The following is a 70,000-nucleotide window of genomic DNA, read 5'->3' on the forward strand; positions in this document are numbered from 1 at the left end:
TTTCCTCCCTACCAATGACCCTGCTGACCCAGAACGTCCCCCCCCCCCCCTCTGACCGGCCCCCCGCGACCGGCAGGCGACCAGAACGAGCTGGAGGACACGTACGCGCTGTCGGCCATGAAGACCCTGGAGCAGGCAGTCAAGCAGATCAGCCAGTTCATGGGCATGCAGGCGTGCGAGCGCTCGGACAAGGTGCCCGACGGCAAGTCGAGCCACACCCTGCTGCTCTCAGGTGAGCGCCGGGGGGAGGGGGAGGGGGGCGGGGCGGGGCGGGAGGCGCGGCCGCCGAGCCGTCGCCGGCTGGGCCGGACGGCTGCATTGTGCGGCGCCGCTGGACCACCGCCTCGGCGGGAATGGCTTCGATAAAAAGGTGATACATGATCTTGGCACACATAGGCCACGGCCGCCACGGGGGGCCGTGGCCATGCCCGTGGCGCGGGCATGGCTCCCGGAACCTGCTCTTTGCGCGTTAGGTGGGACGTGACGGCTGGCGGGGCTAGTCCTCATCGTCGAACACTGAATTCAACTGGTTGCCTTTTATTTATGGTGTATATCCAGGCTTTCATTCTGTCGTTGCCCTCTGACGCGCTATGCTGGTAGTCTCCCTGTTCCCCACCGAATGCGCCTACCGGCTTTATTTGTTCCTTGTATGTCCTGTTGTCCAGCGTTGCTCGTTTATTTTCTGTTCGCCAGCGTTCAATCTTTATTGCCTGTTCTGCATCGTTAGTGGTAGTGGCTAGTGTCGCGCGCGGACCAGCGTTACCTGTGCCCCGGGCTTCCGTTCTCCATGTGTTGGCGTACCGTCCCTGGCACTGATCAGCGCGCCGCCCTTCTGCCGGCGGCAGCCATGTGTCGGTGAGAGGCGGTGGGCCGCTCCGGGACTCGCTCTCACACCTGTCGCCGGTCCGGACGTCCGGCTGCCGGCGGCAGCCATGTGTCGGTGAGAGGCGGCGGGCCGCCCCGGGACTCGCTCTCACACCTGTCGCCGGTCCGGACGTCCGGCTCCCGGCGGCAGGCATGTGTCGGTGAGAGGCGGTGGGCCGCTCCGGGGCTCGCTCTTACACCTGTCGCCGGTCCGGACGTCCGGCTCCCGGCGGCAGGCATGTGTCGGTGAGAGGCGGTGGGCCGCTCCGGGGCTCGCTCTTACACCTGTCGCCGGTCCGGACGTCCGGCTCCCGGCGGCAGCCATGTGTCGGTGAGAGGCGGTGGGCCGCTCCGAGCTCGCTCTCACACCTGTCGCCGGTCCGGACGTCCGGTCAGAGGTGGCGGCGGCGCCGGCCGCCTCCGCGCGCCGGTCCGGCTCGGCCTGGCGCCGCGTCTCGGCCAACCATTCAGGAAATGTTGCCGCCTGTTTGGGGGCGCTGGCTGTTCTCCGGTGCTTTCGCAGAAGCGATGGTCTTGTAGTTGTCTCGGTGTATAGCTGAGTTAGTTTACGATATCCGGCGGACCTCGTTGCTGCTTTGAAACTTTTCAACAGATCTTCAGACTCTAAATGTGAGCACCACTGGACAGTGGGTTTCTCCCGATAAGAGCCCACCCCGGCCACCCAGAGTGGTGCACCTTCCTCTCACGACCTCCTCCTTTGCTCTTAACCTCGTTTTCGTCGCCGAATGAGTCCAGGCCCGCGGTGGGGAAGTTAAAACATTGCTGAATTTTTTGGCGGCGGCGGGAGATGTTGGGACGAGTGCCGAGTATTGGCCTTGGTTTGCTAAAGTAGAGATCCTCCCGTGGTCGACGACCCTCACGACGCATTGTGTTGGATTTCTAGCCAAGGTGGACACCACACAAACTGAACAGAACAGGCACGGTCGCATCTTGTGTGCTCTGTGCTCGTTGTTGTCCCCGTAGTTCAGCGCACGTGGCTGTGGGCACGATAGATGCCTGGAGATATGGTCAGCGGCGTCGGAGACCGCATTGCTGGCGGCCGTTTACTCCAAGCCACGTAGGCCACGCCAGCCCGCAGACTGTTGGCCACGGCAAAACCACACCGCCTATGGCACTTGCATTCAAGCGCGCCAGTGTCCGAGGCGGCCTGGCCGAACCGCTAGGAGTATGTGTTCAAGTCACATGCTCGGCACAAGCCATCGGTCCAAGCCGAATATCGGACCGGTGTCTGACGCTTGCTCCGCAACGTTGGCGGTGGGCGTCATCTCAGATGTTCGGACGAGTGCCGAGTGCTCGCCTTCTTCTGTTCAGTTAGAAATCGTTCCGTTAGCTCCGACCATTGCGGAGCTGAGGGACTGAGGGGGAATTGTAAGTGGTGCAATATTTTTCCATGGAAATCCTGCGCTGCCCCCGACGCCGCAGCGACGGCGCAGTGAGACCGTAAACCGGGCTCCTGCGGCCGCTCAGGCTGGGCGACCGTGAGACTGACGAAACGACGGGCCGAGTGGAGATGCATATATGCATATGAGGACGATGTCCAATTGGGTATTTTCTGGGGACGCTCAACGGTGTCGCGCTGACGACCCGCGTTCCCATCAGCGCGGCCGTGAGGCCCGCGCTGATGATCACCGTAGAATGTTCCCAACGAAATGGACGCGTCAGTCGGGCTCGGCGGGCGTGGGCGTCATCCGTCCGGAGCGGCGGCCGCCAGGCGGACGTGCAGGCACGAGAGCGGCCAGGCGAGGCCCGGCCAGGTGCGTTGAGTCCGGCCAGCACGTCGCCTACGGGTCCGGCCCGGGAGTCGTAAATTGCGTCGGGCGGGCCGATGCGCGCCGCCTTTGTCGCCCGAACGAGCGCCGAGATGGCCGCGTCGGTCGGGCGGCGCCCAGCCCCAGCGGGAGCTGCCGTCTGTAGATGAGGTCGGGGGGGGGGGGGGGGGGTATTATTTAAGCGTTTGAAATGTTGCAAGTGGCGGCGGAGTGCGCTCGGTGAAGCTCCCGCGGGCTGCGGCTTCCACTCGTCCTCGGACGAGGCCGTCAGCGCGCCGGCGCCGCGATCTCGGCGCTGTGCTCGGGCCGCGGTCGCCGACCGCGGCCGGTGCCACATCCGCCGCCGTCCCGCCGCGACCGGCGGGCTGACGGCCGCGCTGGCGTCAGCCGCCGCTCGCCCCTCCGGTCCGATAAATCAGCGGGCGACCGAGGCCGACCGCCGCCGGGAGCAGGCGCGCCGCCGCCTGGTCTCCGCCGTCCGGCTCACCGCGCGCCCGCTCCGGCCGCCGCCGGGCCGCCGAGGTTTGCTGGCCGGAGGCCGCGCGCCGCCGGCGAGATGGCCCCCCCGGTAGCGAGGCATGATGGCGCTGACGGCAAGATGGCCTCCCGGTAGCGAGGCGTGATGGCGCTGACGGCGAGATGGCCCCCCGGTAGCGAGGCGTGATGGCGCTGACGGCGAGATGGCCCCCCCGGTAGCGAGGCGTGATGGCGCTGACGGCGAGATGGCCTCCCGGTAGCGAGGCGTGATGGCGCTGACGGCGAGATGGCCTCCCGGTAGCGAGGCGTGATGGCGCTGACGGCGAGATGGCCTCCCGGTAGCGAGGCGTGATGGCGCTGACGGCGAGATGGCCTCCCGGTAGCGAGGCGTGATGGCGCTGACGGCGAGCGGACGCGCAGACCAGCGGCCGGGCAGATGCCTGTGCCGGCGGGGCGCGTCACAGCGTCGACTGGGCCGGGCAGCGCGCGTGGGGATAATCGCTTCTGATGCGCAGGCTCGGTTGTCGGCCGGTCGGCGCGACGGCCGTGCGGATTAGCAATGCCGGCTGCCGGTGCCGGCGGCGCTGACGCCAGCGCGTCGGCCGCGCGCCCGTCATTCGCATCCGGGATCAACGGCGGCGGCTGTGAGCTGCGGACGCGCGCCGCGTCTGGGTCGCGTTTGGTCTGACCCAGCATGGCGCTCCAAGCGTCAGCACGGCTCGGTGCGCCCGGCGTGCCTGAGCGCAGCGACACGGCGGCGGCGGCAGGACTGGCGTACGTGCGGGCTCGTGACACCACACTCGGCGCACGTGCGCCGGCGCTGGCCGGAAGTGAGCCTGGTCTCGGCACCCCCGCCAAGCCCGACCCTGGCCTCGGACATGTGGGGCGAACGACCGCATTAAGGCGGGGTCGATCTGGTTGCTGATGCGGGTCAGTGGCTGCTGGCGCGGCCGCGTCGTGTTCCAGCGGAGTTTTTGTCGGCTGTCGGGCTGGCTCGGGTGCCAGACGGCTGGTCGTCGGACGTCGGAGGGGGGTGACTCGGTGCGATGCGAATGGTCAGCCGCGCCGACCGGGCTTCGAGGAACGTTTAGGAACTCCCCCGCATGACATGGCCATCGACCGAGCAAGCGTAATTGTTTCAAGATTTCGTCTGATGCTGTTGATGTGACGCATTCCTGGGATCCCCGCCCACGCCTAGCTGTGCGGATTGCGCGAGCCCTGATCCCAACATCCGGCCGTTAGAATGTCGAGTCAGCGGCAGAGTTGGGTGGCGAGGCGTCATGGTCGTCTCGGTCCTTCGCGCGCTTTGACGTGCCTGATCTTTTAGCGCAAGCTGCTGCCACTGGGCGCAGGCCAAACCAGTCAGGGGAAGAAAGCCAGTGCCTGAGTCGACTCGAACTCACCCATCCACGCGTGTGTGTGTGTGTGTGTCAGTCGGGGGGGGGGGGGGGTAGGAGAAAAAGCGCTTTGACCCACTAAGCCGGTGGGACGCGCGAACGCTGTCCGATCGCCTGGTGTGTTTTCGGCTGACGCCGGTGGGGGAGCCCGAACATCAGCCGGCGGTCAGCTGCGGAGCTCGGTAACCAGCCAGCCACCCGGCTGCCGCCCTGTTCTGTTCAGCCCCGTTCTGTTCTGTTCTGTTCAGCCCGTCAGGTGACGCCCCGCAGCGGCCGCGCCGCTCGCGCCGGCCGAGCTCACGCCGTGACGGTGACGGTACGGAGCCGAGGTGCTCGACGCCTGGCTTGGTGGGTGTAAAGTGGCTTCTTGTGGCGCCCGCGGTGAGCAGCGTCGCCACAGCTTTGCAGCTCTGTGCTGGGCCTTGACGCCCGGCCGTTTGCCTCGGCCCCTGAATGTATGACACAAATGTCACAAAAAGTTGTCAAACACTGAAATTGAAGCGTGCTGTGGGCGAGGAATATAGTTTTCGTCCCTCTCCCGTACCCGCTCTGCCCACACGTTATTTTAATGAATGTTATGAAGCATCGCACATAATGGATCGCTGTATCTTTTGATATGTCCTCAGAGTAAAAGTTGCGCTGTCTGTTCTGCAGTCACCACTCAAAGTGGCATGAGGTGTTTGTTCCCCTTTCGCACATTCTGTCATGTGTAGGGATGCATCTACGTATGTTTCCCATCCGCCGGTGTATTCTATTTTAAAAATCATCGAAAGCATGCAATCGAGAACTCCGTTCCTAAACTCTGGACTGGTCACACTTGGTACTCGTGCCACCAAGCAAGCCTTGTGTAAAAGGAGATAGCTGTTATGGATGGCTGGATGGAGCGCTAGCATGTTTTCGCGAAGCCTTTTGCTGCGTTGTTTTTGCGAGCTAGCCAGGCTCGTATTATCAGCTTGTCGAGATGTGCCTTGGTGCCTTCCGCGCGAATTGTGTAGCGCTCTGAATGAATGTTCTGATGATGAACGGCGGCAGAGCATCCCATATCGTTCCGTGAGACATGCGGAACGCACGCCATCCCGGCAGTCGTTTGTCTGCGTCGCTCTCGATCTCTGCGCCCCTCCGCCTCCTCTTCCCACGTTAGTAAATGGCGCTGGCGACTGCTCGGCTCTTTGTCTGCGCCGCCTGCTTTGCCTGCCGTCGTCGCACGTGCCGAGATTGGGCAATAACCCGACCGAGTGCGCTCGTTTGTTATCCGGTAATGCACGCGGGCCCGGTCCGCGCGGCAAGACGGGCGTCGCCGCACTGACGTCTCCCGTCTGGACCGGTGCCCTTTGGCGCCGGAGGGGCTGTCCACCGCGGAACGCAGCGGCCAGCGCAGCGGCACATTGCCGGTGTTGTTTAAGGAAGTGGTGCGCTCACAGGAAGCAGTGTGCGTTGTCGGTTTTCTATCGTTGGAGGCCGGGGGTCGCAAGCGTTCGGACGCTCGTTGTGGACGTTTCAGATAGACCAGGTTTGACAGACGCAGCGGATCCACTGCGGACAGCTGCAGATCGGGGACGTCTGTTCTGGAGACGGGATGCCGTCATGTCATGTTATTGTGACTTAACACCATCACATACTTTGGATTACCCGGAAGACGGGCACCGGCAATGCTTTGCCGGCAACGGTTTTGGTATTAATTGCCGGCGATGGTTTTGAATGCGCCCAGATGAACTCGCTTTAACGGCCCGTTAAAGCGAGTTGTCCACGGGGGTCTTGGATCTCGGCGCCTCTGTGAGGTCTTGGACTGAGATGGCATTCTGAAGACCCCTTCTCAAGGCCTCTGGTTCATGAGCTTAACACCCACGAACTTGTGCAGACTATCTCGCGCAGACTATTTCAAGGTCATCCAGACACCCATGACGACATAGAAACGGCACGCGCATACCGCTACCTCACTGGACAAGTAGTTTTCCAAGGTCAAGTGAAATATGATCACCGAATTACTCACGTCTGGCCAAGTTAGCATGATCGGTGGCATCGACCAATTTGATCATCTGAGTACAAGTCCGTACAACAGAGGTAAAACCGTGCGATGATTCTCGCTTCCGCTTCGCTCAACGTTAGCGTGACGTCGCGGGCGCCGGGACTTAAATGCGCGACGTGCCGCTGGGCGCCGGACTTTATGCTGAGTGGCAACTAGAACATCGAAATGTTCGTGCAGATTATGGAAAGCCCTTAGAGGTGCGTGTGACCAGCGAGCTGATGATGTAAAATTGTGTAACAAACATGATGATTTGTTTTAGCAGGCTCATGTGGAAAACCATTAAAATATTATGACCTGAAAAGAAAAGATACGCACAGGAGACATGTTCGCAGCAGGGCGGCGTGAACATCGGATTGTCTTCGTTTCGATAACGAACAATCTGTTAGCGGCGGATGTATGTAACCAGTGAAGTAAATGCGTAAAAATTGGCGACGAGCGTGATGATGTACGTGGTAACCTTTAGTCGGCAAGCCATTGCAATGCACCTCGATCTTGCACGGCCTCGAATTCCGTGGTCGTGCCGCCGCCGCTGCGGTGCGTAGTGGTGCGAGTGAGAGGCGAACCTGGCGAGTCTGTTGTCTGCTGCAGTTCATTCTTTTGCTCCAGATGCATCAAATGCCCACCGGATGTGCCGCGCTCGGTCCGTGCCTTCCTACGTTTCGCCGCGCTCGGTCTTGACCTGACCACGGACCGGTCGTGCTCGGTCTTGACCTGACCACGGACCGGTCGTGCTCGGTCCGTAGCCGCACCTGTGCGCGGGGCACATAGTGTTTGGTCCTTACCTGCGTACTTCGTCATCAGGAGGGCCGAGCCACGCATGTCGCGTCCCTGAGACGTTTATGTGCGTTGCTTTGTTTAACGTCAAAGTGGTATGCGGGTGAAATTACGGATCGCCAAACCCGGGTGCAGAGAACAAGATGTATCTGGGGTACCTTTCTTCTTGGCCTGAAAAACGCTAACTGTACAACGGATAAATCTGTGTGTACTTTATTTGCGGGCGGTGCGCTCCAGTAATTATTTTATTCCACCCCTGAGCAAAGTTTGTTTGGCCATGACCACTCATGAGCCGTGATGATGTGGGCACAAACTGTCGTGTATACGAAGCTTCATGGACAGCGCGCGCACCTGCGTGAACGTGGTTAATTGCTGGCTGTGGCCTCAGTCTTCCATGGTAACATCTGTGCCTCGCAGCAACAGATGGGCATTCTTTGTTCAAGTTAGCTTCCCGTAACTTTGCTATTAAACTTCATGAAAAGAAATTTACGGTCACCGCTCAGCGTGGAGCGCCAGCCAACTCCCGCATACGCGCAGGGGCAACCGAAGTCCCCATTAGTTGGGAGGGGGCACATATGTTTTTGTTACTTCTTACCAGTCCGTGTTCATTGGGAGATCAATGGCAAATTTTAAAGAAAAGGTGGGAGGCTTATCCTCTCCGTAGTACCCTCGTCCCTGCGTAGGGGTGTTCACTTTCAACGCCGGTTGAATCTTGAGGCCTTTGCTAATTGGAAGTCCGCAAACCACGTGCTCATTCATGCTTGCCATTTGGTTTTATCTGAGCGATTCGCGGAAAACGCACCTTCCGGTAATCATGTGTTTGCTACTGGTTCGCAGGAAACCCGATGTTCAGGCCGCCTTCTCCAACAGCCCGCGCTTGCACGTTTTCGCGTTTCACACTGATTGTATTTTGACTACCACGCATATAAACTTGTCATGAGCACGTCTGACGATGTGTCTGCTCTCCACTCTCACATAATTGCTCCTCTGCCATCAACAGGATTCACCAATGCTCCTCTGTAGTAGCTCTAAGACCCGTTGTCCATATGTGAAGTCATGCCGGAGGGGAAAGCTAGCGACCAATCGTGTTCCGTGTTTTGTATTCTGGGTAATATAACGTACTGTCGTAATATAATACCCGTTGTCCATAAGTGAAGTCGCGCTGGAGGGGAAGCTACCGACCAATCGTGTTCCGTGTATTTTTTGTATTCCTGGTAATATAACGCACGTACCAGGATGGCATTGTTCTCGTAATACTTAATGTGTATTTTCTTCATAATCGTGGATGCCATGGCTCCCTTCCGCGGTGCGCTTCAAGATGATCACCCCGAGACCAGCGCGTGCTGAGACAAGTTGGCTGGCGCGACTCCCTCTGTCTGGCCCGCTGACCTCTGGCTGGGGTCGTGCCGGTGTGGCGGAGCGGCGGAGCGGCGGGCTGGAGGGGCGCGGGCCAGCCGGAGGGCGGGACATCCCCAGGGTCGCCGGCCGGCTCGGCCCAATCTGGACCCGCTGATTGGCGGCCTCATTTCGGCTCATTTCCATCGGTGGGAGGGCGGGCGCCGGCGCCGCTTGGCCGGCTGGACGAGCGGCGCTCGCCAGCACAGAGGCGGCGGGACGGCGTCATCGGCGCCCCCGTCCGCCGGGCGACGGGCGCCGCGCTGTGCCGCTGCTGCTGCCGCCGCACCGGACGGGTGGGGCCCGGTCCCGGCTGCGGTCGGAGGTCACGTCCGGCTAGGACGGTGTCTCGCCTGGGTCGGACCTTGCCCTCCAAACAGCTCGTGATCGTCGGTACCCGGCTGGTGTCGGCATCTGACTGGCGTATGGTTACCACTCAGCCTCGGGATGCCGCTGGCTTTCGGTAATCCTATGCCGTTTTGCCCCATTGCTGTGTTGTCTCACATTTCCCACGTTCGTCTACCGTCGTGCATTGCTCTGCACGACTTTCAGATGTCGGGTGTCCCCCTGGGTATCAGGATGTTACCGGGGTGTATCTTTGACCTCGCCTGTATCAGGTTTGACGTATTCGCGGCCCCTCCCATGGTGGCACTGCGCCGATGAAACATCGTCTTGGTCCTATCGCGGAGCTTTATTAGGATGAACAGGTGGGCTGGTGTGCGATGCATTATTTATGCCGCCAGAAGCTCCCGCCGTGGAAGATAAAAAGTAGACCGTTCTAAAGCGTCATTTCTCTGGCGTACGGGTAGTGTCTGAGCTCGCGCCCCACCTTTGGAGGGCCACTCCTTTCGGTGCGCGTGCGTGTCACTAGCGAACTCCTGTTTGATATCTGCTGACCTTGCCGACTTGACCCAGGCTAGAAGTCGCACGGGGTCGACGATATTCACTGCCAGCAGTTATAATGCCCGCATCCCACCGCTCTCAGTTTTTGGTTTTCCAACACGTCTGCTCGGCTCCGATCCTTGTGCTCGTTCTGCACTGCCTGTTCGTGGGGGCCATGCTCTGCGGGCCGCGCCGTCGTCTCTCTCGTTGGCCCGGACTCCGCCGTGGTGTCGGTGCCGTGGGGTTCAGCTGCCGCCGTAATAGCGGCTGCCTGGCCAAACACGCGCGAGTGCGGTCCCCGCGGTCGCTCGTCGGCAGCGGTCTCAGCTGCCGCTCGCGGCGGCGCGGCCCAAACGACGCCGATTAGGTGGCGCGGGCCGGCCGGGATCGGTCGGGTTCGAGCGGCAGTGATCCACCACGGTCGGCCCGTCTGGAGAGCACCAGGTCACGACCTGGCCCTGGCCGGGACGCGGTCGGCTCGAGGGCCGGTCCGACAGGCGCTGAAACGTGCGGCTGGTCTCAACGCGGTCCGGGGCTGGCCTGGACAGGGTCTGGTGCGGATATAGACGCTGTCTGGGCTGGTGCATGTGGTTCGTCAGAAGCAGTTAGCGTGTACAACAGACATGAAGACATGAAGCACGCGATCTGGAAGCGGGGCCCTTGATTATTCCAAACATGCATTTCACGTGAAGATATGTCGAGGGCTTCTACCTTTAGGTACGTTTTGTGGGCATTTCTATACGTGGTTCCATGTGCTACTCTTCCGTATTGACTTCGATGATGTTCGTACTCGGTGCTTCGTTGTGATCCGGCATTTTCTGATTCACCTTTCCCTCTCGGGTCCAAGGACAGAGGAACACACGAATTGGAGTGGGGGTCAGTTTGATCCCACCACTCCGTAGGTTTTCCGGATTGATTTCGGAAAGGCGCGGCATAGCCGTGCGAAATTTTGCATAACTGTAGACACTTGAATAGTAGATTTTTTGGTTTCAGAGATTAAGATTTGCGCTGTGAGGTCGCTGACGTCAAATTCAGGCCAGGAATTCTGCGAAGAGAATTTGTAGGGAATCCTTCAATCTAATGCAACAACGAAGTGTTAGACGAAGCCATACATCTCTGAGATAGTTTCTTAGGCATCACGGCTAAATTGAATGACAAATTGAATCGACAAATTCTATTGACCTTGGGTCACGTATGAAAGTCAGATCAAGGTCAAAATCAGCTGGTTTTTTCTCTAGAACCTTCTGCATGAGATAGTTTCTAGCCCTCATTTTAGATTTCTTGATTGTAGGGACCGCATCATGCGTCTTCTATGGACTTCTTAAAGGTTAGAGTAGGTCAATGCTATAGAATGACTCGGCCCAACATTTTGTTATAGGAGTATACCGCCTTCCTGTAATCTTTGACGTTTATTCAATTGAAATAATTGAAGTAGTCTTGTAGAATTTTGATCATCATGACCTTTAAAGGTCAAGCAGGGTCACTGACCTGGGGTGAGCACTAGTGACCTTTGCTTAAAACAGGTATTTCGGCTCACGATGGTGGTATGAGAAGTTTTGGGGGCACTTTGTACACCAATCTGTAGCTTGACCTTGTTTGACCTTATCCCGAAGGGCGTGATCTAGGAACCTCAAATTTTGACACAAGTAACTTCACATACAGGCCAGCACGCCCTGCAAATTTGTGCTTAGCTGTCTTAGTTTCTGAGATCTCGGTGGGGACAAATTGCCCTCACCCTCACCCCTACCCCAGCCTTTGTCCGACACACAATTCGGGGTTAAAACCACCTTAGCACGCATCATAGGGTTAAGCAGCGGGACAGATTTTGGTCTCCTATACTTGGCTACTCGGCTGTTAGTCGAAGGAATATGGTGTTCTTGGACTGGGGAGAAAGGGCTCGGAATTCTTCCTGCAGGGGTTTGCAGCCGATCACAGTCGTGATTTCATTCCTTTAAAACCACGCGGAAGTGGGTCGGCAACAGTGGTGAACAAGTTCGGGCGCACTCGCTGCAAAATGCACGCGCTATTTGAAGTGGCACATGGTGGTGCTTATGATCCCAGATATTAAAGGATAGCAAACATGAATGATAGGTGCGATGCCATTGCAGCGAAGACCGGCCAATTGCATGTGGTCGAGATTTGCACCAAAGCGCAAGTCAGGAAAAACGTCATGCATTGTTGAGTGAAGTGGCGAGCTGATATCATCGACCGCTCAGTTCCCGGGGGCAGGTGCTTCACGTTCTTTGGATACTCCGACCGCTCGCAACGGATCTTGTGCGGACCTTGACATGATTTGGTCTAGAGCTGGTTGGGACGTGGTCTGGTCTGGAGCTGAGCTGTGCGTGGTCTGGTGCGGAACTGACCCGGACATGGTGGTCTGCTCTGGAGCTGGGCTGGCAGAAGCTGGTCTGGAGCTGACCTGGATACGGTGGCCTGGAGCTGAGTTGGACGTGGTGCGGGTCAAAACCTCGGCCGACTGGGACTGGAGCACAGGGTGCTGGAGCTGGCGCGGCCACACCCTCCAGGCGGCCGTCCCGGGAAGTGGCCGGCCTGGCGTCCATGACGGCGGTCGGCGAGCACTCTCCGAGTCCCGCCTTTGGTCCGCTCGCCGGCCTTCCCCGGCCGCCCGATGAAGGGCTATCAATAAATAGACTGGCCGGCTCACAAGCCAGCTCAATCAGCCGGCTGGAGCGGCGGCCGAGCAAAACGCGTGGCGCCGATGAGCTTGAGATCAGAGTGGAGCCGTCGGTCGGACCTGCCGGTGTCCTGTGGTCGTCAGGTGGGCGTCGGAGGAGGGGACTCGCGTGACCGACCTGTACAGCGCGGCGGTCGCTGGGGACGCGCCGTGTGTCCGCCGCACCAGATTAATCGTTCTCAAATTGCTTTATTGTTGTGGGATTGGGTCCTGGGCCAAGGGCAGGTGGACCGTAACGAACCATGTTAGTGGATTTCTTCGAAATGGACTTAATTGTTCGGAGCACATTACCGGGTGATGATCGCGGCCTCCGCGTTCGTCTTCCCAGAAGCGTCTGCTGCGCGGCGTTTTGGTCACGGCATGGCCTGAATGAAAACATATCGAACCCATCTTTAACCTGCTCGACTCGTTGTCATTGGGACGTTTATCGACCAGGAGTGCCTCCCCTTCCCGTTCGTCAGGATACCCGCTTGGCTCGGTCCGTGTTGAGCTGCGCCTCTCCTGCTGCTGTCCCGGGACATGCTTCATTGAGCGCCGCGCCGCCGGCCCACTCGGCCAACGCTTGCAGGGAAGGAAGCTGCGTGGGTCGAGCTTAGTTCGTTGGACTCAAACGCAGATGGGCGTTAAAGTTGTTCGCGTCTTCAGTTGTGCCACAAGTCTGATAAGCCCCATTTTCGTGCGCTGAATCGGGTTCGTCTCCGCCTGGAGATATCGGTCCGCCTGGTTAGAGCGCTCAAACTGGCGGCCGGGGCTCAGGCGATTGGTTGATGAGTGGAACTATCGGGCGCGTGGACAGCTGGGGTCATTTTGCACCTCCGAGGCATGGACGCTCCTCTGGCCGCTCGAAGCTGTAAGAATATGACCAATGGCGTACTTAGAAGGGGCAAGAGAGACGAAACCACCTGTTTGGTATGCCTTTGAGGATCTGAAAAACATGTTTCATGAAAAAGGGTATAGACACCCGGTTAGAGCATTAGTTCTGTGCAGTAAAAAATGCAGTCAGAAATATTTTTGTGATAATGGTGATAATAGCTCGGAAGCGTTAATGGCGGACTGATGAGGTGCAAATGGGCGGAAAATAGAAGTCGCCATCGATAAACGTGATGCCAGCAGTCGAGAGGATACAATCATAAGCACAGATTTGAACACAAAATGAGTGCACATGGCGGTCGTTTCGGTCTTATTGACAGTACAGCTGCGGCCGGGGCAGCAGCCTGAACAGGCGGCCGTCCGACCTTACGTGCCTTTCAAAACACATTGCTGGCGTCGCTTCTGGATGATGTAGGCAGCACATATTTGGCAGGATGTGGAACCTGTTTAGAAAATTCACCAACGCTGCTCAGGTGGTTTGGAGAGCAGCTTTAAAAACGCCGGGATTTCAATATGGCTCCCGTGCGAAGATACGTTGAAAAGCTTCAGTAAGCCCAATGGCTAGCACAGCGCAGCACTTCCGACACGTTCCCGAGATTGCAGCCGTAATCCGTAACAGTCGGTGCGTGGCAATGCAAGGATGCTGCTCGGGGCTGTCGGATCGAAGGAATCAAAACATCGGGATTCCGCGGATCGGCAGTCGCACAATCGGGAGGTCCGAAGTATTGAAGACGCCGTTGGTAATATAGCGGATCGCCCATTCGTTTTCGGTCCCGTGCATTGCGCAAATATTTCGCTGTCGTCAGCGGAGCACCGGGTATGAGACTGCCGCTGCAGTGGCCAAGCGAGACACGATAGGGAAAATGCTGCACATATTGACTGTTGGAGACAAGAGCAGACATTCGGCGCCCTGCTAGCGCCCTGAGCGGCAGTGCGTTGCCCGGCGCCGTGGCTCCGTGCGCCGGTCCGGCCCGTAGCTGCCACAGGACGTGGCCTGTCCGGTCCGGAGCTGCAGGACGCGGCCGGTCCGGTCCGGAGCTGCCACGGGACGCGACCAGTCATCGCGTCTTGCCGGGCTGTGTAGGGCCCAACTGGTGGCAACTGACCGACCGGCGGCCAGCTAGACCGTCCCAGTCCTCTCCGCATCGACCCTTTGCGTCCCAGTTGCCCCCCACCCCCCCACCCCACCTCACCCCACCTCACCTCCACACCACCCAGTCATTCCCGTCTGTCCTCTTCAGATGTAGAGGGCTTGGGGCCCTTCCCGTACCGTCCACCACCGGCCGTTTGGTCTGCGCGGTGTGCCCTAGGCTTTGTCCGTCCGTTCCAGTGCATCGCAGTCTCGCCTAAACACGGATCGTTTTGGCCATTGTCGCCGTCACGGTCGCCGCCGCCGTCGCGGTCGCCGTCGCCGTCGTGACGAGCGGTGTGCGAGCCTTGATCTCGGCCGCGGCCGCCGATGTCGCCGTCACGGTCGCCGCCGCCGTCACGGTCGCCGTCGCCGTCGTGACGAGCGGTGTGCGAGCCTTGATCTCGGCCGCGGCCGCCGCCGACTGCAGTGATCGCGTGGCGATGGGGGATGGGAGGGGAGAGACGGACAGCGGCTCAAGGGAGGGGACACGCTGTGACCAGCCCGCGGGACGCCTGCTGCTGCGTCAGCCGGCCGTCCGCCGGCGCGCGCCAGGCCACCGCATGTCTCCCGCGGGCCGGGTTTTAGGCAGATTGCCTGCGGCGGCCCTCCCTCCTGTCGCGCTCTTCGCCCGGCGGTGTGATAGCCGACCCGTCCGCTTTCCATTTTGTGTTTCGGCTCCGGCCGTCTCGTCAGCGGAGTGGCGCTACGGCGCCCCGTGACCTCGTGCGTTTGCCGGCGCTGGTTATGAATGTCCTGCCCGCCGCTGGCTGGGCGGACGCGATTCAGCGCTGCGTCGGTGGCAGGCCGGCCGCTGGCCCGGACGCCGGCCAAATAGCCGCCCATACATATAATTACCGGCTGTCGACCCGGCTTCCCAGCGGACGGCGGGAGCGGGGGGCCGACGCGGCCCGACTCGGCGCCCGCGAGCCTCTGTGGCTAGCTGCTTGGCCTGGATTGTCTGTTTTTGTGCCTGTTCCGCCGCCAGGTCTTAAGATATTATTGTATCACCCGCACTGACCAGCCATCGGTTCGTACGTCCGTGTCCTGCCCGTTTGCACTGAGTCGTGTGCCTGTCTGCTCCCGGTGGTCCCTCCGCCGTCACGTTGTCACCTGCTTACCTCAGGCGCTTACCTGCACCATGTCGCCAACCACATTTCGGCCGCCGGTGTGTCCGTCTGGACCGACTTGTTTGCTTGTCTTGCCGCGGTGACCCTTACCTGGTCGCGGTCTTGCGTGCTGACCCTTGCCCTTACCCAGCTACCGCCACCTAAGTCACCCGTGTGGCTCACCGTGCCCAGTTACTGACCACCGTTCTGCCGGTCGGCTGGCCGCAGGCGTGTACCGGGGCGGCGCCGAGGTGCTGGTCCGCGCCCGGCTGGCGCTCTCCGACGGCGTGACCATGCAGCTGACGGTGCGCTCGACCGACCCGGCCGTCTCCGAGGTGGTGGCCTCGGCCGTCGGCTAGAGGCGCCGGCCCGCCATCGCACCGGCCGCTCGCGCTGGCGCGCGGGCGACGCTGCGCTGCTGACCGCGTCACTGCTTTGGGCACGGGACTTCTATCTGTAGCGCTCTTACCTGGAATGGTGCCGTTCATGATCTGTGGCCGGCGCCGCTTACGTCGTTAGTTGAGCAAATATATACCGATTGAAGCCCGTGTGTTTGCTTGGTGGTGGCTGTGCGGCGCAGAGGGCGATGGCTGTGCCTGACTGGAGCACCGGAGCTTGGTGGGTGGGCCGTGTGACGTGTCAACTGGGTCATTAGGTGTGCGCCAGCGTGGGAGGAGGTAACGCTTACTCCAGGTTAATTATTTAGCCATCCGGGTGCCGGTAGTGTAGTGGTTAACGCGTCTGCGCTAACCACTGCGCGTCTGGGAAACCAGAGGTATGTGGTTCCATTCACCCTGTGCCCGCTTTTCCTGCCAGGGTGAGAGGCAAGCGACGCCACATAGCCTCAGCAGTTGAGTGCGTCGTAACACACACACACACACACACACACACACACACACACACACACACACACACACACACACACACACACACACACACACACACCACCACACACACACACACACACACACACACACCACACCACCACACACACACACACACACACACACACACCACACACACACACACACACACACACACACACCACACACACACACACACACACACACACACACACACACACACACACACACACACACACACACACACACACACACACCACACACACACACACACACACACACAACACACACACACCAACACACACACACACACACACACACCACACACACACACACACACACACCAACGCACGCACGCACGCACGCACGCACGCACGCACGCACGCACATCACGCACGCACACACCGCACGCACACACACACACACACAGCACACACACACACACACACACCACACACACACACACACACACACACACACACACACACACCACACACACAATTATTCCACTACACACAGCAGCCATCCACCACCGTAGGGATGGGGGATTGACAATGTCCACAAACCGTGTATAATGTGCAGAACGTTGCCGCATGTCATATCAACTCGTTCCATATGTTTGATGTGGCCAGGGGCAAGCTCTTAGCGTTGCTACAGTCTTGTGCAGTCTGCGTTTACATGGGTCTTTACATGGGTCTTCATTCAGCTTTACGGGAGACACGAGCTGGAAAGCGGCAACATATGACTTCGGGAGTTTTTAAGTCTGAAAAAACGGTTAAAAAATGATAATAACGTTTTCACCATACGAAGATATGTTCGGTAACGCGTGGGTGGGTTTGGTGTAAAACTCGTGAAGAAAAACACGTATTATGTGATGCCTTTTTAAGTCATGCTTGAAGCTCGGAAGCTGGAACATTAAGACCCTGTGTTTTTAGTCGTTTTTCATGTGATATAAAGAGAAAAGATATATTGCGCAGAGGTGATATTTTCGTCTCCTAGATTCACAGTGAAAAGGTATCAAAACCGGTGTCTTAAACTGAATGGTTCGCATTTGAAGATATTGAATCAAGCATCAGATATAATGAAATAAGCTCACTTATAGCTGTCAGTATAATTGTAAATGGAAAACACTGCTTTGACTGGTGCAATTTTGCTTTAGCAAATATGCTCCTTTAAGGCATCACGGAAGGCTTAGTTGACCTTAAAGCGTTTCCAAACTAGGTGTGTGGAATTGCTGCCCCAGCACGGAGGACAAATGTCTAATGATTTAATCTCTGTCCGTGTTTTGGCCCTTTTCGTGATCTTGCACCTGTGAGTTCAAGATGTTAACTTGTATTCACATACTCCGTAATATGGCTCATCAGGTTATTCGGTTACACGATTATTTCTGTTATAACAAGCAAGCACTTTCTAACTTTTATCAGTGCCAAAAACGTGATGCGTGTTTGAATCACGGACGGTCTGAACAACATTGATTTAGAGCCAGTTGACGTCTGCTATGTCTGGAAATCGTGCTCACGAACGCAGAGTGCGGACAACTCGACGATTATTTTCTTATTGGCCTTGAATGCCGCATGGCCAATGGGATGCCAGAATTTGAATGACGCTTTTATCGCGCCATGCATGTCTGAATGACCTTGATGTAGTCTGCACATTTTCGCGGGCGTTTAGCTCAGAAACTAGAGGTTTTGGGGTCTTAGGAAGGGCAGGGCTGTGAACTGCATCAGATGACCTTCGAGATTACCACTTCAGTTCAAAACCTCATACAAATGTGGAGCACTCCCTTTAATGGTGCTTACGTCATTGTTCCGCTAACGTCAACAGCTTTTTTCAACAGCAAAGCTCCTTTAAAAACAGACAATATCGACATCCTAGTTGGTGCCACCTCAGCTTAGTGTAGGGACCCAAGCTGCCGACCTACATTAAAGGGGGTGTTCCACATTTGTATGCGTTTTGAACTGAACGAGCCATCTTGGAGATCATTCGGTGTACTTCACAGCCCTGCATTTCTAAAACCCTCCAGTTTCCAACCCTCCAGACCTAAAACCCTCCAGTTTCTGACCTGCGCGCCCGCAAAGATGTGCAGCCTTTTTCGTGCAGGCTATTTCAATGCCATCCGGAGATCCTTGTACATTCTTTCTTGTTATTATGGAATCGACTTGCAATCGAACATCACAACAAAGAGCGAAAATACGACCACATAACAAAATTTGGTTCAGCGAACACGTCTAGCCTAGGCTGTCACAAAATGTTCCTTGACGCAATCAAATACGGGCGTATTGAGGAGCATATTTTTTAATAGAGAAATGTCTAGAGCAGTCTCCCACTTAAAAGCATCCAGTTATCATAAGCGAGCTTGTTTTGTCATATCTAATGCTTTGATATCAAATGTGGATTATTTCTTTTAATGATTTATATTTGTGTGCCGGATTGTGCTGCGCTCTGCTCTGGAGGCCAAGTACTCACCGGCAAGGCTCCGTTATGGTCACGCAGTAACCAGTCTCGGCATCTCGTCGCTGTTCGTACTATTTGCTGTCCGATTTCCGCCAATGCCTAAAAACTGACTTCTTCAACTGAAGCCGGCAGTAGCCAAATATACCCCGTGATTTTCTGCATCGCTGATGCAAACCAATTGGAGCCGCGGCCGCCGTAAAAGGGTGATCCGGGCTGAAAAATGGATCGGCTTAGCAGGCGGTGCCAGCGATAGGACAGAAAGTTTGCGAGCTTTTCTACTAAAGCGCCCGCGTGGCACGCCTGGGACCTGGCGAGGCTGGTGGGTCAGCCGCACCGGTCCAGAGCCCTGGCGTCTGACCCGCTCCAGGGCCCGATGGCACCTCCCTCTGTATCAGTGTACCCGCGACCAGACCTGAAGCAGAGACTCGCGGACCGAGGCAGCCTTCTTCTGGACATTTGGTGGACACGCTTAGGTCACCGCAGCTAAAATGTGGCGTGTTCAGCCGCAATGACATGAACAGATCGCGCATTCCCCTGCATGGGATGAATTGATACGGGAGGTGCTGATATCCCTTGGCTGAGGTTCACCTTGCAACTGTAGGCCTGGTCTCACACAGTCATCCTGCTAAAATAAAGGCCCACAGCTTTCATAAGGGCTAAGCTACAAGCGAGGCATTCTCAGGTTCTCTTTTTTACAGCGCAGCGCTGCCATCAAGCAATTCTGCCGTGACAGCTGTGCTTAGTGAGAGCGATATCAAACGCCAGCACAGGGCTCCGGAGCGTCCGCGGAATACAGCGCTTGTGATGTAGTGACAAAAAGAGAATACGTAGGGCAACAGAGCGGTCGGGATTTACGCGAGCTTCACTGAGAATCTACCCTCTTGCTCACCGGGACCAAAAGCAAAGCTTGGTTAGTTAGCGATGGCCTCTGATGAGCTGTGGCAGCCAAGTTCGTCACAATGGCGGCCGCCTGCCGTTCCAACGGCTCGGGCCTCATTCAGAACCGCCGGGCCAGTGCTGCTCGCTCCATGAACTCGCCGCATTTTCTGTGCAATATAACGCCGCAAACTGCCGCCGCCATGGCCAGATGTTCCCAGATGATGGCGTATCGCCCTGAGCCTCTCAAATATGCGGCGACCTAACGACTACGTGCGGACGATGTGTTTTATTTGGACCAAATAAGTACACCCATTTCTCACACGCTCGTCAATATTCGTCAAGACAGCGTACACATTCGATCAAGGACTCTATCACGGATCATTACAAGGGATCCCAAAAGGGTGTGTGTTCAAAACACCGAACGATCAGGAGCCGATGGCTCGTCCAATCACGACATCTGTCAAAAATCTGCGCGCATATAGGTGCATTGCGCAACGGTGATATTTGCTGCAGCACATGGACCATGTACCCTGTCAATAAGCATACTCTGATGTATGCATACAGCTATCAAATTTCCCTGACCCCACAAACATATCAACGCACACTTCTGTATGGACATGCACGGGTATCCCTTCGTGTAATAGTGCACGCGGATGGAATGTCGATGCCTGATGCCTGATGCCTGACACAGGTCTGATCAAAAGTCGGTTTCCATATACACTCGTCCGCATGTCCTTGCCGGGGAGCTGTCGCCGCCCGCCGGCTCCTTCGTTATCTCGTCCACGCTTGTTGGTGGCGCACAGCCGTTCCAGCGGCGCTCGGCGGGCGCCGGCCTACTAGCGCCGCCCGACGGTGACGGCGACAGTTCGGGTTCATGGACCACCACCTGGGGGGCTGCGCGCGGCGCGGCGTCGTCGGTACGGCGCCTGCGCAGCGACGCTGTCCTGTTGATGATGGCCTGGTAGAGTACGGCCAGGCGGGGCTGGTTCTCGGCGCGCCGAAAGTGTCGCGTCAGCAGCACCGACATGCTGACCGTGTAGCACAAGAGCACGACGCAGACGTAGACGACGGCGTAAACACGCGACTCCTCATGCACGGCGAGCAGGTAGGCGGTCTTGGCGGCCGTGGCGTTCAGCGTGCCGTTGGCGGGCGGCGGCACCGGCGAGCTCAGCAGGCCGGTCATGCTGCGTTAGCTGAAACACGGACAGAGGCGGTGTCAGGCGCCGGTTGGCGGGAGCGCCGCTGTGGCACGCGGAGAAGGGCTGCGCACAGCATTCGTTAACTGTATGGCGCGGACCCCCACCTGCAGACCAGCGACCTCGAGTGGTAGATACGGAACCATTACCTGCAGGCCAGGTACCTCTAGTGGCAAAAAAAGCTAGCCAGATGAGTGATATTTTGAGGATCTATTTCCCACGTTAAATCTCGTTGAAGGAAATTCAATATAGCGTGGGGTTCATAAAAGCAGAAGCCCGCCCGTTAGAGCCGCAGGCAAACGCAATGCAAGGTAATGCAAACGTGCTGCTAACTTTGCAGAGGACTACATCATTTCACCGTTGTTTTATGCCTTAAAATATCTCAACGTGGCTTATTCCCAGTCTTCTAATGAAAGCATGTGGCTCAGAAACGTCTTAAAATAAACTGAGAGACACAATTTGCAGTATCTACAGAGTGACGGTGCTTGAAGACCTACTCAGGGCAGTGAATGTCAACTGCATCTTCTGTGATGAGCTCATCAACTGCCTGTGTCAGACCAGCGCGTTAGAAAAGGCGGGATGCGGAGCGGAGAAAAACACCGCCTTATCGTCAGAGCAGGCCTGTGCAGCCCGTCGACTCCTGCGCTCTGCCTTCAGTGCGCAGGACCAGCCGGGCCCGTGTGAAAGGAGCAGGAGCTAAATACAGCTGCTTATGATTGTGTGCAGTCACAGAGGACAGGACCGGCCGGGCCCGTGTGAGAGGAGCAGGAGCTAAATACGGGTGCTTATGAACGTGTGCAGTCACGGAGGACAGGACCAGCCGGGCCCGCGTGAAAGGAGCAGGAGCTAACTACAGCTGCTTATGATTGTGTGCAGTCACGGAGGACAGGACCAGCCGGGCCCGCGTGAAAGGAGCAGGAGCTAACTACAGCTGCTTATGATTGTGTGCAGTCACGGAGGACAGGACCAGCCGGGTCTGTGTGAGGGGAGCAGGAGCTAAATACGGGTGCTTATGGATGCATGCAGCCACGGAGGAGTGTGGTAAAGTTGGCTTAGTTAATCAGCTCTTTGGCATTGGCGTTGTGAACTCGATTTGGTGCAAGAAAGCAGCGTCAGTGAGTAAACATGTGGTCTTTGGAAGTCGGCACATATGGTTTACGAATGATACCATTATGGATGATCATCGTTTCTGAAGCGGCCGTTCATTAAACATGTGGGAGCTGACTCATGCAACTTTCGTGGGATGGCCATACCATCTGGCCTCGGAACGGACTTCCAAACGTGACCAGTCATATATTCAAGCAAGAAGGTCACTTTGCAGGGCATGGCCCGAGCCAGGTAATGACAGACTTGGATGCTGCCTTTACACATTATCAGGCAGAAGCGCAGCCAGGGCGGTGTCAGAGAGGTCGGCTGAGGGGATCGTTTGCAAATGTTTTGCTCCTGTAGTTCATAGTCATGCACAACTGCTAGTAGTGTTTCCAACATCTGGGCAATCTTCATATTTTGTGGTGTAATAACGCTAACAGATTTATGCAAATCTCACCAATCGATAGAAGCGTTTTTTTCACCAGTAACCGCACCAAAATGTCCATATGCCACACGCACTTTCCCCACTTATGAAAGACCTAGTCGAATGAGTGGAGAGGAACAGCACGCTCCAAGTGACAGATTCTGTTGATTTGATGAATCAGTGTGCCTTAAAAGCAATGTTCCACGTTTGAAGATATCAAAGCAAGCACCAGATATGGTGAAATAAGCCCATTTATTACTATTGGTATATTTCCAAGCGGAAAGAACTGTTCTAGACAACGAAATTGATCTTTTTGGCAACAATGTTGCTCAATACGTCTTAATTCATTGCGTCATCGTACATTGTACAACATTCAGTGAGATCCAATAGACGGTCGCTCTATTGGGAAATCGCGCTCACGAATGCCAGGTATGAACGTCTCAACAATTATATTTGGTTGACCTTGACCGCCGCATGGATTATGGAATGACGGAATTTGAATAACGCTATCATGACGTCATGAATGCCAAGGTAACCTTGAAATACTCTCCACGAAAGTTTCCCTATCTTGACGGGCAGGTAGCTCAGACATTAGAGGGGTTTAGGAATTAGAAGGGCAGGGCTTTGAAATGCGCCGAATATCTTCAAGGTGGTTATTTCAGTTTAAAACACCATACAAATGTGAAGCACTCTGACCGGCCAAAACGGCAGTGAGTGTTATCCCATGAGAAGTTCCTTGTTGCTTGTATGCTTGTATTTTATGCTCTGATTTTTACTGCGTGAGCTGGCTACATGTGATGAAGGACTTGCTTTTGTTTTTGAGAAAAGGCACGCAATGTATCCGACACGTTGAACAACGAATATATCAGATGATGACGCTTGTATCTTGATGAGCTACTAAATAATCTAAAGAACGACGGAAAAAGTAGCGTTCAAAGGATTGAAAAAACTTAACCGGAAGTTACCTATAGCACAAAATACCTTCTCGTTAATAATCCATGGCCTAATTGTCTTATGGTTTAATGGTCATCAGTCTCAGTGAACGTTTCCCCGTCGTTTGAGCTTGCCATTATATTCTTCACCGTTTTTATCCGATGGCGGGTGCAACGTTAAGGAATATAACTAATAACAGGTTACGCAGCATGACAATCTATATCTTCTTTTTATCGTGACCTTCGGTGCGATTTTAAACGAGCATTGACAGGGAGTTAAAGATGTCATCAGATTGGTCGAGATAATGCCTAAAAGATCACCAAAGCTGAGTCCACTGTGTTTTTTAACACAAAACTGTAGATATATTTATATATAAATGGATATGCAAATATTCCTCAAGGAAATGAGATGATAATGGCAATTGTAATACGCACCCACAACCTGGTCGACATTTGGAATTGCGACTAAAATTTCTGGCAGATAGCATACTAATGATACTTTTACGGAAGCTGCATGAGAAGCCCGTAACATACGGAACGTCTACTTTTTTTCTGTACCATGAACGCCGACTTTTTTTCTTACACCATGTTACACTAAACGCCTACGACAGATGTGGGTATGTAGCTCGCACAAGACAAGTGCGCACGTTTGCAGATGTGCAGTACGTTTGCTTACTGACGAAGGCAGGTAAAATCGGCTTCGTTGAAGGAGGGGTGAACGAATGCCGAGTGGATCAATCTACGCCTAAGGCGTTTCGGAAACAGGTATTGTAGCAGGTGTCCCAGTTTCTTTACACCCTTCTAAGCAGTAATATTAATCCTAAAACATACAGCAAGAAAGTGACAATCAATTCACTGTCAGTCATGCGGAGGGACAACCGGTCCCCACGCACGTCCCGTGACGTCGTTGTTTAACGCCCACCACCTTTGCCGGTCGTAGCTCGCCGTGTAGTGTTTCTCAAAAACCACTGCTGCTCCGAAACCACATTTTTGTGTCAAAAACACGCGCAATGGACGTCTCGTGCCTACTGAAAACTTGGGCGTGGTTGCATCACATTCCGGAGTGGTATCCTCAAGGAGCCCACGGGGGTCGCATCGACCCCCCCCCCCCCCTTTAGGACGAGGGTTAAGAAATTACGTGAGGTACAGGCCTCATCTTGGCCAATTATATGAATGTGATTAGTGCCTCAATGTGTGATGCGTGCTAGCTTGAAGTTGTTTAAAAGCATGAGTGATGCCTAACCTGTGATACGCAATGCCTGTATAATTAAAGTCGTCTGCGTGGATAATGACGCGCGATGCATGATGCCTGTTTATTCGAAGTCGCTCGCGTTTATGAATGATGCGTGATGCCTGACACCTACTTACTTCAGCCTGCTTGCATGTACACGCATTTTTCGTGTATGCTAATCATTACTTGAATATACACTGTGTTTAAAAAGTGCCTGGCGATTGCATCTTGTTTATTTCCCTGAACGTTGGTAACTTGTATAAACTGCGACACGCTACTTAAAAAACTGCAATATCGAGTGGGATCGGCAGGCAATTTTGAAGTGACTACTCATATTTGTTTCGATAAAGGCATGTAGCCTACATACCAATGCATCTATCTCTCCTTTCTCCTAGTTATTCTTTGAGGAATACGGCGAACATTGCTGTCTTATCAACCTGCATAATGTTCCTCGCAAATGCGCTCAACAACTCATGTAATGTGGAATGAACCCGTTGCGCCGTTCGGGTTTAACTCATCCCTGGAAATCATCTGGTCACAAGCTACTAAAGGTCCGAAAATGTTAACTATTTCACAGGAGAGTTATCTTTTATGGTCAACACATACCGTTTGTCATAAGAATCACTGGCAACCTTTTCAGTGCACCCGAAGGCGACGAGCTCTGATCGGAGTTCTATAGAAAACACCCGTTCGCTAACTGCCTTAATGCGAGCTGCTTTCGTCGCCGTGGGCTGACGCGGCAGCGGTTGTGAGGCCTCTGATGGAACATCCCGCGTTGCCTAGCCGCCCGTTCCTGTGATCTTATCTGACGGGTGGGTGTCAATAGCTGTGATACGGAGACCGGCCGCCAGAGGACGAAAATTAATACATTGCGTTCAATCCGATCCATTCAGTATACGGCCAGGTGCGATTCAGAAGATCCGATCCAAATTCCTGATGTTGTTCCAATGCTCATCCAATCGGATCAAATCAATAATAAGCGAAGGCCTATTAAAACCAGAATAAGAAACTTCCCCGTCTAGTTCAACGCATCATATAGTTATGGTCAGTCATTAAAAGAAATGATGCTGTGCAACTGGAAATACAAATCCGCAAACTGAACGTCTTTTTCCAATCCGATCTACATCCCATCAGGTGGATAGGATCTAATGATAAGATCTCCCCGATCCCTGCAGTCCGTGCCGTTCTCTGCAGGGAGGGGGGGGGGGGGAGCGGAGCTCACCTCCGACCGAGGCGTCACGGCCCAGCGCCGGGTCGTCACTCAGCCGACACTGGGCCCGAGCTTCTCCTGGATCGGCCATAAGCCGACTTTTCGCGGAACCGGCAGCTGGGACAATGCATGGGACAATTGCTACGTCGCCAAATTTAATAATCTTAGAGTGCTCTTGTTGGTGCTCGAGATGCCTGATACGGTGTTGATAGTACCATATGGTACCATATACACCAGATATGTAACGAACTGTCCAGTTCACCTCGTCTTGGTTGGAAAAAGTAAGAATCTGATTTCATTTTAACTTTTCGACATAGCTGTGATGTCGTCGCTTTAGGTGTCGTAGAATATCCGAGCATTTTGATGGCTTTTAAATTTTTCCATCAGCGAACAGTTATCAAGAGGCATTCGACATTGCACAGGCTTCAACGCACGCATGATTTGGTAAGTGACTTACACGCATCAGCACTGCTGCTAGGAAGGGTGGACGTAAATCATGGTAAAATCTGGTGACGTTACCAGAACGGAGCAGCTCTCGGTTCCAGGCCACAACGGTGGAATCTTAGAAAGACTGACTGGGATGAATTTCAGGCACGGGTGGAAACCAGGTTGACTTCCGTTTCGGTGGATTTGACTGCACCGATAGAGCAATTTACCTCCACAATCTTACGATCGGCAGAAGGAAGCATACCACGTACGTCTGGTGCCCCACGTCGTCCACCTGTTCCGTGGTGGACGGACCAGTGCAGCGACGCTATACGTGCGCGTAAAAAACCTGCGAAACTTTGATCGGCACAGCACTACGGACAACTTAACCGTTTTCCGACTAGCTCGGGCGGCAGCCCGACATACTATCTTGGAGGCCAAGCGCACGTCTTGGCGTTTATATGTGGGCCAGCTTAATTGCCAAATGCCGGATTCGGTGGTTTGGGCGCGGGTGAAGCGTTTAGCAGGCCAACACTCCTCAGTGCCGGACCCCGTGCTTCGTATGAATGACCAGGACATACTGGGCCCATCTAAGGTGGAGAGCGAAATGGCTCGTGCGCTCGCGGAGCGTTGTGGGCGGACAACTGCCGCTCCTGATTCCATACGCCATCGTGCTCGTTGCGAAGCAGCCCAGATAAACTTTCATACAGCCGAAGAGTTTTCATATAACAAACCTTTCACAATGCTTGAACTGATGGCTGTCATTAACTCTCTGCTCAGCGTAGCGGAAGACCCGGATTTCAGTCACAATGATACGTTCCGGCCACTTCCACCAACAGCAACACAAGCTATGTTGGGGGCATTCAACCAGTTGTGGGGGACAGGAGAGTTCCCCACGTCTTGGTGGGAGTCGCTAATAGTTCCGCTGCTGAAGCCTGGTAAGAATGGGAAGGATCCATCGGACTACCGTCCAATTGCGCTGGCCTCCTGTATGTGCAAACTTCTGGAGCGGATGCTTCAGACACGGTTGTCTTGGTTTTTAGAAAGTAACAATATCTTTTCAAACGCGCAGTGTGTTTTCAGGAAAAACCGTAGCCCCATTGATCATCTTTTAGCCTTGGACACAACTGTGCGCATTTCATTTATGGAAAGGCGACATGTAGGAGCTTTGTTCTTTGATATCGAAAGGGCTTACGACATCACCTGGTGATATGGCACCTTACGGAAGCTGTTCCAGTATGACACACGCGGAGCTATGGATACCTTTCTTGCGAACTTTCTTGCTGACCGTTTTTTTCCGCGTCCGTGTTGGTTCCATATGCTCGAAAAGATACACCCAAGAGAACGGCGTACCCTAGGGCAGTGTTCTAAGTGTTTCGTTGTTTGCTGTTATGATAAATGATGTCGGGGACAGTCTTCCCCAGGCCATTGGTCGCTCACTTTTTATTGATGACCTCGCCATCTGGTGCAGCTCTGCCACGGCAGCGTCCATGTCGCGCCAGTTGCAGTTGGCTGTGGCTCGCTTAGAAAGATGGGGCATACTCAACGGGTTACGGTTTTCGACCTCGAAGACAGTCTCCATCAACTTTTGTCGACGCCGACGTCAGTGTCCCGGCATGGTGCTAAGCTTTATGGTCAGTCGATTCCCTGCAATACGGCGGCACTTTTTGGGATTACATTTTAATAAGCCCTTGACCTACGAGGACCACCATATCATTCTGCGTGACAAGTGTTTTAAGACACTGAACATATTGAAATGCGTGGTACGAACATCCTACGGAGCAGATCAGAAAACACTGTTATTGTCGTACCGTGCGCTGATGCGCTCCAAGCCGGACTATACGTGTTTTGTATATGATGGCGCCTCTGATTCCGTAAAACGTACATTGAATGCGGTCCATCACGCTGCGTTGAGAATCATTACTGGTGCATTTCGTACGTCTCCGGCAGCCAGCTTGCTTGTGGAAGCCAACGAACCTTCGCTGGCTACCCGAAGACAGTTATTGGGGATGCGGTACGGTTGTGAGCTCGCGCAACTCCCGGACCATCCAACACATGACGCTGTGTTCTGATGCCACACATCTAATGTTTTTTTTTTCAGTGCGAACAGGCAACACGTGTGGCACCGTTCTGTGTGCGTGTTCGTAATGTTCTTCATAAGAGTGGCTTAAGTTTTCGCGGTGTGTCACGCCCATGTAGCCTGCCGACCGCTCCGTGTGTGATGGTATCGCCAACTGTCGACGTCTCATTGTCGGAGGTTTGGAAGCAAAATGTGATCCCGTATGTTGCCAGATCAACAGCTCTGAGGCATATCGAAACATATCGGGGGTTCACAATTACGTATACAGACGGCTCCAAAACGGACACGGGTGTTGGTTCCGCATTTGTGTGTGGCCTCGATACGCGATCATTCACACCACCAGCCCATGCGTCCGTGCATACTGCAAAGCTTGTGGCCATCATTAAGGCGCTTTGCTTTATAGAGGTGGGCGAAGACAGTCTGCACGTGCTATTGTCGGATTCCCTAAGTGCTCTTGCGGCATTAAGGCGTTTTAATCCGGTAAATCCCCTTATACAGGATATTTTGCTGCGTCTCGACTCTCTGTACCGGGCTGGCAAGACCATAGTACTTTGCTGGATTCCGAGCCACGTTGGCATTGCGGGAAATGAGCTCGCTGCCGCTGCCGCAAAGCGTGCTACTCGTCGTCCCTGTCGCAGAGCGTTTCCGATACCCGCTACAGACCTATACTCGGCCATCTCTGCCTTTTTGCGCGGGCAATGGCAGAGCACATGGGATGCGATGGGCACCAGTAAACTGAAAAGCATTAAGCCGATTGTTCAGGAATGGCAGTCATCCTATCGAAAGTCTAGACGGGAGGATGTCATCTTGTGTCTCTTGCGGATTGGCCTTGCTTATGCTACACATCGGTACTTACTATGTCGGGACGAACTAGCACGGTGTCGTCACTGCAGCGCCACGCTCACAGTGGAACATATGCTCGTATGCTGTCCCACACTACGCTTCGAGCGTCTGAGGTACTTCGGCCCGGCGGCGTCGCCCCTGACGCTCTCCGATTTACTGTGTGACAGCTCGCCATATATCGAACATACCCTCAGGTTCGTATCACATGTTAAGTTCTGTACTTTATATACACCTGCCTGAATAGTTTGTACCGCGTGTAGAAAGTTTTTAGGCTGCCGAAAATCTCTTATTTTTATGTTATGGGTTTACGTATCCGGACATCAATGGTGACACGTTCCTATCACAACTCAGCCGTTTTCATTTCTAACTAATATATATTTTTAGTCATTTACCGTCGTAGGTAGTCATTTAGCTGTTATGGGCGCAAAATGACCACAGTGGTCGGCGCGCCCTAAAACTCAAATTAACAACAGCAACAACGAAAATACTTGCGTTTCGCCTCCCAACTGTTCAAAGTTACCAAAAACGTAAATCCTCACAACTTCATCGATTTCCGTGAAAATCGCAGGCCCTGTAGAGCGGTGCCACGGTCATTCAATTTTCAAGCGGCGTGGTTTGGGAATTATTGACGCGGACGGTACATTAGTAAAACGCCACTTGCTTAAGTTCTCTGAGAGAAGGATTTTCATTGATCAAGCGCGTTTGCACAGGCTCCTAAATGCGCATGGCTCCATTAGCTTATGCTTTCGTATCGTCTCCGTGATACTTGTTGATCATTATTTCGGCTGTCATCAGCTCGCTTGACGCATGCCAAAAAGGCGTCTTACTGGCATTACGGTCGTACGATACCAGCCAAAGAAGTGATCTGCGTGATATGCAAATTCTCAAAATAGCAGAGGGACCCTGAATATTGCAGCGGGAAAACTTGACTATTTCTACATGCTTTGGTAGCAAATATGTTGGCAAACCAGAAAGAAGCCAGAGCTGATACAGACAGAGAGTATTAGTTGCTATGGCTTCTCGCAGCATACTTGTGGGCAGCGGTGACGTGAGATGAAGATTTTTAGGGTGAGCAAAATAGTGCAGCCGAATATAGTTGCCTCCGAAAGTCGTAGAGACTCGCACCACGATGTCCCCAAAGGATTTTAGACGTCTTAAAATACATACGTAACGCGTTTTTATGCGAGGAGCTGTCATTTAATTATGTAGCTCTTGGTGTCGAAGTTGTTTTTTCTACTAGGACTAATTTACTCAAAGCCAAGGGCGGCGCCAGATAGCTTTGATTAGCCAGACAAACTTCTGTGATGAATAAAGCGCAACGGCTACCTAGTGCAGCTTTAGATCTCAGCTATGTGTACCCCAAAAGGTTACGTAGATTAAAGGTAGTGTTCCACATTCATAAGGGGTTCTGAACCGAAATGGCCATCTTAAAGACCTTTCGGTGCTGTTCACAATACTGCCCTTCTTAAGACCTGAGCCCCTCTAGTTTCTGAGCTACACGCCCGCGAAAATGGGGAAAGGGAGAGTAGGGGTGGCTGCCTTGGCACTAACGAAGTTATAATAACGTCATTCAAATCCTGCCATCCCATGAGCCATGCCGCGATCAAGGCCAAAAAAAATATAATTGTCGAAGCGTTCATACCTGGCGTTCATGAGCGCAATTTCCTGGTAAAGCGGCCGTCAACTGGCTTTCAGTCAGTGCTTCATAAGGTACAATGACGTAATCAAACTATGACGCATTGATAAGCATATTTACTAAACAGAGAATTGTGCTGTCTAGAACAGCCTTTTCCACTTGAAAAGTATGCCAGTAGTTATCAGGCGTTTGTTTCATCATGTCTGGTGTTTGCTTCATTACCTTCAAATGTGAAACATTGCTATTAAAGGGGTCCGTGGATTGAATACTAAGTAGGCCTTTACCTTTTTTGGACAGAGTTTTGTGGGTACGACGTTAAGTCGTCCATCACCTTTACACGTCAGCGGTTGAAGGGCCTTTCTGTCACAGTTCGGAGCACCTAACGGTTAACGTTCTGGCGGAAGGGGGCCGGGGTCCCCTAGTCGATATGTAAGCGCTCAGAAGGGTACACTATGCATCGTTCTTCTATCTGACGCAGGGCCCCTGACGCAGGGACCCTCGATCACGCATAAGAACCCCTTATCGGAGTAGGGGTTCAATATCTGGCGCAGGGACCCCAGTTTAGTTTATCAAGCCCTGGCCAAACGGAATAAGCGGGCTCCGATTCGGTACTGGAACGCTTGAATGTGAAAACCCTTCCAATATCTCATTATAAACCTTTCATTGTCATTTGTCTTACCGTCTCCCATCGTCAGGGCTCCGACAAACACAACCATCTGATATGCGGGGGTCCCTTGCACGCCCCTGTTTAGCAAATCGTCCCTGGCCGATTCGGAGCCCCTCGGCGCTATAAGATATTTGTTAAGCATCGTGCGGCACCTAATTTTCCAGCGTTTCACAACATTAGTGCCACAACCAGGGGCGGATACAGAGGGGGGGGGGGGGGCATTGGGGCATCCCCTCTCGGCTTTGAAGGGGCCCATAGCCAAGCGTATAGACGTAGGTTTTTTTAAACAAAACGCAACGAAACTGGACTCTTTCGATTTCCAGGCGACCAAGAACAGTCGCAAGCGGAGGTGAAGGGCCCATGAGTAGACCAAAATTATTCTTCACTGATTGAGAGGCCGGTGATTGGGAGGTTTTAAGGCTCATTATGTTGTCCAGACGCCCTACGCTGTTTCCGAATGCCTTATAGGTCCACTTTTAGGGTGAATCCGATCGCTAAGTAGCCTTCTACGTTTCCCTTGACTTCTTTGCATTTGCTCGGAGGACCGTGCGCTGTTGCTGTGCCCTTCCCGCTAGCGTGCCGGGCGCTCTTGTCGATCAGAGGCTGTCCACGGATTCTTCTTTTCGCCAGAAAGGCTCTGTGGGCTATAGCCGGGGCCTCATATGTTGACCTGCCGGGGCATTTCGGCTGTTAAGGGGCCCTTAACGTTCGCCTCGGTTAACTTACCGACAATGTAAGTAATGTTGGGGGTCGATCTGTTAATCTGTTTGGACACCGGTCGCTCGAGCCTCTAAATTAACCTGCTCGGACGCGCTGGATTGCTTGGTGGTCCTCCACACTAAGCTCGGCATTTTAATGTAGCGTCATACGCCCCTGTCGGGACCATCTTATTGTCTGCTTGGATACACTCGATGTTAGGGGGTCATCCACGCTGGAGTTGGGGTACTTCTTATTTGAGTGAGGGCCCTATCCTCTTGTCGGGGGCCCTATCTGTTAACCTGTTCCGGCTCACTTGTTCCTTCGGGGGTCACACACTTTGTGTTGTGAGTAATTATGATTTGAATGGGGGATCCCACGCTATTGTCGGGCGCCCTGTCTGTTCACCTGATCGAGCGCACTCGATCGTTTGGGAGCCCTCTACATTGGGCCTTGGGTACTTCCTATTTGGATGGAAGCCCCTAAGCTCTTGTTGGGGCTCCATCCATTAAAGGACGCATCCCATATTTGTTGTACGTTTCACGTATTGTTACTTCAGACGCATATGATTTAAGCAATAATACCAGCTTTCTCGAAATTCTCCTGAGCAGCTCAGAATTTCTATTTTAAGTTGCCGGCCCTGCGGAAGAAATCTCCTTTGACTCACCGCTCACCAGTATGAAAATGAAGCATTTTATTTGCCTTGCTTTTTCCTCGTGTATGTTCCGTAGTGTTTGCAAGACATTAATGAATCAAAATGTCTGTACAAGAGATGCTTCAAAGGCTTGGAACACTTTGTTTGGACAGGACGATATGTGAACACGAAGGTATTATACTGCAAAATCAACGAAACGTCAGAAACGGAAAGGTTGGAGAGCCCCCAGCATTTTGTCGTGGGTATTCATTATTTAAATGGGGGGCCCCGCGTTCTTTTCGGGGCCACATTTGTTAACTTGCTCGGGCACACTCGATCATTCCTGGGTTTCCCATATTGTGTCTTGGGTATCTTTTACTTGAATTGATTGCCCTGCGTTCTTGTCGCGGCCTCATCTATTAAAGTGTTCGGGCCAGCGGCGGATCTAGAGGGGAAGGGGCACGGAGCCATGCCCATTTGTGCCCAAAGGTGTACCCATGTGCTCCGAAGGGGCCCATGATCAGCCGAACGGACGCAGTTTTCTAACACAAAACGCAGCAAAATTGGACGTATTTGGGCCTCTGGACGAACAAGAACAGTCGCTAGTAAAAGTGAATTAATTTTTCGCTAATTGAGTGATGATTGGGGGTTATTTTGAGACCAATTACGCTGCCCACAGACATTACGCCGCTGCTGCTATCTCTACTTGCCGGGTCAATTTGGTCGCTAAAAAACCTTCCATGTTGTCCTTGACCCCTTTGCATTTTCTCGAAGGGCTCTGCGCTGCTGTTGGGCCATTACCTGCTAACATGCCTGGACGCTCTTGATCGATCAGCTATACGCTTTTGCCGGGGCTCCATGCACCGGAGTACACTCTGTTCCTCAGGGGCCTTTCACGTCGGTGTCGGGCTCTTTCCACTTGTTCGGAGAGCCTTCTGCTGTTGCTGGGGCCCCATACAAGGTAAGGCACTGAACCATTATGTTCAGGGACCCTTTACATTGATCAGGGCTCTTTTCCTTTGATCTCGTTTGCGGAGGACCCTTTACTCCTATAGAAGGGCCCTTGCTGTTAACCTGCACGGGCACCCTTGATCGCACAAGGGCATTAATTCACGCACACCGGTCTTGGGTAATTCCCTTTGCTCAGAGGTCCCGCGTTCTGGCTAGGGCCCTATATGTCAGCCTGCTGGGGCATTCCCGATCATTCAGGGACCCACCATGTTGGTCTTGGGTTCTCCTCGCCTGCTCTGATGACCCTTTACATGTTGACGGAAGTCTCTTTGCTCGTCTGCCGCAGCCCCCATGACCGCTCAGGTTCTGTCCCGATGAGCTACGGTGCCTCAGCCTTAGAGCAGCAGTCGGATATGCGCCGACGAATTTTTGCGCACAATTGTCGAACATAACGTTAAGTGCCACCGACGCCGTATGTGTAATTTTCGTTGGTTATTAATTTATGACACCTTTTATACTTGCATATCACCTTTTTGATGCATTTTTAAAGCTAGGATATTTTGCACTCCTTTATTACAAGTCAAGCAAGAACTCCGCATTAGTGATCAGCCATCAGCAGATCACATCGACCTGTCCACCTGTAAATACGCTAGGAATCAAGTTCATGCCTGATGTAAATGGTAGTTATCAGCTAACTTTACTTTACGTTGCCATGTTTTTCTGAAAGACCTAGTCTCAAAATGACAGGTTTCACCATGATCTGAAAAAAATGAATAACCTCCATGTAGGTGCATGCGCAGTACGCCTATTTTTCAAGGGCTGCGCACGGTAACATGGGTTACCGTGTAAGAAATAGCGTGCTATGAAACCTAAAATCTAATGATCAAAACACGAGGATTTTTGGGCGGTCCTGAACTCTAGGGGCCGACAATGTTGCGTGCCTCTCCTTGACGAAAACTCATACTTGCAGGAGTGATACGTCATTACTTCTGCTGTTAATACTTCACACGGCATTAGTGCCACGCGACAAAACTTTGGCTGCAAAAATTTATATCCGCCATTACCTCTACTGCAGCAGCTTTAAGTCGCAACCTTTACACGATATCACTTTTACGGCAAAGACTTAGACGCCGCATCAGTGCTACACGACAAACTGGTGCTTCAAAAACTCGTACCGTCATCACCTGGACTGCAAAAACATATTCCGTCATAGCTTGTCCACAGCGCGTGCGGCACGTTCTCAGTAAAAAGCACGGCCTTGTGCAGATGGTGTCTCCGGAGGCACGCACTCTCGCCGTTCCAAGTTTATGGTATGCATTAATGTTCATCCGGTTGAATATTGACAGCTAGAACTTCCAGGTGGGCACGTACAAATAAGCAGAGCGAGAACATGCAATGCAGTTTTACGACACGCGACATTGTACTACCTTATTTTTCATGCTTGGGTTGCGCCCCACCCGGCAATGGTAAAATCCCATGTACGCCTCTGAATAACAATTCATCAGGTTTGCGATAAAGTTGTGGAAAGGTCAAACAATCAAATCGTCTGCATGTGCAACCCACGTACATAGATGACAGACCGTGCAAACATGTAAAGACCACCATACCACCGAGTGGTTTGCACGGCCTAGGATTGCTGGTCTGAAGCCAATGCCAGTTCAATGAGCTTCAGAGTACCCGTTTATCCAGCTGAGGTTAGGATTTTTGTCACACATGTGTTAATCGGCTGAAAGGAAAAGTGCACTCGGGATAATGGGCCACGTAAGGTTTCTTGCAGCTTATGCCCAGTGATGCTGTATGAACGCGGAGCACGGTGCTTTACCAGCTTTAAAGTAAAAAGGTTGGCAGCAGCAAAAGGTCATGCGGACCTCAGGATATAAGAATGGTTGTACAACCGTTATCTTCTCCCAAGGCTGACCAACCAACAACGCATTGGGACTTCGACGCTCCTACGCTTAGCTTTTGAGCACTTGGCATGTTTTTGAGCCACGTCGTGAAATAATATACGTCCAGAAAAAATTCGCTTGTCGTTGTGAATGACACACGCGTGCAACTTTCCTTCTCTGCTTTTGCTACATACGTGTCACCTAAGACTCTCGGTTTAGCCGCCTGTGCTTCGGACAGCCCTTGGCACAGTGTCGTACATTGGCTGGTGGCACGTGAGAGCCTAAATGACTGGAATGTTTGTGCTGTTCGTGCAATGCTCTTGAAGTGTTGAGTTCGCGGAAAGTAGTTGTTGAGTCTTATAATGCCCTTATATCTTAAAACCAGTAACCTTATACTTAAAAACTGCCGCGTGTCGCAGAAGACCATTTTTTGTCGTGCTCCATATGCTATCTTTCCAAAAGCATGCAAATATTTGCAGACACTAAACTGGATGACTGGAATGTTTGTGCTGTTTGTTGCTGTTTGTGCACACACCGCAGTCCACTAAACGCCATCGAAAGTTCTCCACGAATCAGTCCTCGAAAATACAGGCTGAGGCGACGAATGTATCGTGCGCTGTCGTCAGCAGCTCTAAAACATTGAAATTCATGTTAGCGGGTGCGTAGACTATCATCGCCTTCAGCGACACCAATTGTAATCGCATCAGAGCCGTTGATATCGTACGATCTTGCTGCAGCTGCTCCCCCGCCGGGCTTGGTATGCATATACGAACGACTGGTTGCTGGCACAGGTAAGTGGGGCGCGGCTTGCGAGGAACTCTACGCAGACTGCCCAGTCTTATCAGGCAATTCACGCTCTTATCTATCCCCACCCCGCTAATCATTCGGTCTAGTACGCACGGTCACGGACAAAAACAAACAGGCTGGCGCTGACGCACCGACAAGGCTTTCGTACGTGTTCCATGTGATAACCGGAAAAATGTGATTTCGGCATGCAGATAACTTACTTAGTCTAAGCGCGCAACTGTAGTTTTTCACCAGGCAGCAGCGGTGTTCATGTACAAATAACATGCTTCAGCTTTAATTGTTCAACGACGACTGAAATGCCGTACTGAAGGTGGTTCACCAGATTTACTGCCCAAACACATTAAAGAACTTGCGTCAACAATCACGCAGATGGTTGAAAAACAGATAACAGTCAAATGCTAGTTTTCATGTCTGTGACTCTAGCATCTTTCTCCCACACTTCGCTTCCCTCCGCATCCCTCCATCGAGTCCGCCTATCCCCAGCTCTCCCCCAGTCTTCTCACCAACGCCTCCCTCCCGGCCCCATCCCGCGCCATTGGCCCACTATTTGTGTGTGTGTCTTCATCGGCCAGCTGCGGATCGATCGTGTGCCGGCGTGCCGGGGCGCCTCCTGTGCGGCAGACGGGCCTGAGGGACCGGCCCTGGCCCCGGCCCCCGTCCCGTCCGGCGCGGACAGCCGGGCGGCCGCTCTACCGTTCCACGCGCGCAGCCCCTATCCCGACGACCAACAGGCGGCTGCGTACCCCGCGTCGCCGGCGACGCGGTCGCCTCAGGTGAAAGCACGTTGGACAAAAGGACGCAGCGACGAGGGAACGCGACGTTGGGCGCGAGTACCTCGCCACATTTGGCGCGACCGCGCGGCGCCACTTGCCACGAACCAACCCCGCCCGTCGTCCCGGGTGCACCCACCCGCCCCCGATGCCCGGCGGCGGCGGACGGCGCCCGCTATCGGTCAATGGACAGCCGCTGACGGCCGGCGCCTCTTCATCTGGCCGGCCAGCTATCGTCCGATGACTTCCGCCAACTCATTGTCAGGCGCGCCACGGAGGAACCGGACCCGAACAGATGGAGCGCACAGCCGAGCGCCGCCGCCAGCCGCCGAGAGCACGGGGCACACCGAGCGGGCTCTCCGTAGCCGCTCGCCGCCGCGATAGGCGGGATTCGCCAAAACTGGTTGTTTGTTGATTGATATTGAGGAACCCCCATTTCGAAAGCACATTTATGGGAACCTGTAACCCGAAGCCAGTTTATCAGAGCACGGCAGGTTGTCATGATAGATAGTCCGAGAGGGCGGTAGACGACACTTCAAATGAACGCCCTGCGAACATTGTTGCTGGGCCCGGGCAACCCCAGTTAGAATCAGGATTACCCAGCCGCAGCGACTTCACGGACCCTTGTCTTGATAGGTGATAGCGAAACCACCTCTAGGGCTTTCGGATGGTCTTACTCTGTTGAAAGCGTATGCGGGAAAGAGCAGCGTAAGTTTCCCTGAAATCTGAGTCATTCCTGATATGCATTATCTTTTCAAAACTCTAAATTCGAAAAACCGAAAACGCTCAGTCATCTTAAGACGCCTCCCATACACTGAAATCGATTACTTGATCTCCGCCTGAGCGGGCCAATAGCGAGCACCATGATATTGATTACACACCCACTGATTAATGGGGTTAACGACACCGAGCTCGCGCGCCAAAGTCGATGTAGCTGTGTCTGGACCTAGACCTCAAGCGTCCATTTCACCAGGCCGAAACAGGGACGTCAGGCGTCGGCAACATGTTTCGGCCTCATAAACCCGTGAAACAGAGACAGAGGGATTTATTTCCCCGTTGCATTTGCGTCATTAAATGCGCAGGTGTCACCACCGGCAATAAACGTAACGTGCTGCATCGGAAAGCAGCTTTAGCAGAAGCGTCCGCCCTTACAATTTCGGCCGACTTTGGGCCGGCGCTAGCACACTGCACGGCACTACAAATCGAGCTGTGGCAGCCCGCTGAGCCCCGAGTCAGAAGGATTTACGGCGGCGCGGACCGCAGGAGGAGTGGGGCTTGGCACGGATTGGCGCCGGAGGCGTGAAGTCCCTCGTGCGAGACGGATGGAGATGGAGTCCCTGCTTCTGAGCGGACGGGCCGGTTTTCGCGGCCGCAATCGTTAACAATATGGCAACAATGGCTAGCCTTCAGGTGCAGCGGCACAGGCCGCGTCGTTGCAGTACGCTATCGGAAGTCCATGCCGGCCAGAGAAATAAAGTAAATGTAAAGTTGTATGACTCCGCACACAATTAGCTGTCAATGGAGCCCTTGGACGGCAAATGGCCTAACTTTTCCTTAACCATGGGGAGATAAATGACAAGCTTTAAAAATGTTCAATGGCCTCTGGACTGCCGGTGCTGCCAACTTGAAAAATGTCAACGGCCCAATGACTGCAGATAGTAGCAAACTTCACGGATTACCAGCGACCCGATGGCCGGCGATACGAACGTCATGCTTCTCTTGTTTTAGTGATACAATTTCATCATAGTCGGCCATTTTGAAAGTCTGCAAAATGCTGAAGAAAAGTTTGGCAGCACGCTGACTGAAGTGGTCATTGGTATTGGTAATGTTTGTGCCAGTCACCTGCACATCGACTCGTATGGATTTGCTCATACTTCCATAATAATTGACATGGTGAAAAAATGGCAGTGTTCAAACAGCCCAATTACTCTCTGACGACTGTAATATTCTCGTTCTTAAACCTAACATGACACGCAGAGCACGGATTCAATATAATTGAGTGACAGTAGCCCACGTTATTATACATGCAAACAAACGGCCGATATAAGGCTTCGACATTTCATGCCATGCATACCATGTCCTCCTCAGGTATTCCATAAAATCCAGTTTAATAATTGCGATGAGCTTTTGATATAAAGAGATAGTGCAAAAAGGTCTTACTTCCAAGGATGAATCCAGCATCATCGATCAGATTGATTACTGTCGTGATGTCTAACGCCACAGCGAGCCCGGCCTGGTTCTGCTGTCAGGGTACATTTCATTAGAATCAAAAACTTGCCGTGATCTTTGGGTCAGAAACCATATCGTTTTCTCATGAAAGAGCATTATAATAAAGCTACGAGGCCACGAGGCTATAATAAAGCTACGAGGCAATAATAAACCTACGCTGAGGCATCGCCAGTGTGCAGCAAAGATATACGTAGAATGTACTGCATCGCAAACACATCATCTGCTAAAATCCCTCTGCGGATGGATGTACCACTGGTGGTAGATTAGTTATATAGGCAGATCATGTAACGTCTTCCATTTTCCTCGCTCACATCTTCAGAACAAGACTTAACCGGCACGCTTGTGCGTGGAGCCGGCGCACGCCCAGCATTCTGAGGTGCACCTCCGCTCATCCCCCGCTACCATCTCTCCGACGCCCCTCCGACTGCCCCTGCCTCTCAAACCTCGCATCAACTCCCGGCTGTGGTGCTTGCAACATAGTGTGCCCTCCCGTATTGGAATGCAAACTGAATAAGTTGTGTTTGTACCCAGCCTGTTCGGGGTTCGTGCGTCACATTTCGCAGTGCGAGGTTCATTGGATTGGCCAGGAGGACACGACTTCATGCAGACATCTATGCAGACTTGGAGGCAATTGTGTATGCTAGGTCTTCCGACGTCTTGCGTTCTGTCAAATATATTGGATAAAACTGAAAAGGAAAGAACCGAACTGGAATTGGAAGGGACTGAAAAGGGCTAGTGCAATGACCCTTTTTTAGGCCAGCGTTGATCGTTTTACTAGAGCTAGGCCTGAGTCTGGACAGTATCGTAACCGCGAAACCACGTGTACAACTTACAAGCTAGATCAATGCTTGGCAACACGTTAGCTTACTTAGAAGCAAACAACAGATTTAAATACCCCGTTTTTATATTTCCTTTTTGAAGGGTCCAGATAGCCACCCGAATAAATCATATTTAAATTCCTTTGAGCTACACAGTGGGCATCGCTGTGGCTGCCTATGTTGGCAAGCATCGTATGTCGCTAAATGGCTCAGGAGCGCCGCGCTGTGCGGAGCGCAGACACTGAGCATCCGGTGGCAAAGAAAACTTCGAGCACAGGCCCGATTCATCTCGCGAAACTCGTCGGACTGATGTGATCGACCCAGTCAGATGTCGCCGAACCTGTTTGATCCCAGCCGCAAATGCCACCGATGGCCCGAGGGAATGCAGCACCTCGGCAAGCGCGGCGCAATATCCATACCAAGCGTGAAGTACCACCCGGCGGGCCTGCCACGAATGCGTACCAGGAATAAGCCGTCGATGTCTCCGGTGCACTGGAGTGCAAGAATGCAAGCCCCCCCCCCCCCTATCAAGCGCAATCATGCTTCCAACATGTACAGCATGATTGCACCCAATGTTCGCCTATCGTTGGTTTACATGTTACATGAGCATAACTACTCAGTGTGACAAGGTCTATCTTGTTATTTCACGCATGGCTGTGAACTCAAAAGGCACGCATCTGTCGTGAAGCAATGTCTGTCCCTGTATGCATGTGTTGTCATTCACCATAAAGCACCGGTGATTGGGTATTTGCCAGCGTCCGCGTGGTTCTACAAATCGTTCTACACAGCGTTCAGCATTTCGAGCTAGCCTTGTCTCCGGCCTTTCGGTCCCGCCTTTCGTTCCGTGACGGCCACCTTGCACAGAGCGCGGACGTACCACCACGCAAAGAGCGTATTCGTTAATACACACCACGCACACCGTGTGTGGTAGTTATGCACGGAGCAGACAGTACATTCATACGGCGCATTGTCCTTCGGATACGAGACCAGCGCGGGCTCTTTCGCCTGTGCTGAGCGAACGGGGACCAAGGATTGCTGTTATGCAAGGCCCACACATTTGCACTGTCGAGTAGTTACTTTATACATTTTTGGTCTTCTAGAAGAGACTAAAATGCATGGCAATGGCGTGGACGATTTGCTCCACCGTCGCGACGAGTTCCGCAAAGCTCTCGTAACTACAGCCTTTAGGTCTTGAACAGCGTTTTGAAACGCTCCAGGTTTCGAACGAAAAGCAAATTGCCTCGACAACGTGACTTATAACATCCGAATGGTGTTAGGTGCTCGCAGCCGCCTGCCAGGACAATATCGCACCCAGGTGTCGGAAACAGAGTAATGTCTTTAGACTTTGGGACTTTCAGGGTGTTCGTACATGACATTTTTAATGAGATCGTGGGAAAACTGGGATCCAAGTGGGTCGTACAACTTTGTGATAGAAGTAGTCCCATTGAAAAAGACGTTATCATTGCTGACTATGTTTTATGTCGTCTTCATTAAACGTTTACGAGATGCCCATTTGTTCGTAGCATTTAACAAAACGGAAAGTAGCATTACCTTAATACCTGCCCACTTTGGCCATGGTGGCATTGGCATCTACACAAATATGCCGTAATTAATATCATAACGAAGCCATAATTCATAAACAATAAATTCCAGTCTCAACAGGCGCACGGGTGGTGGCTTGAATACCTTTCCTCGGTTGGGAGTCAATCTGACCTCATGAGATCTCAAAACCAAGGTGGCTAAAGACACCAAATTCACAGGGTGGTTTTTCCTGTACGTGTACTCCCTGGTTGTAGAATTTTTGGTCCGCAGGTCGTGACCTTGGGGTCAAATAAGGTCAAACAAGATCAAAATTCAGATTGGTACCTCAAGTGTCCCAGACCTCATGCAATCGCCGTGAAGCTAGATACCAGTACTAAACAAAAGGCCCATGAGGTCAGTGAACTTGTGCGACCTTTATAGGGTCGAGGTGATCAAATACCTACGAAATTGCTTCTATTTTGTGATTCCAATAAACGTCGGGGATTACGCTAGGCGGTATGTTGTAAACACACTGAGGTAGCCCGAGCCCAGCCCCCACACTGAGAACAAAATGTTGGGCTGGGTCATTCTAGGTCGCTGACCTACTCTGCGTCTCAAAAAATTAATGGAACATGTCTGTTGCGATCCCTGTCACTAATAAATTCGAATTGAACACCAGAAACTACCCCTTACGCAAAGCTCTCGAGGACCTCGGTCTGATTTTTATACCTGACCATGGATCCATGGAACTGGTTTTAACTATAAGTACAATTAGTTGATTACCTACGAGACCAGCTCACATGCGTATGGCTTCGTCTTACTCTCAGTTGTTGCATCACATTGAACGTTTCCCTACAAATGCCCTTCGCTGGTGGTCATGGGCTGACTTTGACTTGCCATAGGTCAGCGACCTTGCAAGGTGCATCTAATTTTTGGCGTTTTAAAGGTCTGCCACTCAATTTTCTACAGCTATGCAAAGTTGGGAGCGGCTACGCTGCGTCGTTGGGAAATAAGTCTGGAAAAACTCAGGTGGCTGGTTCAATTTGACCCCCACCCAAGCACATGTTGAGATTGCTACCCTGTTATCAGAGTTACGCAGCGTTACGACATCACGGTCTCGTAAGCCGCGTGAATCGTTTTCAGGGTATGCCGCACTAATGAGCCGACTCCAAACACAAAGAAACAGCCCGAGCCCAACCAGACAGACGGCCCGACTTCAGACGCACGGAAATAGCCCGAGCCCAGCCTCACACTGAGACAGCCAGCAACAGCTGCCAGCAACGTATCATTCCAAACACACTAAGACAGCTCAAACCTAGCCACACATTGAGACAACCTTGGCCCAACTACACGGCGACAGTCCGAGTCCAAACACAACTGGCACAGTCCGAGCCCAGCCACACACTGAGACAGCCCGAGCCCAGCCACACACTGAGACAGCCCGAGCCCAGCCACACACTGAGACAGCTCGGGCCCGGCCGCACACTGGGACAGCTCGGGCCCGGCCGCACACTGGGACAGCCCGAGACCAGCCGCACACTGGGACAGCCCGAGACCAGCCACACGCTGGGACAGCCCGAGACCAGCCACACACTGATATAGCCCTAACCCAGCCACACTGAGACAGCTTGAGCTCATTCACACACTGAGGCAGCCCCAGCCCAGCCACACGATTTAGACAGCATAACTCAGGCACACGACTTGTACATCCTGACTCAGCCATACCGCTCGAGCAGCCCGAATGCGAACGCATCGCTCCGAATAGCACGGCTCTAGGCATTCATCGCTCCATATAGCATGACTCCAGACATTCATCGCTCCAGGTCACACGACTCCAGACATCCAAGCACTATACCCCATGTCTATACGACCGTGTGTAGCGGGCTCGAGCGGCGGCGCCTGACACGCAGGGTGCAGATAAACCACAGGCTGTACCCTCGCAATACGGACTCCGACGCGGTGTGCCGGCCCCGGTAGGAGCTCAACTGATACCAGACTGAGATCAGCGACGTCAGTGCACCGTCTGAAAGATCCATATCAACCCAGCACGACAATAGCTGCCAGCGACGTCTCGCGACAGACCAGTGCGACTTCGAGGAGACTCTGAGGCGTCTCGACATGACCAACGGAGACAGCTGCAACACAACAACGCAGCGAGCGCTCATGACCATCTGAGCCGTCACTTAACCGGCGCTGGCCTGTGTGCCACCGCCTGCTACCGAGCCCCCCCCCCCCCCCCTCCACCCTTCCCCCGCCTCCCACCTACCATCGCTTTACGCGTGTTCCTCCAGGTCTTAGCTGCTCCCAAACTCGCACCTCCGGGGCTGGCCGCCCCGCCTCGCACGCGTGCACTCTGTGCGGCTGGCCAAGCGTGCCTTTGTTTACACCGTAAAAAGGTTCCATTGTTAACACGTCCATCGAGCTGCGCGTATCCGCTGGTGTATTACTACCGGTGCATTCCTCACCGCTTCGCAAACTGTGAGTCACTCTGGGAAAAAGTATGCACGTCGGGCTGCTTTCTCTCCTATTAACTGGCACATCACAACTGATTCGGTACCCCCATAGACATCTCATACTACTAGATAGGAAACAGCAATGCTCAGAACGTGCATTCGGCAAAGCGGGACACTGTGCATCGCAATAAAATAAACCCACCTGGCTAAGCAGCCGGGGTATGGCTAAACGATAGCATCTTCAACGCAAGCAAAGCAAGTGTTGATTTCCACAGATCAACGCGTGCGTTTCACAAGAGGACCGTCGCGTTGGGTTGCCCGTAACTCGCCAGGTTAACCTTAGTTTGATCAGTTTGCGAGCCGTACCATTTTACAGCTGATGCCCGTCTTTCCATCCGCACACGTCTGCTTGTGATTTAACAGAGGTATTGCCTACCTAGACGTATTAGATGTCTATGGTTTCTCCGGGCCCCGCCAATAGCGCCAGCTGCTGGACCCCGTGTTATTTACTCACAGCCCAGGCAAGCCACCTGGCAAATTTTGCGTCATGTCTCGTGGGTTTTAAATGTCGCGTCGGGCTGGAGGTCAGCAATCACCGACCCGAGACCTGGGTCTCGCCAACGTCAGTCCCAGGGCTCGTCGGCTGGAAATCGGGAGCTGACCAGCTGGAGACCCGGGCCTCGCTGCTTGGAGACCCGGCTCTCATTGGCTGGAGGTCCGGGGCCCACCGACCACGGACTTGTGCGCGCCGCTTGGAGACGCAGAATCATGGCCTGAGACCCGGGAGAAGCAGTGTGTTATTGCCCTGGGGAGTGGCCTTCTACGGACGCCGGGCTCGCCGACTGTGCACGCGGGAGTGAACGACTGGCACATTATTCGTGATGGGCCGCAGAGCGTCCACGTGGAGGTAAGGGTGGTCCTGATTACAGTGACAAGCTTCGAAATGTTGCAATTTCACGCGCAGCCCTCAGAACAAATTTCATTGAATTGAAAAAATATGGTGAAATTTAAACCACATCGAACAAAATGTGGGGACCGCTCAAGGTCATTCAAGCATGGCCACTCCGGGTCCATTTCTCGCTGATGTCTCCAAACATGTGAATATTGCATACAGGAAGATAACTTAGCGTGGCTATTAATTTCGGTATTCAGTGAGCATCGCTCAATCTTTGGCCATTGTTTAAGGTCTTCTAACGGATGGGAGACCACAAGAAAGGATTGTTTTCAGCAGAAGTAGGTACTTGGTTGAAGTGGCAGTGGCAGTCGGTGACATGTGACCCCGGTGTCATCTTCACTTCAGCTTACAGAGGTGACTGAGGTCATGTTCAGTGTTCAACCTGTGCCGGTACGAGACTGCACCGAGGAAGGTTTGTGGGTTCAAAACGGGCTGGAATCGCCATGTTCATTATTTGATTTATTTCCGTCCACTGGCAATACGGTGTGCTGCCGAATGATCGAACGGACGAATTTTGACAGGCTCTATGACAATTGCGTACACATACCACCGAGGGTTTTCCTGTCGATATGGGAGCAGCTGTTAGTTGCAAATATTGTCACGGTAGCATTACTACTGCCATCGTCGAGACCAAGGCATTCAACTTGCCATTGTACTCGGAAGGGAATTGTGTGAGCGTGTCGCATGTGTGCCTAGCACGAACCGTCTTTTACGGTTATTAGGTAAGGCACCCGAAAATGTCAACAGCCGCGTCTTTTTGTCAAATGTCAACAGACGCGTCAGCTGACGCGTCAACAACAGCCAGTTGCGTCAGTGGGCCCGAGTAAACACCATGTGGATATTTTTACAGAGACCAGACAGTGTAGTGCGTTGTGAACGTGCAACGGACACAATAGGACGCCCTTCGACAAAGGGACGATGTCTGGGATTTTGAAGCGTAATTTCCGTCGTTACGTCATTCGGCGACGCACCGACTTTGTCAGCGGACGGAACGTCATATTTACCCAGGTTCATTGAGATACGCGTCTAGGCTCGGCGTGTATGTGTTAAGATAGTCCTCAGTGTGGTTGGCGCTCGCTCGTATTAGTGGAGATCATAGGATCTGCCAGCGCACGTTTTAATTACAAGCGGAACGGTAAATGATACATACAACTCCTTCGTCGACCACCCTGGAAAAGAGTTCATCCAGTGAGAGTCAAGGGTAGACGGGGAGCACGAATGTCTTATACGTAGATACAGACCGTAATATATGTAATTATGTACATCTGAAATATTGGCGTCTGCTTATGGAGTAATGTAAGATTGCGTGTTTTTTTTCATTTCACAGGTAGGGATGGCAACATGCGCCAGTAATTTCCTAGTCAACTCTGTATTTTCTGACGCTTTCGGAAGAAAAAACCGCTGCAGTACACCCTGCAAGTAGAACAGAACCGGGAAGTCTTCTCTGACACATGAAAATCTACTCTGATGGAGGAGTAACCCGGTGTTTAGAGTGATATGCAGCGACGCATTTGACATTGTCGTTTTGTCTATCCTTTTCTGCGCCAGTTTTTGTGGATTTTGCGATTCCTTCTGCATTCTCCGAAATTGGTAAATCGATGCTGATGATGGATTATCTGAACTATGAGCATGATTTACTCTAACTTTCTGTTTATATCGTTTTACCAGCATTTCATCGTCACAGTCGCATATGGCATTGTTTACCAAATATAATGTGCCGCAATGAAGGCAAGCGTTTTCTATCTTGACCACCATGTGAATGATAACATACGTTTGATGAATGAGGAACCTGGCACAGAAGGCTCTAAGCTGATACCAGTGGGCAAGGAACAGCGATAAACTATAATTTTAGGGACGTCAAATGTCACTGAAGGTTATCATCTTATTGCTGTGAGCAAGTCTGAAGGAGACTTCAATGCCTGCTGACCGTACTTAAGCTGAATTTTAATTGTTTTGTGCGATCCCTAAATATATTTTTTGATTTGCTTAAAACTTTACACAGCCCTTTTTAAGCCAAATGAAACCATTTGCGGAGATTTCGCATGGAAAATACTGACATGTCAAAATATGGATCACCCCAATCGAGGTGCAAAATATAAAGCATAAGGCGTGGTGTTGCTCTACACTGCTTTAGGTTGGCGGTGCTTTGCATGTGATCGTGCAAAGCCGCATGAGTGAACAGAGCTTGTCATTTCCTAGCGTGGTAATTTCAACAAGGGTTCGTATAGAGAGCCAACACTATCTCCGCATATCACGCACGACTTTGCTATTCTTACTGATCAAGTTGAAAGCAGTTGATTCTTTCAACCCACATCTGCCTTAGAAAGGGCATGACTGGTCAATTTTTGTGTGCACATGCTGTTAGCCGCGTGCTAAAAATTTTGATCGAAAAATGAATGCAGAATGATTGAAGTGCATCAAAGCTGAATCACGATTTTGCAGATTTTTGTTTTTGACATGTTAGAACCACGATGCCAGCAGTGTACCATCTAGAGGCAGATTGCAAAAGTTCGTGCGTCTGTGCAACGCAGGGTATGTTCGTGCGAACATACCATGCGTCGTCGTCATCGTCGTCGTCGTCATCCTTGGGTTTATGGCGTACTCAGCTACTGAGGATATATGGCGTCACCTGTCTCGCAACCCAACAGGTTCGGCGGGCACCGCGCGGAATCGAACCCCGCACCGGTAGTTTCCCAGACGCGCAGCTCAACCACTACACTGCCGGTACCCAGACTGTACCACGCGTGGTTGAAAACAAATGCTGAGCAATATGAAGTTTTCTAAAGAATGACATCCCGGAAGAAATAAGATAGCAAAGTCAGTTAGATTATTCCACGTCGTCATAGAAATATCACCTGAAAACGGTTACCTTTTACGCATAAAACCGACTTCTTCAAAAGAATTGTGTTCTCGTAGTTGGATATCCTGCAAATTATAAATCCCGACCTGTGCCTATCGTAATTCTGTTTGGTCCACACTTGGCGGCCAAATGAAACGTTTTAAAACGAGATAATGGAACAAAACACATCGACTTGCGGTTCATCATAAGGGCAGCTAACGGACGTCTCCGTCTCTTACCACATGGCACATACATCTTGTCACGTGACCAACCTCTTCATTACGGCATATATTTCCGGTAGCTTTTGCCGTCATTCGACACGTACTGAGCAAGACACGACATTGGGAACACACGAGACGTACGAAATTCGCCAATTCTCTTTTCTGAGATATGCGAGAATAAATAATTGTCCAGCAGCTGACGCTAATGGCACAACCGCATCTATATAAACCTTCCCTGCCTCTTGAAAAAACTGTTCGTCACCCTGGGTAAAGTGCACGTGTCATGCTGGTTGTTCCGCTATCAGGTGACCAGCTTAGGCCGGGATACTTTCGCGCTATATCACATTCTACACCCGCTCAAAAAGCGCCCTAAACTTCCAGGCACCCACCCGCTACATACAAGTACACAGATAATCTGGCAGACGAACAGCAAGCGTCCACCGCACACCCCTTGGGCAAGGTTCATTCCATACCTCTATAGCTGACCAATGGTTCCCCGACTCCCGGGCATTTATTCAGCATGCCCTCCAAGCCAGTTGATCACGGTACCCTCCTATATAAGTTGGAAAGGTACGGCGTCAGCGCCTCAGCTGGTATCTTTGGAATCTGGCACATCATTCACTGGTCGATAGTTATCTAAAAGTTAGTCTGGAAATGGGACGAGATCATGAAGTAGATTATTTTGCAAAGTCACAAAAGATGGAGATTTGCTGGTCCCCTGTTTGTCACCATGTGTGTAAAGAAACGTTTGAGCTTTATTTCTTCAGTTAGCTCACGTCGTATGCAAAAGTTCAGCCGGCTCGCGTCTTATGCAAACAACGCCGTTATTCTCGTCGAAGCCCTTCTCTGGTGAGAAAGTATCACAACTATAAAACTTTTTCGAAGCTATTTCACAACTCTTCTACCATGCATCCCCCTTCTGCTGTTTAGCTTTGTCTCTAATCCCAATTAAATCATCCTACCAGCTTCTTTCACCTCATTCCGACGTAGGTACAGCATGCATGCGTGATCACTTGAAAGGTTATTTGCGTGCAATGCTGTCGAAGCACAAACATAGTATCATACAGCACAGGCTGATTGGGACTCAGCTTACAATGACAGACACATCGCCCACACGGCACGATTCCAGCCACACAGCCCAGACAGCTCGACCCCCGGGACGTCGCTAAAACAACCCGTTCGAGACACACAGCCCAGACAGCTCGGCCCCCGGGACGTCGCTAAAACAACCCGTTCGAGACACACAGCCCAGACAGCTCGACCCCCGGTACGTCGCTAAAACAACCCGTTCCAGACACACAGCCCAGACAGCTCGACCCCCGGTACGTGCTCAAACAACCCGATCTAGACACACTGCGCAGACAGCTTGACCCCCGGCACGTCGCTAAGCTAAAACAACCCGATCCAGACACACTGCTCAGACAGCGCGACCTCCAGCACGTCCCTAAAACAACCCGATCTAGACACACTGCTCAGCCAGCCGGACAGAGTCGCACCAAAACCAGTTGTGTCATTGACAATTCAAAGTTCTTGATATTCAGGGTATTGTACAACTACGTCATTTTTGGGAGCCCGCCCTGTCGTCGCAGTCTGTAGCGTAAAGCGCGTCCGTTAAACGAGGACCAAACTTACATCTATATAAACCGTGACCCGAACCGCGGTTACCACCTCCAAATCACAACCTAAATCTGCCTCAGGCCGGCCCACATTCCCTCTACAAATGGCTCCTCCAACCACCGTAGCGTCAAAGCGACATTTGCTATTGCCAGAAGAACTGCGCGGGATGGAAAAGATAATTACCAGTAAATTGCTGTGTGTGTGAGCGGCGACAGAACCAGAGGCCCGGTGCGGGGCGCGCGGCCCGTGCTCACCAGACGGGCGGAGCGCCGTCGCCGCCTCCGGGTCCGCGTCGACCGACGCCGCCTGCTCCGCCTCGTCGGTGCCGATGCGTCGAGGACGCGCTGCCGACTGAGCCCGTCGCCGCCGACGGCGGGCCGCGGCCCCGCCGCCGCTTCGCTGCCGGACCTGGCAGCAGAATAATGGCCGACATGATAAATGGCGCGGGCCTATCGCGGCGCGTACTGGTGATAATTCGTCAGCCAGCCACTCCTGCGGGATTGTTTGCGCGCCGGTACATCGTTCGGTCGTGGTGACGGACAGCGGGGGGGGGGGGGGGGGGGGGCAACGGTGCACTCGGCAGGAATTTGCCGCAAGTTTTCCCGGTACGTCTGCAGGTATTCGACATGAAAGATATCAGCATTGTGTTGCTTTGATTCAGTTCACAAGCACGCATAGACTGTTGGGTCTTGATGGATTGCCAGGTACTTTCGTCAACTCACCCCGCGACGGTAACCTGTGCAGCGATATGACAAAAAGGATGACGTATCCTACGCTTACGGTGGCCTCACAGATATGGGGTCTTTTTGCATAGTCATTTGCGTTATGAACAAGTGACCAACGCAGCCAAAATAAAAATATTCCAAACCAGGATTCGAAGTGGATGTCTTAACCCCTTCGTTTCTAAATGTCCAGCGAAACTGTCTGTCTGCTGCGCCGCGGCAGTTATCACATATGCGAAGAGCTTGGCCTCCTGCCAGTCGAGTCGGTGAATGGCATGTGGATTTAAGCGCCTGCATTGCATAGACATGAAGTGTCTGCACTCAAAGTGCCTGCCTTGTATCACTGATCTAGCTTTGAATCATTGCACAGGAACCCACAGTTGAGCCCAATGATCACCAGCCCTTTTTCAGGAGCCATGGGTGTAGCTTTGCTGTAAATTAGGGACACAATTGCACTCCCGAAATCTCAGAAAAATCACATTAGGCCCGTTTACTTAACATTTATAACAAACCGCAGGCGCCGCCTGCTACCTAATTGGTAATCATCCGTTGGGCAGTTTTCTCCCAGCGAACGCTGCACAAACAGGACACCTCTGACTTTCATACGTGTTCCCTCCACCTTTATTCCTGATTTTCCTTACCCCCTCCCTTACCTTACTTACCTCCTAACATCACTCGACGAGTCGTGACTAATGACGCCAGCTGAAAAAGTTAGATCAATCGGCGACTAGCCGCGCCCGTGGCATAAAACATATATGGAAACCCGACTGCCTGTAGACTGACGTTATTATTTTAACTAGTACTACGAAGCAATGGCTGTCGTTATTGGCTGTTGAGGCCAGCCGCTGTCATCGAGGTCGCTTGGACGAGTCCATTCCGCGCAGATGGAAGTTTGGCAGGCGGCTGCCCGTCGGGGACTTCCCGTCATCCCGGCCAACAGCGTGCCTTTGCAAGAACGGCAGACTTTACGAGAAACGAGACGAGGTCTCTGTCCGATATGTTTCTTTTAAGGCTCGATTTAAGAGTACTGCTGTGCGGAGCGCATGAGGGCAACGGATTCCCAGACAACGCAGGTCGATCGAGTGCAACTTTCAATGCCAAGCTGGCTGACAATTTTACATCTTACCGGAACCGGCTGCTTCTAAGATGCGACTGACAAATAGAATGTGTCTCACTTGTCCGCAGGACCAAATTTAAGAGCAAATCACTGGAGGGAGGATTTGGGCCAGTAGAATTCCGGATAACATGAAATCAAAATCTCGCATTTCGCCGAACTTGATGCTATGCCAACGGGTGCACAAACCTCTCATTTATGAGTTAAAAGTTCTCAGACGGTTAAGTTGGCTGCCATCAAGATGCAGGTGCATCAACAAGTGCACATTAATTCCATGTATAAATTAAAAGTTATTATGTTGAGGTAATGACCATCAAGATACTGGTTTGGTTCAGGCTTAGGAGGCGCTGGATTGAGGACGTTGTAGCGCTCAATAACGATTATATTGACGACACTCAATATTGCAAGCTGTGCTCATCCTCAAGAGCGGCCCCAAGAGTGGCTCCACGCCCCCCGCGTCGTCGGACCTCTCGGATAAGCATAAGAACGTAGATGAGTATCTTGGTCGCCATCATTCCTGAGGATGAGCACAGGTCGAAATATTGAGTACCGTCAAGATAATTCTTATTCAGCACTACAACGTCGTTTAACCAACACCTCCTGGTATACTAAAGTCCTTCACTCAATGCAAAAACTCATGTTGCCAGAAACCAGTAGCTGAAGTCCTTCCTTTCTTATATCACACATTATTTTCATTTTCAGTTGTTGTGTTTTGCAGTAAAAACCAAGTGATACTCGACAGAACCAAATTTAAATCCGGAACTGCAGAATAGGGTCGATTACAATATGAAGTGCTCAGCATTTCCGTACTGTGTTCAAACGAGGCTGTCGTATCATACACTCTGCACAGAAATATGCGGCTGTCTGTATATCTGCTAATCGTCTGTTAGTATATGTCTATCCTCTCTTGCTTCGTGATCTGGTGCAGGTTAAACAGAGGACAGTGTGGCTGAGATTTCCATAGGACGCATGTGCGAGTATGAAGAGTGTACATATGTGCTGACGGCCCGGTGCGGGGATTTAAGAGCGTCTTGCGCTGATGGGAAATTCCTCTTTGAAACCCATAGTCCTACCATAATCGCACACGTGGAGAAACAGGTTGAGCGGAAGGCAAATCGTCAAAAAATCCTTTTGCTGCCTTGGAGCCGATGAATCTGGGATCTTCATTTGTAGGAGGACGCTGATTTACCTAACAAGCGTCCGCGCACGCAATGTAGGAGCGCAGGTCGAGGACGATCGTGGAGACTATATGTGTAGATAACTTATTTAGCGATACTTTACTGGAGACAACGAGACTGACTTAAAATTCTGGCACGCAAAAGAGGGCGTGGTGATAACCAGCCGATAACCGAGATCAAGTCGCCATTTGAGCCTAATACGGATTCATTTCCAACACCGCATTGTGAAAGGTCGAGTTCGTTTCGTAACCAGTGCATTCCAGTGTCACTAGTCCGCATGGCGTGACTTTGAAAGTGTTTCAAAGACGGTGTGAGGCCAATCAACATGCGCCCTAAGCAAGTGATGAGTTGACGCGCGTGCTTTCGTCCTCGGCGGCGGATGCATGGTTTTAGCCTGAGCAGCAAGAGGCGGGCGTCAGTGGCTGTGTACAAAGATGGGGGCGTACGTACATAGAAGCCCCGAGGACACGTGCCCCCATTTACCAATTTAATAGAATGCATTACGATGTCATGACTTCACGTTAACAGTTCAAAATTCCAAGTGAGCACATAAGCATAAGATCGAGAACATAAGGTGGTTTTGCAGAGATCAAGAAATTTTGCACCTCTGTGGCGCACTTATGCTGGTTTTTAGTGAACTTTTTTGTGCGTTCTCCCCCCTCCCCCCCCCCCCACGCCTTCCTGCTACTGACGCGTATAAGTAAGCCGTACATTTGGAGCCAGCGCAAAATATCGTGATATAGCGTAATATAGCATGGCAGCGTTGGCTTATGCCTCCGATGCGTCGGTGTGCAAGGGAGCCAAGGCAATTCTTCAGATGCATGCGGGTGCCCAGAAAGATCCAAATAACAGCACATTGCACTCCTTATCGCTCTGAGCTGCTTCCATTTGATCGCAATTGCGGGGGGACCCCACGCTCTTGTCGGGGCCTGTTCTGTTAATCTGTCTGGGCACTTTTGATCGCACAGGGCCTCACCACATTCGTCACTGGCACTTCATATTGCTTCCGAGCAGACATGTGCCTGAAGTCCCAAAAATATCCCAGGACCCGATCCCAGGATCCCACGAACATAAGAAACGATGGAATCCTGGACCCGCCCTTGGAATCCAGGCACATGCCTGGTTCGGTTAACCCTACGTTACAGCTGGGGGCCTATACGTTCACCTGCCAAAGCACTCTCGATTCTTTAGGGACATGAATAAAGATGCACTTGTCTTGGGTTCTTTCCGTTTGCCCGGAGGGCCCTGCGCTCTGGCCGGCGCCCTAAATGTTAATATCCAAAGACGCCCCCTATCGTTCAGGGGCCCGCATTCATTTCATGATACCAATCGTTTTTATTTCATGGGCGGTTACTGCATTCAAAGAAAATGTTTCACATCTAAAGATATTGAAGCAAGCATCAGCCACGATGAAAAAACCTCACTTATAACTATTGGTATACTTTTTAAGTGGAGAAGACCGCTCTACACAACACAACGCCCTGTTCACTAAATATCCTTCTCAATGCGGCATGATTTGATTACGTCATCGCGCCTAGCACAACATTGATTGAGAGCCAATAGACGGTCGTTATATCTGGAGATCGTCCTTACAAACGCCAAATATGGACGCCTCGTTAGTTATATGTTTCTCGGCCCATATCACCGCATAGCTTATGGAATATCCGGGTTTGATTGACGTTATGACGCCATGAATGCCAAGATGACTTTAGAATACTCTCCTTGATATACCTTTCCCCATTTTTGCGTGTAGCTCAGAAACTAGGGGGCTTAGGTCTTAAGAAGGGCAGGACTGAGAACAACACCGGATGATATTCAAGATGACTATTTCAGTTCAAAGCGCATGCAAATGTGGAACACTCCCTTCAATGATCTTCGAAATGGTTCTGCCTTACTTCGAAAACCCATACAAATGTAAAACACTCCCTTCCAGGCTCTTATATTCTCAAATCAGGCGCGGAAGATGCTCTGCTCAATAAACTAAAATTGAAAGCCAAAACTGGAGCATCACATGCAAAAGAATGCTATCGTATTAGGAAGCGCTCGGGGCTAACAATGCATTTTCCGGATAAATTTACCTGAATGCCGCGACTGTGCGAGTTCCTCGGTGTGGAAACTAGGAAGATGATGCCATGACATTAGTGCTACGACAAAAGCTCCTTCCGAAAGGGGTGCTACGACACCAGTTATGCGTGGCATTACTCCTGCTGCAAGAAACTTTACGAAATTTTCTTAAAGGTGTTGCTACTTCCACTGCAAGCATTCATACACGACATGAGTGCTGTATGACAAAATTTTGCTTCAAGTATTTGCTGTGGTAGAAATGCTGCGTATAAGTATTTGCAGTAGAAATAATGTTGTGTATAAGCTATGGCCGTATAGGTTTTTGCAGTAGAAGTAATGCTGTGTATAAGCTATGGCCGTACAAGTTTTTGCAGTAGAGCTAATGACGGGCATAAGTTTAAGCCTTGTCGTGCAGTACTAATGCGCGTATTAGTCTGTGCAGAATAAATAATTCCGTGTATACGTAATGGCTGCACATATTTTTGCAGCCAAAGTAATCACGAATTTATATCTTTGAAGCATAAGTTTTGCCGAATAGTACTAATATCACGCATAAGTTTTGCGGTAGAACTATTGCCGTGCATAAGTAGCGACTGTTCTAAGTGTTTGCATTGAAGGTGATGATGGGCACAAGCCTTTGCAGTATGCACTTTGTGGAAAAACACAAATATGTCTAAGTTTCGGCAGTAAAAGTCGTGTCGTAGTACTCCTTTCAGTGGAAGTTTTTCTTGTAGCGTTAATTTTGAACCATGTAAGATGCCCCAGACAGGGAACAACATGGCTCGTATACAACATTCGTACAGGCAGCATTTATATAACCCATTCTTCTGTTTAAAGAAAAAACCTACGGATAAAAAAATTCACTAGTATAATCCCTGGACCTAAAAATGGGTAGAATTTTGACAGAAGATTGATCGGCGCTGTTCATTTTTAGATCCTAGAATTATTCTAGTGAATTGCTTCTCAGCAGGTTCTTTTTCAGGTATGCGAATAGATCACCCAAATGCTGCCAATTGACTGTTGTATATGAGCTTTGTTGTGCCTCTTGTGGGGCCTCTTACACAGTCTTCACGCCTGGGAACTTGCACGGTCGCATTCAGTGACATTTAGATAAATCTATCCAGACGGAAAAAATGCATGTCAAATCTGAGCGCCTACCTAAACGAAAACATTCATGTATATGCGATGCTTCAGTTTTTGCTCCCAATTTTGGCGTCTGAGACAGACCATAATCTGCGGTTGATTTGATAATTTTGGGTCTATATACGTGTTTTAGGGCGACCAGCCCTTAATAACATGGTTTTATGGTATTCAGTATCGTATTCATTGTCGTATTCATTAAAATAAAATACATTTGTGGAGATCCGGGGGTAGGTTGGGTGCAATTTCGGGTGGCCATGCGGTATTTTTATTATGTTTGCGTCGTGTGCGTGCGGTTAACTATTATTGTATGCACCAAATATATATATATATATATATATATATATATATATATATATATATATATATATATATATATATATATATACATATATATATATATATATATATGATCTGTATACACATGTACACACATGTGTGTATAAATATGTATACATAAATGCCTACAAGGTTATGCAACACTCATTTCAGCCACATACCAGCGCTTAGTTGTTAAACATAACCTGCAAATGCATGCCTACAAGGCTGTGATTTGGCGTCATATGCCTTCCACAAATCAAGACTGGAGATGTCTTCAAGCGATGCAACCTCTACCAATGTAATCAAATAAACGCATACATACATACGCATAATGTAGTAAAATGTAGTTAAATGTACGTACGCGTAACGAAGGCAATGTATGCGCCAAGTTTTTGTATTTGCTGCATGTACGCTACGCACTACATCCGTTACTGGCAGGCGGCACCGCGTGCAACAAGAGCACCACTGAACGACCGCATGCTCCTCACTGCACTCGCCAGCTTCCCGCCACGTCGGTGCTGTTGCGCTAAAGGAGATGAAGAGAGCTCTGGTGCCTCCGTGAGGAAGTCATCAGTCTTACTCTCTTCTGTGATCGGGGAGTGATTGCCAGGCGCAGAGCAAATGCGGCGATTTGCAGCAGTGTTCGGGCAGTGAGGCAGTGCTGAAGCGCCTCGACAGGCAAAAACTTCGACCCATGCACGTCCCTCGAGGGTCATCGAAAACACAGCAAACTTGTCCGACGCTTTAACGACGAATGTGAGGGTGGAAGCAAGGAGTAACTTTTGCTCCCAAGAGCCTGCCAGGTGGTCAACTGACTACGAGCGACTCAGGCAACGAACCGTCCCGCCGCTGGTCAGCCTGACGGTGGCAAACCGTCCCTACGCCGGTTAGCCTGACGGTAGCGGGCAGTCCGCCGCCGATCAGCCTGACGGCAGCAAACCGTCCCTACGCCGGTTAGCCCGACGGTAGCGGGCAGTCCGCCACTGGTCAGCCTGACGGTGGAAAACCGTCCTGACGCCTGTCAGCCTGACGGTAGCGGGCAGTCCCGCCGCTGGTCAGCCTGACGGCAGCAAACCGTCCTGACGCCTGTCAGCCTGACGGTAGCGGGCAGTCCCGCCGCTGGTCAGCCTGACGGCAGCAAACCGTCCTGCCGCCTGTCAGCCTGACAGCAGCGAACCGCCCCGCCGCCGGGGGACCTAACGGCAGCGAGCCGCCCCGTCACCGAGCGGCCTGGCAACGGAGAAGTGATGATCGCATTCCAAAAGGTCGGCTATTCACTTTCTGCGGCGTATTCTATCGAGTCGTACATGCCTCGTGGCTCGAGTGTGAGAGTAAGTGAGCTGAAATTTGGGTCCAAAGGGTCTTTCGGGCAGAGGAAAGTAGTGGCCTTGCAAACGTAAACATACGGTCTTTATTGGTTTGGACCACTAGGCCCATTATGTAGGTCCATGCCATTCTTTCAGTCTACTGTATCAGTGTCTACCGCGCCTTATTGTGTCAAAATATGTAAAATTGAGGTTAGCATTGTCAGATCAATGTATGTTAAATTGCTAGTTTGCACGGTTTGGCGATGACATGTGGCAACACCAGAGCGAAGTCGCATCGACTCCCGGCGGCGATTCCACGGGACGGTCTGCTGTGCCCAAACCGAGACGCCCTATAGGGCCAAGGCATCCTCAAACTGTTCCAGGACCTCCTGAATCAGTCAGGAAGTGTAATGGACCTGAGACGGGAAGGCAGTCGGCCGTCCTACCGGTGAACAGATCAATGGGGCGTCTGAGCAGCGACTGTGAGAGGCAGGTCAAAATCCCGCTGAGGAGATCAGTAAAACCGGACGCAACCAGGCCCCAGAAAGTTAGAAATCAATTTGGTTTGACGTCAAAAGTGGTCTCTAAGTCAAAAAAGAGCCCTGCGTAAAGTGACTTTACCTTAGTACTGCTGCTGTGTTGGCCATGTTTTGGTCATGGCAGTACGACCGCAGACGAGGCGCAAGAGGGTGAATGCTGCAGTCATCAGGATTTGGGTGATGGATATCTTATTCTTGGAGCTGCAGCTTCATGGCTTCCTCTGAAAAAGCAAAATCTGGAAGCTATTTTCAGCAAGCTCAATCAATGAGAATGAGACGGAAAACAGTTCCACGAAATGTTGACGTGCTTTCGATACTGGACGGGATCAATGCGGCGGGACTCTGTAAGTTGGTAGGCTGAGTTCGTGAGGCAGGGAATGTAACTCCGACGGTCGGCGAGGACTCTGAAACTATTCATTACCTCCGAATGGCCAGGGGTCCCTGGCGCGTGATGAACTTCCGACATAGTAAAAGGATACCGATGACGTGCCTACATGGGAAACGGCAACACAAGTAGGACAAGAGATATACGGACTTCAAGTTACCCTTAAGATTGCCGAAAGTCTAGTATCCGTGAAATCTATACCACAGAGATAACTTTCCAAATGGCCAACTCGCCGATATCTGACCTGCCTGAACCCGCGGATTTTTGACCGGGCTGGGCGCCAGACCTGATAAAATTTTTATATTATTATATTTGCAAAATATTTATATTTTATAAAATATTATCTTGATAAATATTTGCAGATAAAAAGATGCTGACAAACAAAATAATGCTTCTTGACTTTCTTCAGTTTTAAAACCTTCTAAAACCCAGAGTGTGCTGCCAAACACAATGCAATTATGGAAACATTATATTTCCGCTTTCACAGCAAGAGCACCAGTGACAGAAAACACATGGCAGACAGGACACACGGTAGTTTACAAGGTTGCACCCATTGAACAGCTTTAAGCAAATATTTCATCGAAAAAGCTTATGAATAGCCACCTAAATTTTGGAAGCACGGCATGATTTCACGCAGCAGCAATTAGGTGGCCATTTATATAAACAGGTACACGCTGCGCCTGGCTCTTATTGTGAGAGTGGGTTGCACTCAAAATGCCTTGTCTTAGACGCAATCCACCCCTCAGAATCATATCAATTATAAATTAATTGAGTGGAAACTGTCTGTCTTTAATTGAGCTGGTCTCACTTACTTGTCAGTACAGCCCACAGGCAATTTTGTAATGTATGCCCACAACAGTTGAAGAAAATGAACAAGTGGATGCAAGGTTTGCCTATTCATGCCAAAAGACCTTACAATTTACGACCACGACAACAGAACCCTTACATATGGTGCGTTTCACCCTTGCTGCAGTTATCATCAGTTCTCAACATATGTGTCTCACTAAGGTTCTTGTTATGTTCGCATTCAATACATGACGTCAATGAAACATGCGATAATGATCGAAGGTTGCATTCATCGGAATATGTGAAACGTTGAATGACGTCCTGGACATTATTTTCGCATTTTTTGACAAGTTATGGTACAGCTTTTATTAAAATTTCATAAATATCATGTTGTCTATAGCATTGCGAAACGTCAACGATATCATATGAGTGGCAAATCTATCTTGCTTGCAAATCTATTTAGCTATCCTTGCTTGTACGCAGTATCACTCAAACGGCGCAGCGATGTGGAATGCAGCAAGGAGTAAATGACAAGTGGGTAATGTAGATAATTTCAATGCCATCATGTGGTGTTTGTTCCTTGCTGTTGCATGATGTATCCACTTAAGGACGACAAACACAACATAAGAGCCTACGTCTGGGTCTTGAATACGGCTTATGACATTGCGGCAGTCGTTAAGCATTGGGATGGCATCTGTGCTCATGTGCAGTGTCATGAACTGAAGAGACTTCCCACGACTACAAATATTCAACATGTTTTGCTCGGTGCAAACCCATCATTTGACGCCTGAAATTTTAGAGGACCTGGTCTGTATTCTATTGAGATGAGGTAGAAGGGTAAAACCTTTCTAGCGTTTTGGTGATGGCCGTTATCATTTCCAACCTCTTCCTTCTCATTTGTAATTGAATGCTGGCATTAAAGTGCTTAAAGCCCAGTCTACACGGGCAGCTTTTTGCGTCGCCGCGGCGGTCGCCGGCGCTCCGACAGCCGTCCAGCACGTCACCACCATTGCTTGCGTCGCACGTTTGTCCGGCCACATCACGCGTCACTCGCTGGCAGCCGGTTACTATGGCAACGGCTCGTGGCTCCGCGCGGCCGAGAAAGGAGGGAGTAAGCGGGAGGGGGACTGCGGCAAGCGCTGGGATGGTGATGTGTGTGTGGGGGGGGGGGGGAAGGGGGTACGAATGCGGATGTTTTCCAAAATACGTTGCCATGAAAATAACATTGACTGGAAAAGGTTTTTAAAAAAATGCTATCCGAACCCTTTAAATGGATGAATTTCTGTGCGATCAGCGCTCACGCTAAGCAGTGCTTGTTGTGTGAGTCCTGACCCCACCATCTGATGGCGCAATTCCAGACAACGACAGAATTTAGCGACGAAACCTTAACGTTCCGCTTTCGCTAAGTTCCGCCGCATCCCGCCCTATCACCACTCCTCATCCTCGTTTTATCGGGGTCGCCGTGCCCCCTCGCCCACGTCCCCGTGTTGATAGTGCCGAAATGAAAACCACCCTTTATGGCTTCTTCTCACCTTAAAAACACCCGTCCTCTGAAAGGGAGATGGACCTCGATAACCCCAGGGTGCGGACAGGAATCTGCGCCCCCCGGTCCACGGATCCTGATCTTCGGTAGTGATGAGATTAAGCCGGCTTCCCTTTCACCGTTTCCGAGGCGGAACGGCTGCGACAGGTTTGGAAAAATCACTAGATGTGACAAGCTCAGGGATGGGAAAATAGAAGTAGAGTTCGCTACTAGTCTGGAGGCGAGCAGGGCCATGGCAGCCAAGGAATTTACGTATACTGTTCGGTCTGAGACTGGCAAGCATGAAAAGACCCTGTCAATATCAGCATAAAATCAAAAATTCATCCAGGGGCGTAGTCGATTGTTTCCATCTTCGTGACCTCGCCGAGGACGAGATAGTCGAGGAACTTTCAGAGTTTGGAGTGACGAGCGCTCGTAGGATTCTCGTCAGACGGGGAGGAGAGCTGATACCCACCAACAACCTCATTCTGACATTTAATTCCACTGATTTGCCGGCCGAGATACGTGTGCGATACGCTCGAGTGAAGGTTCGCCCTTACGTTACTAATCCCATGCGGTGCTACCAATGCCAGCGATTTGGCCCCCACTGTCGCAACCGCCCAGCATGTGGTAAATGTGCGTCATCCGAGCACACGAGCGAAGTTTGCACCTCTGCTGAACTCTACTGCGTCAACTGCGGCAAGAACCAAGTCCCACACACAACGTACGACCGCACATGCCCGGCCTGCGCGAAAGAAAAGGAAATTATATCGATGAAAAGCTCTAAAAACGTCGCTTTTCGTGAAGCTCGTGGACTTTACCACGACAGCCACCCAAAAATATCGTATGTGTCCAAAGTGAAAACTTCATCGCCACAAAGTATTGCCATTGAGCACATGATGGCAGTTCAGTTCGTGGGACTTCTGAGGTCGTTTCGTCTGTCGGTTGTTCTCTCGGTCCGAGCGCCCGACTCCCAGTCGGGCGTCTATGTCTATCCGTCTGTGTGGCCAACGCATCTCAACGGAGCCTGTGGCTAGATACCTTGGGGTATACCGTGACCGCCGACTAACAAATAAGGCACATCTTAAGACGCCGCAGGAAAGCTGTTTTAAATCCTTGAACATACTAAAATGTGTTTCGCGCACATCGAATGGAGCAGATGGAATCACGCTTTTGCTATTGTATCGCTCAATCACTCGTTCTAAGCTGGACTATGCCTGTTTTATTTATGACAGCGCGTGTGAGTTCACCAGACACGTCCTGGACACTGTTCATCACACCGCTTTACGTGTAATCACAGGAGCGTTACGCACAACACCTGCCGCCAACCTCATGGTGGAATCGCACGAGCCGCCCTTGTCAGCGAGAAGGAAAATGCTCGTTATGCGCTATGCACTTAAGTTGCGACAGTTCCCCTACCATCCGGCATATAACGCAGTTTTTTCACCGCTTGCTGTGCATTTTCGTCACAGTGCACCTCGGACACATGCTGTTACCTTTGGCCTCCGAATACAAGTCTTGCTACGGGAAAGCGAAATTCCCACTCGAAGGTTGAAGCGGGTAGACCATCTGTCCACTGCTCCCTGGCGTTTGATCTCGCCATCAATAGATACGTCTTTGGCCGAAATAAAAAATAATGTCGTCTTGCCAAATATAACGAGGCCGAAGGCACTTAAGCGTATGGCGTCATATGACTGTTACACACTTACTTACACGGACGGATCCAAAATTTCTGCCGGTGTGGGTTGTGCGTTTGTGAGCGGCGGCGTTATCCGGTCGTTTCCTTTGCCTCCAAACGCGTCGGTGTTCACATCGGAATTGGTAGCGATCACCAAGGCGTTGTGTTTCATTGAAGTCAGTGACGAACCTTCACATCTGATTCTGACAGGCTCTCTAAGCAGTGTTCTTAGTCTGAGATCTTTTTATCCATCATGTCCCCTTGTACAGGATATTTTAAGACGTTTGACTCCACTAGATGAGGCCCCAAAGAAAGTTATTTTGTGTTAGATCCCCAGTCACATTGGAATCGCCGGCAACGAGATGGCTGACGCGGCTGCAAGGAGAACAGCACTGGCTCCATGTGTACGCACTCTCTCGCTCTCTATCCCTGCCAGATATTTTTACCCTGCAATAAAAACCTTTCTGCTGAACGAATGGCAGCGTTATTGGGGTGGGTCAAATGAAAATAAGCTCAGAGCAATAAAACCCAAGCTGGGTCAGTGGTTATCATGTTCTCGCAAAGTCAGGCAAGAAGAGGTGGTGGTTTGCAGACCACGTATTGGGTACGCGTATGCAACTCCCTGTTATTTGTTGCAAGAAGCCGAAAGACCTATCTGTCATTGATGTGGTGCTGTTCTCACCGTTCGTCATGTGCTCCTATCATGTCCGCGCCTCATGGAAGAACGTCGACGATACTTTGGACAGCGTGACTCGCCCTTGACGCTCTGTGACATTTTAGGGGACAACTCGCGCCTTCTTGAATCTAAACAGGTCTTTTTATTCCTTAAACATATCAACTTCGGGACTCCTTGCACGGCTCATTAGTTAGGTAAAACAAAAAATTGTTATGGGCGCCAAATGCCCACTGCAGTCGGCGCGCCCGGAGTCCTGCCCTCTGACGTCAACTGACCTTTAGCGCGACCGCTGCCACCGGCCGCAGGCCATACCTGCCAAGGGCAAATAGCGAGCGCCCTAAAGCGACTCGGACCCGCCCCGCCACGGGTGGGTGGATAGGAATGCAGGCGCTCCAACCAGCTGAGCCACCGGGACGGACTTTGGTTTGCATTGTTTAGCCTCGGGATACATTATCATCTCGCTCTTAACGCGTGCGCCCGTGGCATGATTCCAATACAAAATCAGGAGTTAGGAAACGCTTGGCTGACTGACCTCAGGCCGAACCAGTGGTGTAGCCAAGCGAAGCTTATGAGGCCATTTCCATTAGACGTGGCTTAAGCCCATTGGGACGGAAGGCCAGTATTTTTGGGCGGTTTAAGACGCCCGAAGGATGTTCCGAGGGGCTTCTAAGACCTACAAGCAGGCTCTGAAGCCATTAAAACAGGATCCCAATCCTGCAAAGTACGGCGGTTAAAAACGATCGATAGAGCGACGAAGAGTTGGCCGTCCGCCTGAATGGGACCCTAGGGCCCGATTTGATCACCTTCCTGGACGAAATCCGGGATTTGTGACCGACCCGATTCAAAACGGATTTTTCCCATCAATGGCTGCCATATATTTGTATTATCGACGAGACTGCACGCTATTACCGCAGGGTATTGGGGTAGACTAATGGCGGGGCATGTGCGACATGTTACAGGGAGAGTGATGGGAAGGGAAAACGGAAGCCTTTTCGCTGAAAAATTAAACTTTCGCGAATATTGTGGTGTGGTGTGAAACATGGCTTGATCTTAATCTAATTATTGGCATCTTATGAATTTTAAGTGAGCATTTATTCACGCACGTGTTAATACAGTCATAAATATGGTAAGGCGTGGACACGTGTCACAAAGTAACACTATGTAAGTACGCCCTTGAGGAAGGCGCTTACCGTTCGCCGAGGGGGATAAACATATCCACTCCGCCTGAAATTTTGTGAGGCCAAAATGTGCTATACAGACATGGCTCGCGCACCAGTCCGACGGCACACTTGATAGCCAGACGCTCCACGCAACAGTCCGGCACCAGCCTCGCCTAGCGACCATTTGGCTCTTCGCTCCTCGCGGGCCAATAACTGGGTCCACAGGAAACAGAGGTTAAAGGGAATGCTTCCCAGGTGAAGATGTTGAAGCAAACATCAGATATGATAGAAAAAGCTCTTTTATAACTATTGGTATACTTCTTAAGTGGGAAAGACTGCTATAGACAGCACAATCCTCTGTTTAGTAAATATTCTCCTCACTGCGTCACGGTTTGATTACACCATCGCGACGGCGACAACAATGATTGAGAGCCAACTAACGGCCGTTATCCCTGGAAATTGAGCTTAAGAACGCCAGATATGAACGCATCGGCAATCATATTTTTATTGACCTTGATCGCCGCATGGCTTATGGAATTGCAGGATTTGAATGACGTTAGGACGTCGTGAATGCCAAGGTGACCTTGAAATACTCTCCTCGATACATCCTTTCCCATCTTCGCAGGCGTGTAGCTCAGAAACTAGAGGGGCTTTAGGTCTTAAGAAGGACAGGGTCGTGAACAGTGCAGAAAAGTCTCCAAGACAATTGTCTCCGTTCAAAACCGCATTGAACTGTGGGACGCTGCCTTTAAAGATTGGAGCGTGATTGGAGGCCCGTGGAGACAGGTTTGCTATTTTGGCAAGGGAGCGCATATTATATCAACTTTGAGTCGATTTGCTGAAAATGGTTTCTTTGTGTAGATCCCGTCAGATCTGAGTCGGTTTACACACAACCACACTTCCGTGGATATTGAGTCAGATTTATGACGTCGCTTTTGTGCATGTGCCTCCGTTTTTAACCGTAACAACGACGACGCGTGCCTGAACAACCCTGCTAAAACCTGGACGTCTTGAAGGCTGAATGGGTTGCGCCAGGCACTGACAGCATATAAATCAAGTCACGGATCCATTTCAGTAATTTCTGTCCTTCATTTTTCATAAGCTGCCTCTAATTGAAAGTTATGTTTCGCATCTACCCCGACACTATCTTGTCAAAGTCTGCCATGATTGCAGACCAGTCCCTATGGCATAACCGAGGGGCCGGTCTGCATAACCATACATAAAATTTGCATGGCAACATAGCCATGTGCAGCCTGAAGCCTATGTTAAGATCAGGGTGATGTCAACATCAGCAGTCGGGGCTGAGATTTTCCATCATCTGCACACTTGGGGAACAGAACAATGCCAAATTGTTCATAAATGGTACTGTTTTCTTTGGAATAAAGGGATGCTTCAGAAACGCTCAACTGTTTTGAGGTTGAATGTAAGCCGGGTAAGCGTTCAAATCCAAACATGTGGATTTCATTAAAGTGCTGTTCACAAATTTACAGCAAGACATATTACTGATGCGAACATGTGAAAAACCATCGATACTCCTCTAAGAAAATTGCACGACAGATTTCATACTGTTTTTGTAAACTTTTAGTGCCAGCAAGCAGATATCTTCCTAGGTAGTTACAGAGTTGTAAACAAAGGAGTGACAAAAAAGGATTTTCATGACCCAGTAATACTGAAAAACAAATGAGCGCAACTAGCTGTTCTTGAACTGTTAAAAACCTTTAGCATGGATTCAAACTTGCTTGAAAGAAGAGTTTGAATGGTTTATGCAAGCAGCAAAAATGCCAGAATAGAGCCAGGCTGCATCGTGGTGTATCTTTACACTGTGAACCAAACACATAAGGCAAATGGTTGTTAACACGCTTGGCGGCATTTCGCATAGTGTTTTCAGTATATGGATACCAACTACTAGCTTGTCAAACAAACAAGCTGTGCGTAAAGTGACCACGCAAAGGCTGGTACAGGTTACGAGAAGTCGCTAAGCATGCCAGCAGTTGACTGGAGCTTGCTGCTGCGATGCAATGGATATACTGGTGCGTACAGAGCTGGTGTGGGGGGGGGGGCTCCTTGGCACTGGCCCCTCCAAAGCAAGGGATTTTTTGTAGCTTGTACTGAATAAGTAAGATCTTTATCGTACCCGTTACATTTGTAGATTGTCGATAATCCTGCCCGTGGCTTCCGCCTAAACTAATTTTCCGTCCATTTTTGGGATGGTAAAACAGTCCATGCATAGTTTCATAGTACGTACAAATTTACCAAGAATGGTACCCTGGTGGCAAATCGCTCCAGTCACCAATCCATTCCGAACTCTTCAACATGTATCTAAAGGAAAATAAGACTATCACCCGCGTTTATTATTCGTCAATGTCATAAAACGTCAGTCTGGGCGGGGCACGCTTGGCTGCATGTCACACAACACCGCCGCCGCCTTAAAAAACAGCAAAACACAAAAAGACTGTCAACGCATCAACGTAGATTTCCAGTCAGTCGTCACCCTCCCAGTCAATGGCTTTCCTCAGTTTGTGTCGCTTTTACGGCGAGCTTGCGGCTAGCAGCGAACTGGTTAAAGGCGGAGAATGAGGCCACTCATCCCACGACGTGGGCCACAACATTCCTCCCGCGGGCTGACTGACGATGACATCCTTTACATGTAAGCCACCCCGCCGGTCACTCCGTCCAAGGCTGGTTGTTTTACGATTGCAGACGCTTTTTTGCACGAACAGGTCTTCTGCATAACCGCTTCCCAGCAGCTTGATCAGCAACTCACACTGTTAAACATCGGTGGAAAGGCAGCATCTCCTTATGAAACACGCGCCCGTCGCATGCCATTGGTGTAAACTCGTGAGTGCAGCGACCTCCGGGGGATCGGATGCAGCGCCAGACCGGATGTACTACGTTATATGCTTAAAATGGAGGAGAACATCTTGGTAAAGCTGAGGGCAGTATCACCTAGTTTGCACTTCCCGCGGGCCTATGGACACTTGTGGACTTACGGGCACAACCCCGGAATTGACATCTTTACGTATGAGGTCGCACTCCCGCAGATACGAATGAAAACACCCCGGCTGTTTGCAGGCTTCGTTAGCATTCCGATGGTCATGTAACATGAAGTCGAACAACTTTCCTTAAATTGGCACCTCCTTTATCCCGCTGACCCCTGTAGCTTACTGGCCTGGCTGACACTGGGGTTCTTTGTGATATGTCGTCCCCTTCCCCCGACCCCCCAACCCCCACCCGTTTCCTCGAAGTCACTGGATCCATAACGCTATTTTAAAAATTTAACTCCAATCTTTCGGACGGATGGATTTCTGAGATCAGAGCTCGCGATAAGAAGTGCTTGTTGTGTGGGACTTGACCCCTACCGCATGATCATAAATTCCAGATTAACGATAAGATTTGGTGGTGTTAGCTTAACGTGCCGAAACGCTCGACGCGGCCCGTCCTTCGCTCTGACTCTCGAGGTCGCCCGACCTTGAACGCGGCCGCTGCCACAGCCGAAGCCTTATGCCTGTCAGGGGCAAGTAGCGGGCGCCCAAAACAACTCGAATGCTCCACACCATGGGTGGGTGGATCCGGTCTTGGTAAGGGGGATACAGGGTTGACGAAGCCCCTCCCTCTAAAACTGTCGTATGTGTCCCACTTGATCTCAATGTGGCACGATTTTCTTCGGTGCATTTTTAGATCTAACTTCTGTTCACTACAACATAATGTAGAAGCTACGAGGGCGTGCAATTTTTTTAGCATTTTAAGGTCAAACATGAAGGAAGGAAGAAATGAAGGAAGCTGACGACAAATGACTGTATGGAATAAACCGCCGGACTTTTAATTTTACAATGGTTAAGTAGACTCTTTCTTAACCGGTAGAAATCGAGACCTTGTCAGCTACGTTTTCTAGGTTCGGACAGTAGTCTATGCTTTGATGAATGTTCTGATGCTCGGAAAGATTAAATTGTTAACGTTTGGTGATATGGAGTTCCCCGCCATCTGAGCCCCCGTCTGACCTCTGAGAATGACCTGAGCAGATCAGGTCTTTATGATGAACGTTAGTTTATGCGCTGATGAATATTTAGTCGTTTCCATGGTTTGCCACTTCGACTTTTTTACACGTCGCCATTCCGCAGTCGCCATTCAGCAATCAACAAAAAGGCGTTCACCGAATGGGATATTCGACTTTTTGTCTCAGATCCAAACCCTGGGTGTTATGAACGCTGGATATTATGAACTATGGATGTTGTGAATTTAGACGCCGGGAACCTGGATACTGTAGTTCCTTTTTGTCCACGGACATTGGATCATTTCTGAATGTTATGAACGCTGAATGCTGAGATTTTGGACGCATGGACCACTGGCGTTATGAGGTCTAGATTTTTTTAACGCATCCTCGCGCTGCTCGCAAGTGTCCCATGCGCGTGACACTGTTTTATTTTAAAATACACATGGCAATTGCTTTGTCAACTACACACTGTTAGTATTTACATGCAGAAAACAGTGCTAAACTTGCTCTCTTCCATTTTCCGCCTTTTATTTGCAGCATAACTATCAAAAACACTGTATACAGTGAGGTGCTCCGATGCCGAGACATCATGATATGAAGGAGCTGCAAAAGAGGAGACTGGGTTGCAGTGTGCAATATTGTGCGATGTGCATGGACTGGTTATGTGTTTGAAGCGGGTGCAGATGCATACGGCGTGCCGTGCTATAGGTCGATCCATTCCAACAAACATCAGTCGGGTTTGCTCCAAGAACCGTGGAGAACACATTTGCCTTTGAAAATCTTTGATCAGTCCTAACATGTCTCGCAAAGACCTTTCTCGGAGTCACTTCTGGATGAAGAAGAGAGCTCAAGTTTTGGTAGATTATGTAAAAATCCATGCTAAAGAAAGGTCATCTGTAAAGGCGCAAAAAAGTTCCTGCAATAACCGAAGGTCAAGACCGCTAAGGCCATCAAAAAACCTCAAAACAAACGGCACTCTCAAACAGCTTGCGCATCGCACAGTGCCGGATTTTTATTCTCCACCGCTTTTGACACGACACCAAACAGCGCATTCCGTGCGTCGTTAGCCCTTCAATTCTGTTGGGATGACTTCCGTTGTTTTGCCTTATGGTCTGTTTATAGTTATGAAATGCCTGTCCATCTGTCATGCCGAAATGGGTCTACAGCTTTTTTATACGGCAAGCTCATTTTGTACGGCAAGGCCAGGTGGGGCGTATCATATTAAATTTTGGATGCGATCCGACCGGCGTGGTGCCGTCGGCACGAGCACACGTGTGTCGTCGGTTTAACACGTGAAATGCAACATCCGAACTTGCTTAAAACCGCCGAAACGCTTGACGATATCTGGCTGGCAACTTGGCAACGAGAGGTCGCAACGAAAGATGATGAACACATTTAGACGCGGAAGGTACGGGCAATCGCGCAGCCTAATGTGCAAATCGACGCGCGCTGAGGCACACGTGCGCTCGTGCGCAAGCCGCAGATTCGACGTACTTTAGGCATTTTTTCGCGATTGATGTCAGATCTCAGCCACCCGAGCAGACAACGACATGAAACCGACTGCACCGTGCTGACGCGTGCACCGTCTAATAAAAATTAAATTACCCAATTGGCCGACGCCGTCAGATCTGTAAGGCGTCGGCAGTCGACCGGGAGGCGACTCATGTCGCGTTTTTTGAACA

General features: G+C 51.4%; 1 protein-coding gene across 1 annotated transcript; it reads right to left on the bottom strand.

The window, feature by feature from the left end:
- Positions 1–19,826: 19,826 nt before the first annotated feature.
- Positions 19,827–50,002, bottom strand: LOC119108515 (uncharacterized). Its single transcript, XM_037232087.1, has 2 exons — positions 49,919–50,002; positions 19,827–20,797 (listed from the first exon to the last, which is right to left on the bottom strand). Exon 2 carries the CDS (start codon positions 20,785–20,787, stop codon positions 20,302–20,304), a length of 486 nt encoding a protein of 161 aa, XP_037087982.1. The 5' UTR covers positions 20,788–20,797; positions 49,919–50,002; the 3' UTR covers positions 19,827–20,301.
- Between the last annotated feature and the right edge of the window lie 19,998 nt (positions 50,003–70,000).

The sequence above is a fragment of the Pollicipes pollicipes genome, unplaced genomic scaffold (genome assembly GCF_011947565.3).
Source record: "Pollicipes pollicipes isolate AB1234 unplaced genomic scaffold, Ppol_2.1 Scaffold_6686;HRSCAF=7923_pilon_pilon_pilon, whole genome shotgun sequence".
Taxonomy (NCBI): Eukaryota; Metazoa; Arthropoda; class Thecostraca; order Pollicipedomorpha; family Pollicipedidae; genus Pollicipes; species Pollicipes pollicipes.

Coding starts and splice junctions, on each gene's coding strand:
- LOC119108515 (XM_037232087.1), bottom strand. CDS start 20,787: ATGACCGGCCTGCTGAGCTCGCCGGTGCCGCCGCCCGCCAACGGCACG.